This window comes from Prionailurus viverrinus, chromosome F1, assembly GCF_022837055.1.
Source record: "Prionailurus viverrinus isolate Anna chromosome F1, UM_Priviv_1.0, whole genome shotgun sequence".
NCBI lineage: Eukaryota > Metazoa > Chordata > Mammalia > Carnivora > Felidae > Prionailurus > Prionailurus viverrinus.
In genome coordinates, this window is record NC_062577.1 from 46,298,451 (window position 1) to 46,370,539 (window position 72,089).

The 72,089-nt window shown below is 34.9% G+C and overlaps 1 protein-coding gene across 1 annotated transcript; it reads right to left on the bottom strand.

Annotated features, from left to right (window-relative positions):
* Nucleotides 1-18,300: 18,300 nt before the first annotated feature.
* On the bottom strand, nucleotides 18,301-48,808 carry RGS21 (regulator of G protein signaling 21). The gene is made up of 5 exons (XM_047839864.1): nucleotides 48,681-48,808; nucleotides 41,563-41,637; nucleotides 37,064-37,125; nucleotides 32,703-32,869; nucleotides 18,301-18,504 (listed from the first exon to the last, which is right to left on the bottom strand). Exons 1-5 carry the CDS (start codon nucleotides 48,806-48,808, stop codon nucleotides 18,301-18,303), a joined length of 636 nt encoding a protein of 211 aa, XP_047695820.1.
* Between the last annotated feature and the right edge of the window lie 23,281 nt (nucleotides 48,809-72,089).

Sequence of the window (72,089 nt, forward strand, 5' to 3'; positions counted from 1 at the left end):
AGGACCAGAATGAAGCTGGGTGGGCATTGAAGTTTTCTAAAGTTGTAGTTCTCTCTCTCTCTCTCTCTCTCTCTCTCTTTCTCTCTCTGTCTGTCTCTCTCTCTCTCTACCTCTCTCTCTCTTTTTCTCCAATGACATTACATATGTTATCACCCTCTCTGGTAAGATTTGAGGATTGGTTTAAACCTAACTTATTCCTTAGATTTCTTCTGAGGCTCTGTTCCAAACTGGCAAACAGACACACATTCATACACATACACTCTTTTTCTTCCTTAATGTCTCTGCTTCATCTCGTCTGACTCATATACAGGACCTTCTAACATTGTGTTCTTGTTGTAATTGTCCTATAACTTGATCAGTGAAAGTAACATGTTATTTAACCCATTGAGAGAAGTCTTTGCTTCTCATTCATTTTTCTATCAGCCACGGTTATGAAGCAACTCAACAGTTAATTATTTGCTGTATTAATTAAAGGATTACATAGATGACTGGATAAAAGGGTAGATGGACGGACGGATAGATTGGATGGGTGAGGCAACGAGGGATTGGGACAGTAACTGTTTTTTCCATTATCTGGTCAACTTGGATTATTCTTACTTCCAACAACAGATTAGGTAGGTGAAAGTAAAAACTCTGCAGGAAGAAATTAAGAACAAAATAAAAGGCAAAATTAAATAGATTAAAAAAAAGTATTGTGAGCAATATGGTGCACAGTCTTAGACACCTATACTGTGTAACACAGGATATCAAGTTACTTAAGACATTTCCCTATTTTGTAGAGGTTTTTTGATGGAATTGGCATAAATAGATCATAAATTTTAAAAATTAGATCACCAACCCTCAAAAAAAGAAAACTCGATGATTTTCACTCATTGTTTTAATGCCGTTTTTCCTTAAAATGTTTTACTGTAGTTGATTTAATGCATGTCTAAGTTATATCTTTGTATTTGACAAAAAGTGAATTGGTAAGGAGCTGTCCTGTGCCACTCATGGTGGGAACTGTGTTTAATTATTTTTAAAACGTGTGTAACACCAGAATTTAGTATGACTCCCAATTCACACAAATTGATTTCAACAGAAATGGAAATGGATTGGTGTCTACTGCACAGGGCTTTCAGGACTAAAGTGACACAGTAAACGAAGCTGACTTCCGAGCGGGCAACATTGCTCAGCTGCAATATTGCATAACCACAATATGGAGCCACAAGGTGTGACACAACTAAATCTATATATGGTAAATTTAGGATTTGAAATGATGACTTCTTTTTAGAAGACAGCAAACAGCAGATCTGGGAGCAGTGAAGTTTCAGTTGAGTCATCTCACTTGTGACACTTATTTTAAATGCAATCTGTTAACTCAAAGTATTACCATCTTTAAAAAATATAGGCCTCTTTTTCTAGGCATATCTCTTATCCATTTGTAGGCAGCTTGTTGAAGAGCTTCCAAGGAGAGAAAAATCTCATCTCATACAAAGTAATGTACTTTGATGTACTTTTTTTCTCTAGCAAAGGATGACTGTTACCTTTTCTCTGTTGATTATTATCTCCTGCCCTCAGGGAATGGCTTCCTGAAAGTTCAAATGCATCTCTATCCTCACAGTCAATAGAACGAAAATGTCTGAGCATTTCCCCCATATTCCTTCTAACAAGACTCATTATTTTCTGGTCTTTGGGTGGTTGTTGGGAGACAGTTCTCCATGATCTTCTCACATTTCTGCCCAAGTTAAAAGCAGAGGCACTGACCAAGACTTTTGCTCTGGTATAGTTTTTCAAAGATGTTTGTGCAGCAAACAGCCTTGGAAAATAGTGTCTTTTCAGAACAAACGATAGGCATAGTTACCACCTTCTATAAAAGATTCAGATTCCCTATACTCCGGATTTCTCTATTGTAACAAACCACTGAGCAGGCAGGTGTCACATGTCCCTTTGCACATTGCCCTGTGGGAGGTGGGACACAAGAATGCTGATAATCCGGCTTACTGCTATGGCTATGAATAATAACATTTATGGTCTCAGATTCATGAGTCTTGTGTCTTCTGTTAACATCCATGAAATTTTAGTAGGCTGACTTGTTAATTAAAAGTAATATAACATCTCATATCTTTTTAAAAATTTTTATGTATTTATTTTGAGAGAGAGAGAGAACAGGTGAGCATGAGCCAGGGAGGGGCAGAGAGAGACAGGGAGAAAGAGAATTCCAAGCAGGCTCCTCACTGTCAGCACAGAGCCCAATGTGGGGCTCGATCCCATGAACTTTAGCAGAAATCAAGAGTAGACGCTTAACTGATTGAGCCACCCAGGTGCCCCTATATTCGCTTACTTGGGAAGATAGGAGATGGTATCTCATATTCTCTCCCTTTCTCAAAATAAACAAATAAGCTTTAAAAAAATAACAGGGACATCTGTTGGTGGCTCAGTCAGTTAAGCATCTGACTTTGGCTCAGATCATGATCTTGTGGCTTGTGGGTTTGAGCCCCACGTCCAGCTCTGTGCTGACAGCTCAGAGCCTGGAGCCTCCTTCAGATTCTGTGTCTGTCTCTCTCTGCTCCTCTCCTGCTCAAGCTCTGTTTCTGTCTCTGTCTGTCTCTCTCTCTCAAAAATAGACATTAAAAATCTTAATAAAAAATAACAAAGTGAGAAGAGTAAGGTATTATTTTAAGATTTATGATATAGAATTAATTATAGATTCAGTTTTGACAAATACTTGTAGCATATACTGACTAACCCTTTACTGATAGCTGAGTTGTTGTATGGTAAGTTTAGAATAATATTAAGAAGACATGTTTCATTATGATATGGTATGTGCATTTATTCAGTGTTACGGTGTAGGGTAAAATTACATTTGCATAATGTATTGTGTCGCTCTTGACAGCCAGCGCACTGCATGTTTTGTGGAAAAGTTACAACTTTTCTAAGCTTAACATTTTATTCTTGGGAGAAAAGTAATCTTAAAAGTTTCACATTAAAGTTTTTCAGCCATTCACAATGAAGTGGATGGAGCCAGAGAGTATTACGCTAAGTGACATAAGTCAGTCAGAGAAAGACAAATACCCTATGATTTCACTCATATGTGGAATTTAAGAAACAAATCAGATGAACATAGGAGAAAGAAAAAAAAAAGAGAGAGAGGGAAGCAAACCATAAAAGAGACTCTTTTTTTAAAAAAGTTTTATTTATTCATTTTGAGAGAGAAAGCACAAGTGCGGGAAGGGCAGAGAGAGCTGGGGAGAGAGAGAATTCCAAGCAGGCTCCACCTTACCAGCACAGAGCCAGATGCAGGGCTTGAACCCATGAGCTGAGAGATCATTACCTGAGCTGAAGTCGGACATTTAAACTGAGCCATCCAGGTGCCTCAGCCATGAAAGACTAATGTGGGAAGTGACAGGAGATGATATTTGCGAAGAACAAGACAGATCTGAACTAGCTGCCATGGAACACTGAAGAATTAGCAAGGCTGGAAAATTGCCAGCTTTCTGAGAAATACGGTCGCTGACCAACAGATATATAATGTAATTGATATTTCAAAGTAACCACATTAAAAAATAAGAACTGTTGAAACTTAGAAGAAAAACTTTTTTCATAATGTTCCTCAATTATTTTCTGATATTTCGTGTCCCCAGGAAATCGTATTTTTCTCAAGGCAAGTTTCTGAAATATTCAGGCTTAATACAAATGTTTACAACTTGTTCATATTTAAATATGGTTGTATTTTAAAACCTGTAAATGTCTAATTGCTACTAAATACTATTTTAAATTCATGGAACATTAAAATTGTTTATAATTTTGGTAGCATTCTAAAAAATTGTAAGCAGCCTAATTTAAACAAGTTTTATTTATTTTTATAAATATTTATTTTGAAGGGGAGGAGAAAGAGAAAGAGAGAGAGAGAGAGAGAGAATGAGCATGAAGCATGAATGGGGCAGGGGCAGAGAGAGAGGGGGAGAGACAATCCCAAGCTGGCTCCAAGCTCTGAGCTGTCAGCACAGGGCCTGGCACACGACTCAGTCCCATGAACCTTGAGATCATGACCTGAGCTGAAATCAAGAATCAGATGCTAAACCGATTGAACCATCTGGGCACCCTGAAACAGCAGGTTTAAATAAATCAAATAGAGTTTCAAATAATACATATATTTCATAAAATAGAAATTTTCATTAAGCACTTAAAGATTTAAATACTTTTTTATTTCATAATGCAGATTTAATAAAAGTAATTCAGCATAATAATATGTTATATTTAGGATTTAAAATTATCAGAAAAATGCAAATTCAGTGAGGTAAGAGTGTTCTTTTTCATTATGTAAATTTAACAGATTTTTAAAATAGTTGGTGTCTGACAATTATAATGTTAATAGTGATAAATAAGCTTGAGATTAGGGAGTTATGTATATTTCATAGTTGTTCCCACTTTTTAAACATTCCCTGTGATAAATTAACTTGGGTGCTTTATCAGGGAATGATGACTATCATTGTGCAGAAATGAAAGCTTAGTCTTGATAATCAATATGCTGCATTGTGCACTGTAGTTCCTTCTCTCTTGATTTCTCTTTGGTTCTTGTTTCTTCCCTACTTCTATTTCCATATTTACTTTTCCTTTCCTCTTTTCCTTACTTTTTTTTTTTAAGCTTAGTGGGTTGATTCATGGGAACCATAGACAAGAATTGGTGAATGGAGTTGGGAAGAGAGAATCCATGGTGTTTTTCCCTCCTCTCTGTCCTGGGTGTTATCCCCAACAGGGACTGTGTCTTCTCCATGCCTCTAAACATAGCCTTCCTTCTGTGTTTCCAACTTCCGCCAGTCAACTCTCACCATGGTCTTCTGGCCACAACAGACACTTCTGGCTTTTGAGGTCCGTTAACACCCCCTTCCTCTTGGTGTACTGTTAGCCCTAAAAGTGACAGTGGGTTTCTGCTGGTGTTAATCTCTGCATTTCATCACCAGCCCCCCCCCCATTTTTTTAGCTATTCAGCTCACCCATAACTTCTGTTTTTTTATTATTTTTAAAACAGAGAGAAAGAGAGAGAGAGAACAAACCGAGGGCAGAGAGAGAGGGAGAGAGAGAATCCCGAAGCAAGACTTGAGCCCACCTGAAGTGGGCTTGATCTCACCCAACATGGGGCTCGAACTCATGAACTGCGAGACCATGACCTGAGCCAAAGTTGGATGCTTAACTGAGCCGCTCAGGTGCCCTCACCCATAACTTCTATAATTAATTCCATGTATTAAATGTCCTCTCTTTAACATACCCAGCATGGTTTTTATTTTCCCTACTGGACCCTGACAACTCTCTTGAAGTGATAAACACCTTTATTGCCCTTACTAGTCAGAGTTCCCTCATTATCTTTCACTCCTTCCTTCTAGGTTCTTCTCTCTCTTTTACTTCTCAACTGACGCTGACTTTTTTGCAGGTAGAACGGGCTATGATTACAATTACCCAACATAGCAATATGGAAAACAGTGTTGACTGGATTTCTTGTGACATATCTTATGTATCACAATATAAAAGGAATAAGTAAAATAAAATCTTTTAAAAAAATTCACGAAAATTGTGTAACAACTGCGTGTGTGTGTGTCTGTATGCATATATGTGATTAAAAGAGATGAGAGAACAAGGCATTGAAGTCAAACTCAAGTTCCAGTTATGCATCTTCCTTTAGAATTTTGAGCCAGTTTACTCTCTGCTTCTGCTTCCTTATTTGTATGGTTAAAAAATTACCCAAAATCTGGGGAAAAGGCAAGTGAAGACCACAGTTTTTTCAGTGTCATGCTAGAGCCTTGTGCAACAGGTTCCTCCAAGGATTATTTTATTGCCTAGGGCAGTGGTTTGACAAATTATGGCCCACAGGTGACATCTGGCACAGGGCCTGTGTTTGTTCAGCCCTTGAGCTAAGTATGGATTTTACATTTCTAAAGAGTTATTAAAAAATGAAACAAATATTAGTATGCGACAGAGACTATGTGGCCCATAAATACTAAAATATTTACTACCTGGTGCTTTACAGAAAATATTTGCCAATTCCTGCTCTATGGGAATGAACCATTGTTTGGTTTACTATTTACTACTGATCAGGATTCAGACTCCATGAAGGTAGATGATAACTTTTAGATTGATAAATTGCAAGTGGCCTTTGCCCATTGGGGGAACAATAGATTTGTGTCTGGTAGAAAAGATATCCTAAGATCATGGCTGTATTACTCTCTAGGATATTAGCTGGTTTCATATACAGCTTTGTAATTATATTTTAGTATCTTCAATTGGCTATAAGTAGTTCAATCTCACTCATCTGCTTTGAAACAAGCTTACTATCTTGTTGGTTCTTTTATATTAAGTAAAATAGTTTTGTCAGTGTGTATTTATTTTTATATTGCATTTGAATCATATTTTTAACTCACAGAAATTTAAGCTCTCACAATAAATGGACCAATTTTCTCTTCCCTGTTCGTTTTTCTTTTTTTTTCTTCAAAATATAATTTATTGTCAAGTTAGCTAACATACAGTGTATACAGTGTTCTCTTGGTTTTGGGAGTAGATTCCCATGATTCATCGCTTACATACAACACCCAGTGCTCATCCCAGGAAGTGCCCTCCTCAGTGCCCATCACCCATTTTCCTCTCTCCCCACCACCATCAACCTTCAGTTTGTTCTCTGTATTTAAAAGTCTCTTATGGTTTGCCTCCCTCTCTGTTTGAAACTATTTTTTTCCTATTTCCTTCCCCTGTGGTCTTCTGTTAAGTGTCTCAAATTCGACATATAAGTGAAAACATATATCTGTCTTTCTCTGACTTATTTCACTTAGCATAATACTCTCCAGTTCCATCCACATTGTTGCAAATGACAAGATTTCATTTCTCGTTGCCAAGTAGTATTCCATTGTATATATAAACCACATCTTCTTTATCCATTCATCAGTTGATGGGCATTTCGGGTCTTTCCATAATTTGGCTATTGTTGAAAGTGCTGCTATAAACATTGGGGTACATGTGCCCCTATGAATCAGCACTCCTGTATCCTTTGAATAAACCCCTAGTGATGCTATTACTGGGTTGTAGGGTAGATCTATTTTTAATTTTTTAAGGAACCTCCACAGTTTTCCAGAGCAGCTACACCAGTTTTCATTCCCACCAATAGTGCAAGAGGGTTCCTGTTTCTCCACATCTGTTGCTTCCTGAGTTGTTAATTTTAGCCACTCTGATTGGTATGAGGTGGTATCTCAGTGTGGTTTTGATTTGTATTTCCCTGATGATGAGCAATGTTGAGCATCTTTTCATGTGTCTGTTGGCCATCTGTATGTCTTTGGAAAAGTGTCTATTCATGTCTTCTGCCCGTTTCTTCACTGGATTATTTGTTTTTCAGGTGTTGAGTTTGGTCAGTGCTTTATAGATTTTGGATACTAGCCCTTTGTCCGATATATCATTTGCAAATATCTTCTCCCATTCTGTCGGTTGCCTTTTAGTTTTGTTGATTGTTTCCTTTGCAATGCAGAAACTTTTTATCTTGATGAGGTCCCAATAGCTCATTTTTGCTTTTATTTCCCTTGCTTCCGGAGATATGTAGAGTAAGACATGGCTGAGTCTGAGGTCAAAGAGGTTGTTGCCTGTTTTCTCCTCTAGGGTTTTGATGGTTTCCTGTCTCACATTTAGGTCTTTCATCCATTTTGAGTGTATTTTTGTATATGGTATAAGAAAGTGGTCCAGTTTCATTCTTCTGCATGTTGCTGTCCAGCTCTCCCAGCACCATTTGCTACAGAGACTGTCTTTTTTTCCATTGGATACTCTTTCCTGCTTTGTCAAAGACTAATTAGTCATACATTTGTGGGTCCAATTCTGGGTTCTCTATTCTATTCCATTGGCCTATGTGTCTGTTTTTGTGCCAATACCATACTATCTTGATGATTGAAGCTTTGTAGTAGAAGCTAAAGTCCAGGATTGTGATGACTCAAGCTTTGGTTTTCTTAATACACCATCAACAACTTAGGCGGACAAATTAGTTGGACAACTAAGTATGGATTTTCCTACATTGCTAATCTTAAAAGTCAGTCTAGATATTCTCTTAACAGAACTCCAATGAAGGGCCTCATAGAGTTGTTCCACTCTCCATTTTTTAAATATACTCTTTGCTTTCTGCAATTGAATTCTTATAGCCAGTGCTCATTTCCTCATACTGGTAGAATTGAATGTTTATTGAAAGGGAAGTTTTCCCCCCGCATTTCTTTATGTAAACTTTACTTATTATTGTTAATACATGATTCAATTAAATAATACACATAAAATTAGTGCAAGAAGAGAGAGTTTATTCAATGCAGACCAATGCTTTGAAAAAACTCAACAAAGGTGAACTGCTAAATTTTGTTATTCAGTTAAGTGTGAGTAAAACAGCAGCAAAAGTTTGGTGTGCTAGACTATAATCAGGCCTCTGGAAGGGCCTAGTTTTGAAAGTATCTATGCTATATGTAAAGTCCCTCTATATTATCTTTATGCCTTGTGGCACAGTCACAGCTAGCAAGTTTGTTACCTTTTATATGATAATGGTAATAGCGGTGTAGTTACATTTCCTTCTTAGGTGTGGAGTGGGGCTGATTGGGTTTAAAAACCCAGTCTCTGAGAATCTCTCTTCTCTTATAACCCAGAGTGCACTTGGTGAGGCATTTGGAAAGCACGGGGGACCAGGTATACCTTTTGTTCTAAATAGTTGAACTCTTCCCCTTACCCAAGTTATGAAAATGTGGGCAACTTCCATAAATAGTCTGACTGCTGACTCCACAACTGGACTGGGCTCCTACATTTGGAAAATAAAAATCTGGAAGAATTTCTGCATTCAGATTATGTCCTTAGGTTCTCATTCACTTTAAAGAAACTGGAACTATAAATTGAAGAATTTTGATTGTCGGTATGAAATCAAAAGATAAAGGTGAAAAATCTGTAAGCAAAATAATTTGCTTCTCCGACTCATTGTCAGAGAAAAGATATTTTAGGTCATCCTTGTTTACGTATATATTTACTTATTTTTATGATTCTTCACTCTAACCGGTCTTAATCGTGTGGAACAAGATGATTTGTGATCAAATAAGAAGGATGATATTTAAAGCCTGTAAAGATAGAGTAGATATTCTCATGATTTTGAGAGTAAAAAAGTCTCAGCTTTCCTGTCAGTTATAGCTTCTGCCTTAGTGGGAAATTTACATTATTATCAACTCTCATGGAACATTTAACAGGATCTCAACAGGCCATCATATACAAATATGGCAAACCTAAAACCACTGCAGCACCCTCCAGGTGTCAGAGCTTTGTTCACCAAATTCATGCATTTTTTTAAATATGAACACGAGACCAGTTGTAATACATGTTTCATACTCTAATAAGGGCACAGAATGGGTTTATCTGGGAAGCCTTGAGCCAGGTTAGAGGGATAAAGGGTAGTGGCCGTGGTCCAAGCAGTCATGCTGGGAAGAGTTCCAAAACACCAGAGGAATTGGAGCCTGTTATTCAGTTGGTGATGTTTTGGGCAGAAGGATCAATGGGTATAAATGCTTGGCAATGGTGTGGCCAGCTATAATATTTTAATATTATTGGAATGTAGGATGGTATAGAGATGAGGAACACTGAATAGATGAGAGGTGTGGCTCAACAAAAAAGCAGAAACTGGGGCGCCTGGGTGGCTCGGTCGGTTAGTCATCCAGCTTTGGCTCAGGTCATGATCTCACGGTTCATGGGTTCAAGCCCCACGTTGGGCTCTGCACTGAGAGTTCAAAGCCTGCTTAGGATTCTCTCTCCCTCTCTGCTCCACCCCCACTCATGCTTTCTCTTTGTCTTAAGTCCTTAAGAGGATGACTTAGTATAATTTTCAGCTCAGAAAGCTTTCTCTCTCTGGCAAAATGTAAAAATGAATTGCATTGTGGTAAGACTGGCACAGAGGGTGCCAATTAGGTGACTGTTAGAAGGATGGAAGAAATGAAGAGGATCTCCACTATGGTTGTGGCAGTGTTTATGGAAATAAGTGAAATCAATATCAGGTAGCGATTACTGAGATTTGAGATTGAAGGAGAATTAGACATTCTCCGTCATTTAGACTTAGGCAACTCGGGGATAGGTGACTGATAACTGAGGAGGACTAGAGGGTATCAGAGGTGCTATATGGAGATAAGATTGCCAAGTCGTTTTTGAGTGTGTACAACTTGAGATGTTTGTGTAACAGCTAGGTGGGGACGTCCATCTGGATTAGGTAAACTTTAGGCCACCTCACTAGCGTGACTCTGGGAGGGACCTTAACACCGTGCTCACATGGCTGTATGTTTTTGTAAAATTTGCAGAAATAAGGTATTTTAACCACAATTTTCTAAGACTGATATCCCTTTCCACTCTGACTTCCTTCCGTCACACTCTCCCTCTCGACAATAGTTGGGTGAGTTTTGGGGATCCAACAGAGACGTGATGATGATACAGAATTTTAGAATTGAAGATAAAGGTTGAGGATGACGTACTTAGGATGTCCCTGCACAATTGAGCAGTTGCTAGCCATCCTGATTCAGGAAAGGCTTTTAAGAACATGTCTACTCCCCATGTGCTGACTCACCTGACATAATGCGAAGAGACAAGGCCAAGTGTCCCAAGGTACTTGTAGAGAAAAATATGGGTCATGGAGGAGAAACAAAGTCTGAATATGTGGAATTGCAAGTTGCTCTGTGGGAAATTCTCCTAATCATTCAGATGTGTAAAACTTCCGGTGGGTAATTTTGCTTTTACTAGTGCTTGGTCAGACACAAGTTCTCTTCTTTCAGGGTTGTGTTTAATAATGAAATACAGAATTACAAATGTCTCATTTTTTTTGAAGGGAATTGTAAGAGGTAAATTTTGTCTGAATTCCTTTTTCAGACACAAATTTATAGCAATACTATGTACAGCAAGTTTATCTGTGTAAGAAGTCTCATGTTTTTTGTGTTCCGTATATCAGTAATAAAAATTATATCTGATGAACCATGTTAGATGAAAGCCTGATTTATTTTTCCATTCTGTCTATAATATTACAAAATAGTAGAAATGGAGTAAATTATAGAGTTGTGCCAGACGATTAATGACACTGTGTTAACTTTTTTGGTTTCTATAATGCTGTGGTATTTTTCAGCTTCTCAAAGAGTATGATTTTTTGTTTGTTTTAAGTATGTGTTCAGTTTTTTAAATTTTGTATTTAGATTTCTGTATTCCTTTTCTTTAAATTTCAGATTCCACAGGACATGAATCACTCCAGGAGTCAAAATATACATGGTGGTGGAGACTGGGGGTGTGGATACCCTCAGGAGAGTGTACTGAGGGACAGGGGAATGAGAACAAGAACAGAAATCTAATTTTGGGAAACTAAGGAGCAGGCGGAGGAAGAGGAGCCCGTGAAGCTGATGGAAAAGGAACAGCTGGGGAATGAAGACCGTAGTGAAAAGGGGTATCACAGAGACCACATGAGTCAAGTTTTATGAAGGAAGTGGCTAACAGTGTCCAATGCCACAGTATGGCCATAATGGGAGTACTGACAATTGGTCACTAGGTTTAATCTCAGCCCTGGCCGTTGCAGTGAAAAGTGAGGGCCAAAGAGAAAAGCCCCACTTGCACTGAGCTAAATAATGGATTTCGGATGGGTGAAGATAAAGTGCAGACAAAATTTTCCTGATGTGTGGTTGTGAGGAGGATACCACAGGGTAGAAATGGAGCAGGACTAAGTGTGGAGACAACCTTTTCATTCAGAAGTGGAGGACGTGAGCATTTGTAACTGTCCATGAAAGCTGACAGGAAGGGGCTTTACTTACCTCAGGAGGAGCATGAACTCCAGGCCAGACATAGGCAGCCCTACGATTTTACTTGTTACATTGAATACCTTTAACATAAACCTAAGTCATGATCTTGCTTCAGTCTTTCTGATTTTTAACAAGATATTTCTGTTCGTCTTAGCATTATTCTTCCTTTCTTCCGAGGCCCAAAGAACCACTACAAGGTGTCCTTTGGCACTTTTCTTTCCCTGTCAGACTGTGCCCTTTCCTGTTTTTATTTTATTTTATTTTATTATGTTTATTTTTGACAGAGAGGGAGAGACACAGAGCGTGAGTGAGGGAGGGGCAGAGAGAGAGGGAAACACAAAATCCAAAGCAGGTTCCAGGCTCTGAGCTGTCAACACACGACCATGAGATCATGAAACTGAGCCGAAGTCGGGTGTTTAACCGACTGAGCCACCCAGGCACCTCTCTACCTATGGTTCTCACCTGCCGCTGCATGATTTCTCCAGCTCTCTTCCCTGGGACCTGGCCACTGCATTTCTCACACATTGGTTCTCAGTTTCTAAGTTTCAGCTGGCCCCATTTTAGCAAGTCTTGTCTATTTTACATATAGTGATATTTTATATGTATTTTATTTTGTATTTTATTTTATATATAGTATGAGTAATATTAATTATCAGCAATTTATATGCTATAGTTCTTTTAATTGCATAGTTTACACAAGGTAAAAATTATTTTCTCTGTGAAAATACTTTATGAGCTGCTGTAGAAAACTGCTGTCTTTCCAGTTTATGGCACACTTTCTGAAGACTTAAATTTTTTTGTGTTTTCTACACTGCTTACTTCAGGATTGTTAACTCAGTGAGAAATTCTTAAAACTCAACTGATCAGATGATAGTTATTCAACACTTACGAATATACAATTATAGTGTTTCCACATGGACTTAAATGTTCCTTCATGTTTCAGAGCTAATGATTTCATTTTACTTAATTACAGAATGAGAGAGTAAATGTTTTTTGCTTATATTTAGACTTTTTTCAAGGTTATTGATTTCAAAAATAAATCTTCTAAATTGATTAACACTTGCTTTCATGTTCTTTTTTTCTGAGTCTTTACTCCTATCTGAAATGGAGGTATTATGAAACACAATTTGTATGGACTTAAAAATAACCAATTGAAATAAGCAATTCATTTCAAAAGACAGAAACTTAAGCAGAAACAGAGTTCCTGCAGTGGATATGTGCATGCATTCACATATACAGATAACCTTAGATATTCAATGAAGTTCTAAATATACTTAAAATCACTACCTAATGATACTTTTTACTCTCCATTGGTCTACCACTTAACATAAAAACAACATTTGGGAAAATGTTTTTTTATCTGATTTAAAACAGGCTCATGATTTGAAGTTTCCAATCAATCTTTAACCTTCTAGTGTTAGGGTTTATTTACTCATTTTAAGACCGCTTCTAGCAAAAAGAAGATCCTACAAAAGAATCTATAGAATTGTTGGACAGTAAAGAATACTAAAAAACTTGTAACAGATCAATCATAAATTCAACATTTAAAATCTCCCTTGAAGTGCTCCTGGTTTTTAATAATGGATTTTTGGCATGATCCCATGAAAGATTTATGTCCAGATATGAAACACTGTTTTGAACGATTAATTTTAAAATCTAGTTTTCCTACTAGACAATAGGAATTCCCCCTGTGTTTTCTGTTTGTAAGAAGTAAGGAGAACCAGTCTTACGATTTTGAATTCATGATTATGTCTTTGCGGTAAACATGGCATATTTGGAAAGTAGAACAAAGACAATACTCCAAAGGCATCATGCACAAAAATATTTACTTTTTAGAGGCCTAAAAGACCACTTTAAAAATAAGATATTTTATTTAAAGTCTGGGGGCATCCGGGTGGCTCTGTCGGTTAAGAGTCTGACTTCGGCTCAGGTCATGATCTCATGGTTTTTGAGTTCGAACCTCACATTGGGCTCTGTGCTGACAGCTTAGAGCCTGAAGCCTGCTTCAGATTCTGTGTCTCCCCCTCTCTCTGCCCCTCTCCCACTCACACTCTGTCTCTATCTCAAAAATAAACATTAAAAATTAAAATCTATATGAAATAAATGCAATAATATTTAATAAATCTACATTATGAAAACTTTGACTTTTTAAAATCAGTTTTAAAAAGAGTCAGATATTTATCATATTCTATATCTGAGCCATCATTATTCGCAAAATTAACAATCCAAATATTACAATTTATTTCCTAAATGCACAAAAAGTTAAAAGTATTAGAACAAAAAATACATCATATTTTTAAGAAACTAACTGCTTTAAAATTCATTATCTGTAAAAACATGTCAGCACAATGATGTTTTATGTGAGATATCCAGGAATAGATAATTATACAATCATTACTCAAGAAAAGAATGTGAATTGAATAAGATAGTTTTCTTTTCTCAGAAATATTCATAGCTGGTTTTAATCTAGATATAACACATAACACAAGGCATAAATATTTAACGACTAAACAATAACCTGATTAAACTTTGCTGGTTTTTTTTCTTCCTCTACCAGACATTCAATCCTGTTTTTGCATCTTAAATAAAATAAGGAGAAAAAACAATGTGGTTTCTTAAAGAAATGAGGTCATTTAAAAAGTGTTATTTTCTTGTTATACTTGGAAGCACACAAATGTCTATTCATTTATTGTTAGAGTGAATTACACGTATACATTTTATGTTCAAACACACACTATAAGTAGTAATTGTATGAAACTATAAAAATTCTTCTGAAATGGCAAAGCTGAAGTAAATAGTTGTCATTTGATACTCATTCCTGATGATTTCTCATTAAAATGAAATGGCAAATCTGACAAAACAATAAGAGGAACATAAAATGAGTGACTCTTTATTCATGTAATAATTGATTACTATTGTGACAACATCCCACCTTTTTCACATGGTTGTGAAAAGGTTTCACTTTAAATTAATTGGCATCACCGTGAAATAAATTACTTGACTGTGTCATTGGGAAGCAAATCAGGCCCACATTAGATATAATTGAGGTGAAACTGTTATATAGGAATTGTGTGGGTGAAGGCTGGAGATAGAATTTTTCCATAGGAAAAAAAAAATGTGAGAAAGGCTAATGATACTGAGACCAAATTGTTTTTATTTTTAAACAGAATTTTCTTCTCCTTCTCCTTCTCCTTCTTCTCCTTTTCCTTCTTCTCTTCTTCTTCTTTCTTTTGTTTAGAATGCAGAGGTTTTTTGGTTTGGTTTAGTTCAGTTTCAGTTTTTCAACAATGATTCATATTGATTGCTTATGTTAGGACATACATAATTGGGAAGATTAGCTGACCAGCATCCACTTAAACAAAAGGAAGTCAAATAAATCTAAATTTCAAGTCCAAAGAAATAGACTTGAAAGTTTCTTGAATTTTCAATTAAGAAATCTAGTCTTTTCTCCAGATTTATGAGCCAGAGTGCTACTATTGTTTAAAAGCCGAGATGATACTAAGTTTATAAGAAAGGATATCATAAAAGGAAACAGAAATTTTTTTTTCTCTGCCTTTATTATACCAAGAGTAGTCTCATCGGAAATACTACAGACACACACACTAGTTACTGCACCACAAAAAATTAGGAAAACTCTAGAGAAAAGTAAAGCAATGAAGGTGAGTAGAGTGAATTCTGTATATAGATAAACTAAAAAAAAGGCTTGGGAAGATAAAGTTTGACACTAGCCCATTTTTGCAATGCCCTAAAAGTTTTAGATTTTTACAATATATAGTATTAATAAAAAAATGTTGATTTTATTTTTAGGCTGAAATGGATCCTTTTTAGGCAAATACAAGAAACCATATTTGCATAAAATTATAAGATTAAGTAATCATTATTAACGAATTCTTACTATTTGATATTCAAATAAATTTGAAAGGATTTTGAATAAATTCATGGATTTTAGATCCACAATGGGTTGTTAAAGGAGCTAGGATTTTTTTAGGAATATATAATTTAATTTGTTTACATCTGATCTAATGGAGGTCAAACATAATTGTTTTAAAATATATTCTGTAGGAACTGTCAGAAAATAGAAAACATTGTGCCTGAGAAAACTCTTAAATTTGAAGGTTACATCTATATCAATATCTTGTAATTTTATTACTATTCTACTGCTCAGCTTAGTTTTTAATAGAAGCACTTCATTTCTTAAAGCCAATGACATATTTTTAGAAAACGACATTACACAATCATTGAATATTTAAATATTTTACCAGGAATGTGAATGTTGTTATCATTTTTTGCAAGTTAATCTTTTTTATTTAAAAATTCCAGTCATAAAATCACTCATCAATGGTAACTGATGAAATCAAATAACATATGGAGTGAAAGAGACATAAATAGAGCCACATGTGGAAGTTATACATCTGATATTTTACTGAAAATTGTCACTACCGACTGTTCCAAAAACCTGACTTTTTTATTCCAAACATATGCAATTGTTCCTTTTTCTGTCCCATTAAATCAGAAAACCTACAATTATAGCTTGGGATGGAGAATGAGTGGGGGAAATGAGAGGAAAGCATGGCTATTTAAGGCCTTTGGTTGAGATATAATACTGGTCCTGCAGCTCCCAATTTTTCAACAAATTGTTTTGACACCTAGTGTATTTTTGCTCATTATCAATCATCTTCTACTTCTCTAGTTCTATAAGTTTGATTTGTGGCTTCCTATGCATTGTTAGAGAAAACCTAAGAGGCAGTCATTCAACATGAAATCTTACTCTGTGATAACAAGGAAAGTTGCAAACAGTATAAAAAAGCAATTTGAATATTCAGTGGAAGGAAGAGTGCCTGGGTATTTGAGGATTTGTAGTAATTTAGATTCCCTGGCCTCAGCACAGTTCTAACAGGGAAGGAGTCTACACTGCTTCTGCAGGGACAAGAGCCAATATGGCGCTGTGGGAGAGAAGCACTGTTCTCACGGGCTCTGCCACTTACCAGCTGTGTTATTAGAGGAAATAACTGAGATCTCGTGTTTTTTGTGTGTGTCTAAGAGGAAGGATGTGATTTTAGTTTCTAAGTTTCCTTCTAATTTTTAAAATGTTTTTCATCTCTGGGAATAATTTTTTTTTCTCCCTGGAAATAATTTTTAAGTTTCCTATTTAAATAGAGAATAGATTAAGGTTGGAACTTTCAGAATAAATGATGAAAAGTGTGTAACCATGTTCCACTAAGTGCACCTTTAAGATGCACTGAATACTTTACAATCAGTTTTTATTATGCTTTCCTTTAAAGAATTTGCAAATGTACAGGGAATATTCCATTCGCATGTGCTTAAATGTTTACTTTTCATGAAAAATAGAAGACAAAATTTTGTCTGTCAAATGAATACTTTGTGGAAACACGAAGTTAGTCATGCTATTTGCCCTCCATTTTTAAATGTTCAAATAATCTCCAAATTGGAGTTATTAACAAAAATAAATAAATCTTTGCAAATAAAATGGCAACAGAAGATTTTTCTTGAATCTTTATAGCTTCTTGTCTTTACATAAAATTATTCATACTTATTCATATTTATGTATAGAAAAAAACAGTTTTAGGAATATCTCAAAAAATACATTTTGAAAATTTCTTTGAGTTCCATAAACAAGTTCCAGTACCGAATGAGTGAATAGATGCTTAAGTCCCTAATTTGGGTAGATAATGTTGCAATATATATATATATATATATATATATATATATAATTTTTTTATTTTGTGGCACAGTTACTACTATGCAGTTCATTCTATAAGGACTTATCTGTCCATTCATCCATTTTATTTCTCCTCTTTCCTTATGTCCATACAAATCTAAAAAAATCAGTCCTCTGTGCCCTCAAGACCTTTCCTACACATATGCCTATATACTGCCATTGAATTGAACCAATTGATATATTTTGACAAAGTTAGATCCATGGTGTTATTATCTATATATGCACACATTCTTGCAGTTTTCTTTTTAATTAATCTAACAGTCATAACACACATTGTTATGTGGCAAATCTTGATTGAAAGGAAATAGTTGAATGCACTAAATGGAGGGTTGTGTTTTGGTTCAGAATTTCTCTTTTTACAGAAGGTTTTGAATAATGTAAATGGAATTTAAAATCACATATATGGTGCTAAACAAGCTCACACTCAGCAACACAAAGATATATAGTTCTTGAATTCATAATGTCATGAGAATATTCACTTATGATTTAAGAGTATATTACATCTCTATTAACTCCTTTTTATTCTCCCGGTAGGAGATTTTTAAGTACCTGATAAAATGAATAATTCTAAACAAATGACTTAAAAATTCAAGCTTTACATATTAAAAAAAGTATTCTTCTGGAGTAAAAAAAATGTTTTCTAAACCCTAACAGAAACTTATATTGTTTTTGTGTATTTAAAACATTTTAGCCTTGAGTATAGCGATTAAAGGTTGATCTCTCCTGTCATTTGTTTCTCCCCAAATTTTAACTTCATTACTGGTTTATCATTAGCTTTTTTTACAAAAAAGGAAACCATTTTTTATGATTTCCAACTTGCTTGCCATTTACCAGTTTCTTATAAATCTCTGACTTTAGAAATCGAGGAAAAGAATCCTTGGCCATAAGACTATAGATTAACTTCTGAGCCTCATCAAAACATTTGAGAGTTGGTTCTGCAATATTCTTTGAGATGAGGTCCCTGGTACTGAAGTCAATGTTGATCTGTGGAAATAAGTTTGCATATAATTACATTAGTTTAATCAAGGAATACATGGTTTATACAGATGGTAGATATACATATTATATAATTTATTTTCTAAACACAAAGTTAATCTGATGCAAAACAGCAGAAAGGTCATACATTTATTTTTTGTAGTGTAGAACACATGTTTGGTTTAATTATATTTCCTAGGTTGAGAGGGTTGGCATTGACAGAGGACACAGATAAAGCCTTATTTTGAGATTATAAACAAAAATGGGACGGTGAAAAATCAGACAAGATATTTCATGTTTTTAAATTTCTTTTCCCACAAATCCTTTTCCCTTAGTACTTTGACCCTAATACTTACAATGTACTCTCCATAGACATAACAATAAATAGAACTTACTAGATTGGCTTCTGCCAACCCATCCTCATTTTCATACTTCCCCTTGTTGTTTTCCCACACATCATTGCTTTTCATTCTGATTTGTGTTTCTTTTTGTTTGCCAAAATAAAGCAAATAATATCCCCCTCTTCACTGACTCCCATGCCTTCCACAGAATAGATCTATATGTGTATGCGTGTGTGTGTGTGTGTGTGTGTGTGTGTGTGTGTATCCCTGTCCCCATACCATTACTATACATGAGTATTCCCAGCAAGATCTAATAGAGATCTATTATAGTAGACACACCATTCATCTGAAAATTTGTAAAATGCCCCAAACCTTCTTGTCAAGATACTTGTCCAACTCTACACAAATTCCAGGGTATATTCTGTGAAGCAGAAAATTTCATATCCAAGTTTTCTAATTTAAATGGAAAATATTCATGAAGTGCAAAAGAGATTTGAATCATAGATTTAAAAACATGAAAGGCAGGTGCTGTATCTGTCTTATTCATCTTTCTATTTTCTGGTCTTTAGCAGAATATCTACCATATAATAAGAAATCAATAAATATTAGTTGAATAAAGTGTTTCTTGGCAAAATGGAAGAGATTACAAAAATGCCATAATTTGGGGGTCCGGTAAAAGAAAGACTATGAATGATAATTTTTGCTTATTAAATGGAGGTTAAAAGAGGAGGACATACCTATAATCAAACCTTTCCTCAGCTACTTACTTGCTATTCATTTGAATGAAGTAAGTTCTATCATTTCTTTTAATGTTCGATTTCCATGGTATAAAAGGGAATAGGAATAGCATCTATCTTAAACTGTTTCAAGGACTAAATGAGATAAGTAATATCAAAATATTTTAATATTGTTGTTCCAGGAAGAAAAAAAAGAAGAAAAACTTTTAATTTGAAAAGAATCATGAAAAGGCCACTATTTGTTCACAGATGTTCTTTGTTGAGAGACTTCAGCTACTCAGTGATCCCACATCTGCACTTTTATTTCTCTGATCATCCTTCTCCATCATCCATCAAAGTCTCAGGTTCAATGCTGCAACTTCCTGAAGACCTCAAAAGCTGGAATCAATTTCTTCTTCGTTATACAGGAAGATGGTACAGGACAGTGGAAAGACTTTGGGATAATTTTCTCATCTGTGTTCTAACACTTAGGACCTTGGTGACCAGAGGGGAGTTATTTTAATATTTCTGAGCTCTACTTCCTCATGTTTAAGCTAGATAGTTCTTAACTGAGTTGTTACAAGGAATAAAACGAAATGATCCATATATTCACTGATTTCACAAATATTTATGAGTATCTATTATGTAAAAATGCTTTCTATACTTGGGAAAAGATAACCAACAACTAAATAAATAGCATTATTTTAGATTTAAACTTGAATGATGAGAAGAAACGAGTCTTCTAAGGATCTGGGGCAAAACATTTCTGGCAGAAAAAAAAAACAATGAAAGCAAAGTCCCTGATGCAAGAATTTGTTATGTTCTGAAAAGCTGCTATGCCTGGATGGCTGGAGTACAGAGTGTGACAAAGAAAGTTCTTGTAATGAGAGTTGCCTACGAGTCTTGTAGGGCTTACGTGAAGTGTAAAGAGTTCTTATTTTTCTGCTAGAAGCACTAGGAAGACCCTGAAGAGTTCTGAGGAGGGAAGTGGCATGATGCCATGTCGTGAACCTAGTATACCGCCTGCCTCATAGTGGGGATCAGTAAATAGTGGCCGACGTCAAGCTCTTGCAGTGGTTTTTAAACATCTAGGGTATTCTGTTTCATCAATCCTATCTTGTGTTGGGGGGCTATGAGGATAAATATTGCCTGTTCCCTCCCTTAGCCATGCTGTTAATTGTTTAATGGCATCATCTGCAATTTGTTTAACTTTGTATCCCCCATAATAGTAAATATAGCAAGTCGGCTCACTGAGGCATTCATTCATTGGGTGAGTTTTCACTGACAGCAGGGCTGGTGCGTGCCTGGTACACAGTGCTGGCTTATTATTATTTTCCTCAGAACTGAACACTTGCAGTAACTCCCCATTTCCTATTTGAAAACTCCAAAGCCGGGGCGCCTGGGTGGCGCAGTCGGTTAAGCGTCCGACGTCAGCCAGGTCACAATCTCGCGGTCAGTGAGTTCGAGCCCCGCGTCAGGCTCTGGGCTGATGGCTCAGAGCCTGGAGCCTGTTTCCGATTCTGTGTCTCCCTCTCTCTCTGCCCCTCCCCCGTTCATGCTCTGTCTCTCTCTGTCCCAAAAATAAATAAACGTTGGAAAAAAAAATTAAAAAGAAAACTCCAAAGCCTTGATTTCGGCATTCGTGGACTTTACAACATAGTCCTACCTGATACAATTTTTTCTCCTCTAGGTGTGCTCTGTATTTCTACCAAGCTGGACACTTCCTTGCAAATTCCTTTTATTTTCCCACCTACGAACATTTTCTTTCATACCATCCTAGTCTAGCTGAAAGTCATTCCTTTCACCATCTTCTATGTCTGTAAGGCTACATTCAAGTAATATCCACCCTATGTCACTTAGGCTATATTTACATTTCGTGCATCCCTCTCTATGCCTTGAGCCATGTAAGGACTCAATAAATATGTACTGAATAAATAAAGTAAAAAAAAAAAGTTTCTATATCTGTTAAAAATCATGTTTGAATTTTGAAGAAAACTATTCCACTTCAGCATAATACCAATAATTAATGTTATTTATTAAAATAGGTTAAAATTGTTCTTCTGACTTATCTCCCCTTTTTTTCTGACTTGTCTGTTTTCCTACCAAGGAGCTGCCAACATCAGCTATGATAGCTGAGTGATGAGCAGATATACTAATCCCAGGAGATAATTAGTAGTCTTAAGAGACTGTGTCTTGGCAATTCAGCTTAATGTCAGTGACAAAACATCACACCCACATGTTTGTATAAATGTCATTATTTTCCTCCAAGTTCTTCAAGCTCAAAACATAGGAGTCATCTCTGACATTTCTTTTTTCTCTGATCTCTCTCTATTTTCCCCCCTCATTTGCCTTTTCTTTTGTAATTTTGTAATGGTCCTTTTCACTCATATTTCTCCAGTTTAGTCTTTTATAATGGAATTTCTTTCCTAAATTATTAAATTTACCTCTAGTCTGATACCTCTTCTTATAATGTCTTTTCCTTCCCTCCTGAACATGTGAAAGCATAACTACACCAGTTTCACCAAAATATCACTTTCATTGTACGAATATTCAGCTGAAAACCCATTATTTTTAGTAACATAAGCTTTACATATCTTACCTTGGCATTTGAACTTCCTCACACCCAGAGTCCAATGTGCTGTTTCAAAATCTCCTACTTGTCCTTAGCAATATCTATAAAACTGGTCTACTTTCTGTTCCTGAAGGAACTCTACCTAAAGCTCTTATTTGTGCTGTTTTCAGCATCTAAGATCCCTTTCACCCCCACGATTTTATTCTGTATAGATTTTCCTTATCTTTTATGATTTAGCTTAAGTTGAATGTCCTCTGGGAAGCCTTCCTTACCCACAGAAGGAAAGTCACTATAATTTCCTTATCATTACACACTATTTTGATGTAAAGTTTTTAAGATATTTGATTTCTTGATTAAACAGATTTAGGGGCGCCTGGGTGGCTCAGTCGGTAAAGCGTCCGACTTTGGCTCAGGTCATGATCTCACGGTCCGTGAGTTCAAGCCCCGCGTCGGGCTCTGGGCTGATGGCTCAGAGCCTGGAGCCTGCTTCCGATTCTGTGTCTCCCTCTCTCTCTGCCCCTCCCCCATTCATGCTCTGTCTCTCTGTCTCAAAAATAAATAAACGTTAAAAAAAAATTTAAACAGATTTAGATACAAAGGCTTCTGTTAATATTAAGTATTCAATCTGATTATCAGAGAAAACAGATTTGTCACTACAAAGAGAATTCAATAGTTCATGATATGGAACTAACTCTTTTTGTATCTGTTGTCTTTTCCCTATTTATTTTGCTAATTCCCTTTTTCTTTGCATGCCTCCGAAAATATGCATTCTTTCATCTATACAAAGTCTTCTCTCCCTAGATGTTTTCCCTGATTACTCTGTTTTCATCCCTGGCAAAATATTTGGACACTGGCATTATCTCTAAAATAATCATAATGATATTTAAATATGATTATTTTAACTGTAAATAATAATTGTTGCTATTTATTAAATATTAGTACCGATATACTAAGTCTTTATATGGCTGTCTTATGTCACATGCACACAACTATCAGATATACACTATTATTATCCCCATTTTTCTGAGGGTAAAAACTAATATATATCTGAAAAAGTAGGCATTTCATTTGTAATCTTTCCTAGAACTTATTTATTTGAAATATTTTATTGAGTGGGTGCTTAGAAGTTGTGTGAAGGATCTGAAGAGGTGATTAAAGTGAAAAGTCCATCAAGAAGACAGATTTTGAAAAGGCAGTTCAAAGGAAATGAGATTTTAAGCAAATCTTTGAAGTACTGTCATGAATAGAGATTAAGAAAAGTAATTGCAGATGGGTGGGTAAGCCAGAAGAAGCCTGGTGGGGTTTGAGAGGAGGAAAGACAAGAACCTGGAGAGGCATGAAGGCACCAGATTATGTGGGACCTTGTAGTTCTCATTAAAGAATTCTTACTTAACCTGAGAGCAAGGAGGAGAATTTTAAGTAAAGGGGTGATGTACAAACATGTTTGGAAAACAACAACAACAACAACAAAACATGTCACTGGTTGCCATGTGGTGTGATAGCTGGGTGTGTTTAAAAGGAAGAAAAATGAAAAAAAATATCAGAAGTTCAGGTGGTCGGTGATGGTGAATTCAACTATGTAATTAGTGGGACATGCACATATTTTAAAGATATCTAGAAGGTAGAATGGGTGGAGCTTGTGATTGAATAGTGAGCTGGGATGAGGGACACAATCTTTAAGAATGGCTGGATTTTAACAATATTCTGAAGAATGAGGTGACAGAAAGTGTTGATGGATTGGACATGGGGTGTGAGTGGAAGAGAAGAATCAAGGATGACTACCAATTATTTCACCAGAGCAAACAGAACAGAGTTGCTATTCACTAAGATTGGGAGACTCAAGTAGAAGATAGTTTTGAACACAAAATCAGGACTCAGACTTGAATTTGTTAAGTTTGAGCTGCCCTTTAAACATTTTTTAATGTTTATTATTATTTTTTTTTATTTTTGAGAGGGAGAGAGACAGAACATGAGGTGGGGGGAGGGGCACCGAGCGAGAGGGAGACACAGAATATGAAAAAGACTCCAGGCTCTGAGCTGTCAGCACAGAGCCCGATGTATGGCTTGAACTCATGAACCATGGGATCATGATCTGAGCCCAAGTCAGACCCTTAACTGACTGAACCACCCAGGTGCCCCCTTGAGCTGCTCTTTTAAAGAAATAGAACTAGAGGAAATTCCTGGCAGAGTGAATGTAAGCAGAAAGTAAGTCAGAGAAAGACGATATCATATGTTTTCACTCATATGTGAAATTTGAGAAACTTAACAGAAGACCATGGGGGAAGGGAATTGGAAAAAAGTAGTTTCAGACAAAGAGGGAGGCAACCATAAGAGACTTAAATACAGAGAACAAACTGAGTGTCGATGGAGGTGTGGCGGGGTGGGGGGGGAGAAGGAGAAATGGCTGATGGGCATTGAGGTGGGCACTTGGGATGAGCACTGGGTGTGGTATATAAGCAGTGAAACATGGGAATCTACCCCTGAAGCCAAGAGCACACTGTATAAACTGTATGCTAGTTAACTTGACAATAAATTATATTAAAAAAAGAAAAGAAATGAGGATTGCCTTCCCTCATTATAGTGTATGTTGGGTTATGGGTCTGCACAGCAAAAGCAATTGTTAAAGAGCAGTCAGTAAGGAGGGAAGAGATCAAGTCTTCGAAGTCAATTAAAGATAGTATTTCAATTAAGAGAGAGTGATCAATTTTGTTAAATGCCCCCTGAAAAGTCAATTTGGGTGAGATGTGAGAATTAAGCTATCAAAATTGTCACGTCTTTTCTTCTCAAAATGCCTTGAATTTTCAGTAACTGGTGGAAAAAGTGAAAAATGTTGGGCCTAATATATATATTCTGACATAAATTTCTTTAAAAGAATCACTTCTGGGGCATGTCTGTCAACCATACCCTCAACTTTGCATTCATTTCAACTATGATTTTTGGCTGAGTTCTACCAGAAAATACATGGATGGATTTCTATCTCAAAAAGTAAGACAGAAAAGATGTTGAGCTCAGAGTAGACCGAAAGTGAGATCCATCAGGAAGTGGCCTTCTAAAGATGCACACTTTCCAATTGTATGGTATTGAGGGACTCCTGAATTGCTTGGGAGTTACAGGGCAGCTTAGACTTCGCTGAGCAGTCAAACTAGTAGGTCCAGAGCCTGGGCTGAACAGTGTTTCAGTTGAGGAAATAAACAGAGATATATTATTTCCTAATATGATAGTTACTTGCATTGTGTTTGTAAAGATACTCTTTAGTTTCAAGGACTCCGAGAAATACAATATTTAATATGCTTATTTTTCAAAAGATTATAAATTATCTTAGATATCTGAGACCACTGCACTGTCAATCTCAGAAAACAAGAATTGTGGTTCTTCCAGAATGACAGCTGAGATGTCATCACAACCATTGAGAGGCTTTTAAATTCTGTCAGTTTTGAAAAGGCCTTGACACTGGTGACATTGACAGCAATCCATTGCATTAAAATGACTGCCTTCTGAATGATGTTTGTGGTAGTTGTTTAAAAACAATTTTATTCTAAAGATCCAGAATATTTTAGTACCCATGTGATTTTGTTAACTACAAGGCATGCCAGCCAAATTCCTCTTTGCTACACCAGTGGTTTTTAAATTCTTTTGGTTTTCAACAAATTATTTTATCAGGAAGAATACATTTTAAAGTGTACCATTTGGCTTTCCTGTGACCCTAAACCTTGCTTTATATAATTTTACATAATTTGAATGAAAAGTTTTCAATTGTGTTCTCACATTCAAATTAGATAGCCTTGTCCTCATTTAGAATGTATAGTGTAGCAGGAGACTGTCATTATGCAAAGGGTGTGTGCATGCATATGTAAAACACCTTACTAAAATGGAGCAGGCAGCATCTCAGACCTCATTCACAACAGAGCTTAAAAATTACTATTCAAATTAAAGCCGCCTATAATCATGTTTTTGGTTACATAATTCTATTTAATCACCACTAACACCTCTTCTATTACTTCATTTTTGGCATCATTAAAGGCACACGAATATTCTGAAATATATTCTCAAGGGGCTATTAAAGTTGAAAATAGCCAAGTTTGTAACATCTAGAAGGAATTCATCCCTGCACAAGACTTTATCCTTTTGTTCTTATTGGCTGTAGAGACAGAAATAAGTGACACAAATTGGGAGGTAATGCTAACATCTCAAATTGGGCAAAGAAGCAAAAGAAATCATAACATATGAAATCACACAAATTGCTAAAAATAATGTACTTAATATGTATGGATCATGTATAAGGATTGCTAAAAATAGACGTACATAAGCAAAGCTATCTGGTACAGCTGCAGGGGAGTCAGAACGACTGGCTTCATTCAACAACACAAACATACTAATCCAAGATTAATTTCAGTAGCACAGGGATCCATGGAAGTTCAAAAAACACCTGAGTGTTTCTGTTTTCCTTTTTTTTTTTTAAGAGAGAGCGAGAGTGAGAGAGCTTTTGCGTGCATGTGTGAGTAGGGGAGGAGCAGAGGGAGAGGAAGAGAGAGAATCTTAAGCAGGCTCCACACCTAGTGCACAGCCACATGTGTGGCTCGATCCCACAAACTGTGAGATCATGACCTGAGCCGAAATCAAGAATTGGATCCTTAACCTACTGAGTCACCCAGGCACTCCTGACTGTTTTCTTTTTGAGTTGAAATGTAGCAACCAATTTTTCAGAGGCCCAAAATGATACTGCAAATTATTTGGAAGAAATACTCCCACAACTCTTTTTTCTCTTAATGTCATATTTGAATCTAAGCTTCATAGTTTAAGAAGTTATACAAATTAAAGAGAATATGAGAAGAGAAATAAAGCTTTTGTTAGAAAGGAAGATAGACTCTATGTGCCAAGATAATTTTATACTTTTGCCTTTAGCATAAACATCAAGGTTTCTGGGCTATTTTGCAAACATAAAGATAAATAGATCTGAAGAAAGGAATTTGAAACCTAAAACCATGGGCTGTAGACCTCTCTCCTCGTGGTCTGTTGTATCTTAATGATGCAGGGCTCATTACTTTTTCTCTAGGGCTCAGTTCATTTTCATCCGTACAATGTGGATGATTGTTATACCTCCGTAAGATAGTGACAACGATGATCGGATGAGTCCACGTAGAAGCACTGTGCACATGTTACTCATGGGTTTCTTTAGCTGTGTTTTCCTCCCTTCCTCCTACCTCACCTCCTCCTCAATTTGCTCCTTTTTCTCCTGTCTCTCTCTTTCTTTTTCATAGACTCTTTATTTTCAGAGGCAGAAATTATTGGGCTCCAGGAGGTGAATTACCCCAGTTTGCACTGCGACATACAGTACTAGGCTTCCTTCCCTACTGGACTAGCTTCTAGGAACTGGCTGATCCTTTTCTCCACTGTTTTTCCTTTCCTTTCTTCCCTCCTATTGTGTCTTATTTCCCTCTATATTCCCATCACTGGTCAAAGCTCATGAATTACTTCTTTTGAGATATATTTTATCACCCCCTAGAATCAGATTTTCCTGATGCATGCTACCACATTACCTGTATTTCCCTACTGCAACTCTCATGAAAGCTTATTGTAATTATTTTTTAACTGGAGTCCTCCCATCAAAATGGTTAGCTTTACCTGTTCAGGGATTCTTTCCTTTTTCTTATCTGCACCAGCATAATCCCTGACATGTATTAGACACTTAGTGATTAGTGCACCAAAGTTAGTAAATTAATAAATAAGCAAACTCATTATATCTGGAGATGATTCTAGAGTTGGGGGGGCACTGTTGATAAGCAGCAACTTGTGGGGTAGGACAAAAACATCAACACACTGGGGAAATGGCACTTAAAAATGCAAAGAAAAGTTCTGAATATAAGGTGGGGAATACAAAATTGGCAAGACAGTTATATCCAGAAGTGCTTCTAAATGCCCATTTTCATGGGCTTCTCTCTACCAATAATTCACGTATCTGTTTCCTTAGCTCATGACTCCATTTAAAGCTAATCTTAAAATAAAGGCCTTATCTCAATATCTTGTCTCACTACTATTCAATCATTATATCCTTCTAGGTTTAATGTAAAGAGTTTCCTCTGCAACTTTTTTTTGGTTTTGCACTTAATCATTTGTTGCCTTGCTATTTTTTCCTAGTTCTATAAATTTCATTTTTAAAAACCCAACTAGATTCAAAGTTTTTTTGAGTCAAACCGTAGTTTCAACCTATTTTATTTTCTTGCATTTCCTTATCAAGCTGCCTGCTTCACACAACATATTGCTTTATACTTATGTGTGTGTGTGTGTGTGTGTGTGTGTTCTGTATGTGTGTAATTCTGTTCTCCAACCTAGACTGAGCTTCTCTTCCATGGAGATACTTTATCATATATGAGGGTGAATAGTAGGCACAGAATAAGCATTTACTGTTGTGAAATAAAATATGCCAATAAATAACATTTTACTGTCTTAAAAATAAAAGCAAAAAACCAGACACAGATATTTTAAAAAGTGTCCTGCACACTACTCATTAAGATACCTTCTTCTTTATGACTATAGTTCCTGCTTTGTCTTATGAATTATGGTGTCTTCACATTTAATAAATACATTTAACAATTAAGTACTTCACACCAATATCCTCTGACTTAAAAAACTGCCAATGTATTTGTTCCTGGATTGAATAATCCAGGATAATATGCAGTCGGATTTTGAATTTATATAATTTTAAGCATCCCACTGTTATATGATTTAGAACATTTTCTAATATCACAGAATGATGACATAAACATTTCTCTCTCTAATCACATATTTTTCCATCCTGACCAATTTTCTTTTCAATATAAAGGAATGATATAAATATAATATATATAAGTGATATAGATATAACATGAATATTTAAAATATGTTAGTGTCTTAGCTAATACAAAAATATTATTTGAATTTTTTGAAGGTTTCCATTCTTTTGAGACGAAGTATTATTTTCTTAAAATTTCCCAATATTATGAAATATTATGAAATTCTTTCCAAATTAAAGGAAGCATGAATACAAGTTTAAGAATTTTTCCGTTTAACCTAAAGGTACGTAATGTGTGTTAAGTAGAAAATATTGCTTGAAAATATTTTAACATTATTAAAAATAATTTAAAAATATTGCTTGTCTAATAATTTTCTCATTTTCAAATCGCTTACTTAAAATACTTGGGTCATACTTTTTTTTTCTCAGTATTTTCTTCTAAAATTATTTAGGTATAGTCCATTCAATGAGCAGCACTTTTTATTTGAAACTAGTGATTTGCTAACATGTTTGTATAATGGTTGTTTTCAGGTTGAAACTATAGCCCATAAGGCTATAACGTGACTTGTGTTTTTTAAAAAAGAAAGGGATTACAATTTCTTAAAAGCTGTTCTGAATAATGTAAACCATTGACATGTGGTCTCATTCATCATTCTCATGTGTGTTCTGTGGTTGTTACATGCTTGTTTTATAAATGCTTTCTTAGATGAGGAAACTGAGGCTCAGAGAGATAAAGCAGCTTACCACAAAATTACAGGATTTGAATTAGATCTAGGTATCTCTAAGTTTCCAATTTTCCATTACATCACACTAACTCTCTATTAGTGTAGAAACCAAAGGAACTGTAACACTGTAAGTGAGAGGGCATACAGGCCAGTTACAATTATTATCATTTCTCTTAGAGACCTAGAAGTTCATTTTTTTGTTGTTGTTTTGTTCAATGTGCTGTCTTTGCCTGGGAAACTGAGAACCATTAGTAATGTCAATTTATAGACACGGATTGTTTATCGTAAATTTAGTATAATCTAATTGTAAATTGTCTAAGTGCATAAATTAAAAATTGTTAAGTTATGATAGCAACTTTATAGATGAGGAAATAAAGACACAAGAAGTGGAAAAGAAAATAAACAGGAATTAATAGACATTCGGATAAGATGACTTTGCCATTGTCCTTTACTTTAGGGTTTGCTACCAAGGAAATTGGTTATAATTTTGATTCTTTGTAAGAGTCACTTATACAACTACAACTGTATAACAAAATGGAGAATATTTTCATATAAATCTCATTCTTAAGTAACTGTTTTTACTTATGAAAATCATGTCTTCCAGCTTCCATATCAAATATATCACCTCATCTTGTTAAGTCTGCCTACTAGATAAATCTAGAATACTTCCCATCTTTTCTTTATCTTTACTGCTGCCTATCCAACTTCACCCCCCACTTCTCATTAGCAATATCAAAATGTTTGCAGTTTCTAGAAAACACTGGGAAGCTTTGTACCTCCATGTTGTATCACCATGTCCTCAGTCTGAAATATTCTTTCTTCAAATGCTGACTTGATATTACTCTTTTCATGACATACATTTTTCATGTGTGAATTACCCTGAAAAAACATCCCTTAACTCTCCAGATTTGATCACTTTTCCAGTGTGCTAAAATGAATTTTAAATGTGGCTTTATTATTCTATTGCTTTTTGTAAATTTGGCTGGTTTTATTACAAGTCACTATTTTCTGTTTCATCACTTCACTGTGTGGACAGGTATTCAAAAAATAGATTTAATGACTCAACATACTCACAGTTGTAATAAAATTAAACGAAAGCTGATGGACTACAGGGAAATATCTTCAAGACTGTGATTGGTATATAATATAAGAGGCAAATGTCCTTTAGTAATTTGGGAATTGAAATTTAATAATTTGTTGAACTAGAAACAACTAATGGCAAATAATAAGAAAGATAATGACTATTTCAAATATATATATATTTCTTTGTTTTCAGTGAATTTTGTCATATTCAATAAAAACATTTTTAGACACTTCAAGGAAAAAACATAATCTACTACTTGAAAAGCAGTCATAAATTTAGTTATATTTATTTAGCCAATTTAATTAGATGGACAAATTATAAAAAGCTGTAAAATTCTTATATTCTAAAATAATGACTGTGCTGTTTAAATTATTACTGTGTAAATTTATTTTAGAAGACAAGACTAGGAAAACAAAACTGTTTTGTCAAAATTGATAATTTATTATATATTGTAAGATTGAATGAAAAGGTGGCATTTCTTATTAGAAGACTTTTCATGCAAATGTTTGAGAATGTTATTCTAAAACAATCACTGTTAATTAGATGAATTCATAAAGAAGAAAAAGATCTGGCTTTCAAATCAATATCACAATAAATAGGATATCTTTAGAGCTGATTTCAAAGCCTTTTAGGGAATGACACATTAATCAACTTGACAAATCTCATACACTATATTTTCAATTTTCCAGAATTATTAATTGATTCTTAGATGGTGACTGGGAAATGAATGTTAAAATAGCTCCACAGCAGTTAAAAATCCACCCCCTGCCTTCACCACCCCATGAATTCAAGGCTGTGCTTTAGTGGCTCATATATATGCCTGTAAAGTTATACTAGCCAATGTATGCTGCAGTAATTAATGTCCAATTAAAACTTGAACTACTGCTACAGCAACTTTATGTCCTGGTCTTTCCAAAAGTGTTTTCATTTCATCTATTCTGTTCTTTGTCCCCATAAGTACAATAACCCTTCTTACACCACGAATCCTAATTTTGGATCAGAAAATATGATAACTGTCCCTTTGGAGGAAACTGATATTTTACCTCTATTAGAAAAATGAGTTGTACCAAAAGTTTCTATTTGGTACTAATAATGCAGTGTAGCTTTCTGTTTGCTATTTATGCATTAAAACTCTTTGCTTACAGGATATCATCAGTGGGGAACGGAAGTGGTTTTAAATTATAAATTGCTTAAACTTTAAAGTGAAATGTTAAAGGGGTATGTGAAGATGATCACAGTTTTGGTTCTGAAAATGAAATCAAATATAAATGAGATGTTACACACATTAAACACTTTTTGGGGAGCTATTATCAGTCTTTCCAGGTTTCTTTCTAAGGCGTTTTCTACTTTCCTGACCTTAAAGCAGCGCAGGTGGGTCCTGATCACATAAAACAATGTGGCTCACACATTGGCTCATTTTTGCCATTAAAGAAATAAAGGTAAGCAAATCTGTCTTTTGAAAAATAAGACATTACATGCCATAATGTGGACATCCAAACTACTAAAAGTGAAGAATTCATAAGGTTGGTTAGTAGCTGTATTCCCCCCACATATTATTCCTAATTTGTTAAATAAATTATTCTACTCTAGAATTCTATTCCATGTTGACTACCATGATTTACAACAGGAAAAACCAAAGTGAGCTTGAAACGCAACAACACATTTAAATAGCATTTCTGTAGAGTTAACTTTAGAGCAATTTAACTTAAGACAATAAATACTATTTTTCAAGAGTATGAATGTCGTGCTAAAGAAACAAAACTTCTGGTCAAAGTTTTGGTCAAAGAAACAAAACCTGGCACATAACAGGTGTTGAAAAATATTTGCTGAATCAGCAAAAGATAGGATCATCTTAAGACACTTCTATTGGAGTTTACAGACATTTTCTATTTGAATACATAGCGACAATTTGATCTCCCTTTAGATGGATTTAGTGTCTTATAATTGGGAGCAGATTTGCTAGGAGATGAATATTCACTATTCTAGAATATTCTACTCACCTCTTTAGGGGCATCAGCTTCAATGAATTCAGAATAAATCATCTTGGCTTTAGAAGCCATCTTTTCTGCACTTTCTGTTTTTTTGAAGTCTTCACAGGCAAGCCAGAACTCAACATTTTCTTCACTAAACTCTGATTTTAGAAATGTTCGAAAAGCATCTAGACCAGCTGTAAAATGTAAAAGAGAAAAATTTAAGAAACATTCAGTGCAGTATACATAACCAATATGAATACGTTGTATGATATGAGCATTTACTTAGTATTCAGTGGCAAATATTTATCATCCTTCTATATATACTTATGTTTTTGTCTTTAAGTGTAAAAACCTTATTTTTGATCAGTAATCATAAACATAAAATAGTCTTGTCTCTATGTATCCAATTAGCTCCACTAACAAAGAAAACCTGTACTTTCTAGATCTGAAATGTCTAGGAGTTGGGTTTAGGGGAAAGTCTTTTTTTTTTTAATGTTTATTTATTTTTGAGAGAGAGAAAGCAGGGGAGGACAGAGAGAGAGGGAGACACAGAATCCAAAGCAGGCTCCAGGCTCCGAGCTCTCAGCATAGAACCCAACACGGGGCTTGACTCACAAACCAGGAGATCATAACCTGAACCAAAGTTGGACGCTCAACTGACAGAGCCACCCAGGCACCCGTATGGTAAAGTCTTTATAGCAGTTACTTTATGGGAAACTGCATAGGCTTTAGCTTTCTACACCCAATGCACTAAGCCCAAATCAAGCTAATGATGTTAAAAGCAATTCCAAGTAAGAATATCTTTGTTACCTTGAGTTGCTGAGGAAACACAATTTGATGCTAAGGGATTAGATTGTGTGGGTTTGGGCTCAAAGCAAAGAAGGAAGGACTGGCATTTATTAATTTTGGATGAATATATTGGCCAATTCTAATCTCTAACCCAGGAAAATAATGGGCAAAATACTTGGAGTGAATGCTTTTCCTCTTGATGTGGCGATAGGCAATTATAAGTCAATGAGGCAAATAAATGGGCTTTTCCTTAAATGTTACCTTAAACAAAACACTGATGTCCCTCCAATCTCCCTCATGGCACCTACTGTAACCCAGCCTGTTCATGGTGTTTTTCTCCTGCTCCCATGTATTCTCCTGAGCATGGATTTGTTCAGAAACTTTAGACCAGGGACTGCAAATAGGCCCACATACTTGCAGGCTGTTTACTTTGCCTCGATTAGTATATGCTATTTCCTTTGAATTTAATAACAACAGCTAGTGCTTGCAGCCTATGATTCCCATATGTCTTATGTCTCCCCATTATTTTACTTTTAGTCAAATTTACACATGTGTTATTCCTTGTTCTCATAGATATTTGAGTTTATGACCACCTGTTTAGACTGTTCTTTTCTTTATTTTTTCATCAAAATGTGCCCTGAAATATTCTTCTTTGGCATATATAGAGCTCATTCAAGAAGGTAATTCTTGCTAAATTGTTTAGGGATGAGTATGGTTAGGAGTGTGCTTCTAGTTAGCAGGTAAGAAAAGTCATTATCAGATTCCTGCAGTTGATGGACTAAGCCAGTACCTTGAGTTCACATTATGTGGTTTCATAGATTGTACACTTCTGAGGTTGGTATTTGTTTATAAATGAGACTCTGGATCTCTCTGAGGAGGAAAATATACATCAGTGCTTTTGCCTCTGGGAGGGATCTTGCCTCTGGGAGGGTACGTTGGTGGCTTTCTCTTCCATCTGCCACGAGGGTCCCTTAGCATGTCCTCAAAGCAGCTCTTCCCTGACTGTGTGCTTAGAGACCTGATCCTTCAAGTTCCAAAGCTGGGACTAATAAGCTTGTGGAGAATCAGGGGAAAGGGAAAATTAACTAGTGAAAAAAAAATGTTAGAGATAGTTTATGAAACAGAAGCCAAAGTCAGTTGTTTGTAGGTTGCTGCAGGTACGAAGCAAAATGGTTTAGTGAAAGAAAATGGGAAAGGCTTCAAGGGAGCAAGATTAAAATGTCTAAAAACACTGGATTAAAAATAGATATAACCATTTTTTTATTATTCGAAATAGCGTTGAAATAACAAGTCATGGCAAAAGGTTATCAGGTACCAATTAAAATTCTCAGTAGAAATATTGGAGAGTGTGGATGTCGTTAATATGTGATCACTATAAAAAATTCAATTAACTGCACATTTATTGCATTTAAAAATACATCCAAGAAGCTTCTGTGACACAAATTTAGGTTACAAAAATCCTCTTAGTAACACTCAATTAAAATTTCCATGAGTTTTGTCCAAACAATGATGAATTTGAGGGGTCAAAACAGAATTGATGCTAAAATCTATTTTATATAGAGAATGAAGTATACTTTAAGGATACGGGAAGAATGTAGATTCCTGTCTGGCAATATTTTATATGTGTGTCGTTAAGGTATATGAGGCTTCCTCTCAGTGAGGATTATCTAAATGCATCTTAGAGAGATGGGAAGTTAGAGATCAAGAAACTTACTATTTTCTCACATCCTACCATTTTCACGAAGGACCACTCTGAGAGCAATTATCGGCTTCTCTCCCCCTGCCATCACTAGGTTTAGGGCACAATGGAACAGAATAAACAGCTAGAACAAGTTAGCTATCCTTGTCTTGAACACACTATTTTACTGAACTCTGCTTCTATTCTACATATACAATATGAATGATCAAAAAATGTCAGGTGACTTTGGAATAATATGGTACATATGATTAAAATGATATCATCTGAGAGCACTCTCTACAAATTGGAATGGCTACTGGTTAGACAAATGGAATAAACAATAGGTGTTGAAACCTATCTGAGAGCCTATGTGTGGTACCTGTAAGACATATCCCCAAGATGACAAAATAACTGGATAATTTGGTGAAATCATTTAGCTGTTTAAAGCATTAAGAAGCATTTTCTTTTTGTAAGCTGTTTTTGGTATTATAAAAAGCAAAAACCAACAGCTACTCAAATGAATCTGTGTGTCTTCTACTCTATGTGGGCACAAAATAAAAAAGATCAGGAGATATGTTGAGGAAAGCATTTGCCTTCAGCTCAACATCTTCTATGCCTCTGTTCTGTGGTGTTGGCCCCTGGATCTCCGCTTCTCTGGAGCCAGCCGGATCACCACCTGCAGAGATACTTTCTTAAGGCTTTTTGTAAACCTGATCTGTCCCACTGGTTATACACTTAAGTAGAAAAGAAACACGCCATTCAAAACTTATAAAAATGCAATTCCATATCTTTGATGTCTTTGGTATATGTTCTTAATTGGATTCTAGGGGCAACGTGGATTCTTTTATGTCTATGCTTTAGGAATTCGTTGTTTAAGAATCATAAAATCAGAATAATTTTGTTTAATCCAATCCAATTTTATATATGAATAAGCAACTATGAAAAATTCACCCAACTTTATTATGTTTTAAACTTTTCTAGCGACGGCTGGGTGACTCAGTCGGTTAAGCATCTGACTTCGGCTCAGGTCATGATCTCACAATTGGTGAGTTCGAGTCCACTGTCAGGGCTCTGTGCTGACAGCTCAGAGCCTGGATCCTGCTTTGGATTCTGTCTCCCTCTGTTTCTGCCCTTCCCCCATTCATGGTCTGTCTATGTCTCTCAAAAACAAATAAACGTTAAAAAAAACTTTTCTAATATTCTGATATTTACTTTACAAATTTAAAGTGGAAATTCCATTTGATTAGTACCAACAATACTAAATTTTAAATATTTTAAAATATATGTCTCTGTAGTGTCATTTCTTTTTCCTGTATGCAATAGAACTGCTGCAAAGCAAAATTATCTATAACAGAAACAGAAGTTCCATATGATTACTTTGAATCAAATTCCAGGGTATTTTATTTATAATTGGCCCAAATTGCCTTATTGAGCCGTATTAAATATAAATATAAACATCCACACAGGTACAGATTAATACATTTAAATATGTTTTTGTTTTCACTAGAAATTAGAATATCAGTTGAAATAAATACTTTAAGAAGTTTTTTTAGCTTCCAAGACATGAAAAAACAAGTCATTTATTTCAATTTTCAACTTTTCAATAGTTTGTGAATTTTTTTCAACTTGTAGCAAGAACAGTCATTATACATACATCAAATGATAATGAGTACAAAAAAATGACAAATTTCTCACTTCCTATTTGGGATTTTCTTTTTGTGTTAACGTTTTGAGTTTCTATAATCTTGTCTTATTTTAAGTCCAACCTAATCCCATTTAGGTTTGAGACCTAAATTGGTGAGACTGTTGGAAATCTTATACTTCAAATATTGATCAAACTCATATTTTATGATGACTACAACGTTCAGAATTTAATGATTTACTTTTAATCGTTATATTTTTAAACTTAGTTGGATCTTACCTTGATTGGTTAAAAGTGTGTCCATATTTTCAGACCACGCCATTGTTTCTGTTGTTGGTGACCTGTAGAAACAACATCTACCCTTGACAATAGCATTGTGATCTTTTTCTTCTATAACCTACAGTAATATTTGAGATATGTGTATTTGTTGAGTTATGTAATTTTAAAGCACCATTAATCAAACTGCAAAAGGTAAGCAAAAATTATTTAATGTTTTTCATAGTGGACAACAATAGCAACATAAAGTGGTATATAATTTGATATCAGCAAATTACTTATTAATGCCTAAATGTTATTAATGCTTAAATGTTATTAATATTTGTAAATTCTTATATTCTAATAAAGGTGCAAAGGAGATATTGCTCATGGTTCTATGAAGTATATTGAGTTTTTCTCAACTATAAATATATTAATTGTTAATTTGCATGGCATTACTCTAGTCTATTTCTGAAAAGTTTTCATGATAGCAGTAGTGATGAGTGAACTATTTTCTGAGTTTTCACAATATATAAAATTATCCATGTCATAATTGTGTATGTCAAAAAAGTAAAAGAAAATTTCAGTTAAGAATTTCTAACACGTGATGATCTTGAAAGTATTTATTTATAGTATTTTGAGAAGATTTTACCCCACTCTGAGACAGACCTTATTTCTCCTAAGACTGGTATGCTTCCCATTCTGGGATGATTTATTTAAATCTAGGTATCTGTCAGGACAGAGTAATACCTTTTCCAAGGAAGTCAAAAAATTTATAGACTTAAGTCTTCTGAAGAAGGTATACTTTTGGGGATATGATGTAGAAATAGTAAATCAGGTTTAAGATATAAATTTTCTGAGATGCAAATATATCATGCATTATTCCCCTTAATAAACTAAGATCCTGATGAGATAAGCTCCCAACCATAGAAAGCATCTGCTACCCACAAAAAAAAATTAGATCATCTAGCTGTGATGTGCAAATGACCTACTTATGGAAATGCATGGGCTAATTTTTGAAAGTTTTTATTAAAACAATTGATAATAAAATAGAGTCTCATACCTAGTAATTCTTATAAATTTTACATTTGCATGTTAAGGTGACTAATCTTGAATACGCTTTGTGAAGTGATTTCTATGCTTTTATATCTATTACTTCCTATAATTTGCTGCCATTTTTATTATTTGTGTTGGGATTGAGTGTGCTTTCTTCTGTGGTTGCAGATGTGGTTCTATTTTCAGATAATAATGGCTGTCCTCATTAGAGGGTGCACAGAGAGGGCTCTGTGACTGGGAATTCATTTTACTATCTTCCATTACTTATATTTCCTGTCTGAGATTTCTTTGCTGGTGGTAGACAGATGATTTTTCTTTCTCCCTTGATTTATTAAATCTTAGGGACACAAGATTTTCTGTGAAACCATTTTGAAATTGTGGGTTTTCATTTAAATGGACACTTAAAAAATTTAGTTGTTCAATTTCTATTTTTCATTAATGGAGAATGGGACTGAAACTTAGATTTAAATCTACGTTGAAGAGCTTTTGTGCACTATAAAACCTGTTACTCTAACAAGCTTATGTGATAATTCATATGACTCAAATATTAGATCTTGTAAGAATTCTACCAAATAGTGCTAAAATCATCACATGGTCTCCTAATGTGCACATGTCTAAAAATATCTCTATTTGAAGACTGATATTTAGTGGTTAACAAATTATTTTTAAAAAGCCTACTTTCCATGAGTGGAATACATGTTAGTGAACAGGGCAGTGAGGAGTTTTGAGACAAAGCCTGGTTGCACAGTACACCCACTTTGAACGAGGAACAGCCACCAAAAAAAAAAAAAAAAAACCCAACACACACACACACACACATACACACACACACACACACACACAAACAAACAAACAAAAACCACTGAGAAACAATCTAGGCAAAAAGCATTCAGGGATGAAAATACACTTCCCCCATTGTGTAGGTTCTCTGATGAAATATTGTTATTTTCCACTACCAAGAACAGTATGTCTGGTCAAAAAAATGTTTGTTGAACGTAGAAACAAATAATGAAGGAATGACCAAACCCCGAATAGTGGCGGGTATTAAAACCTTCAGTGGAGGCAGCGCAATGGCTTTCAAGATGCTGGTAGATGACAGTGATAAGATGATTATTGAAAGTTATAGTTGAATGGCATTAGCATCAAAGCGTGTAATGGTGGAAGGAAGAGGAGACATGATGCGAAAGCATCATTGGGAAGCGACAGACTACAGACCTCACTCCCATCCCTAAGAGATGTGAAATTGGAGGAAATGGACAAAATCCATTCTGAAGTCATCAAGGCAAGTCATGTCATTTTGGGAGAGCCAGATTTTGCATCCACTGAAAGCAAAAGGAATATTCAGTGAAGACCTTATCAGAAGTAAAGGAGTCTTACGAATGGAAGTATTGAAGTAAATGGTAGCTATTCTAGTTATCTTCATTAGTGTAGGAAAACAGTAAAAACAAAGGAAGAAAACAAAGTCTGAAAATGGTGTGATACCAAGGACAAGAGAAAAAATGTAATGTTTTGAGTTAAAGAGATATACTAGAATATAATTTTCTACAGATAGAGAATATTATAGGTAACAGAATTAGAGATACTGGGATATTCTAGTATTATTTATGGTCCACCAAATGCTGCATTATTATAGAAGGTAAATTTGCCTTTCAGCTCTCTGAAAGAATACCTCTGCAGGTGTGTGATAATTCCTGGAATGCTCTCAGCTAACAATTTTCTAACCTATTTCAAGTTTGACTTGCAAGGTTCAATTTTGACTACCTGATATGATGGGAGGGTTGGTGGTAACACAGTATTTACTTTTCAGAAGCTAGGTGAAATGCAACTATTTAAAGAAATAATGTTCTTAATTTTCTGTTTAAAATTTTAACTTCTGGGTTGATTGCATATTTACAATTCTGTGGAAGAGTAAGTTATTGTTATATATGAATAAGCTGAAAGACAATATTTTTAGTAGCATCAAAATGTACAACAATGTATTGAATGTTTGCAATCTATACCACATGGTGTTCAGCATGTCATATACTTTACCTTATTTAATCTTATAAATGACAATGTGTTTTAATCCTATGTTACAAATGAATAAAGAGCCTCAGAGATGCTAATGACTGGCACAATACCTTGCATATACTAATAGGCAGTTAGAATTCAAGCACAGGTATATCTCCTTATGACCCAAACTCTTTTTACACTTCTTCCTTGAATGAATAGGTCAATATGCATATGCGTGTACTTTGTTCATGTTTTGGAACATTTATAATAAATAATTTGAAATTGCATTTTCTCTGATAGAGTTTATTGCATTTCACACAAATATTTCCTCTAAATAATAGCTGAATTGCAGTAATTGAGGACTCAATAGAAACTTTTCAGAAGACAGATTCTTAAATGTCACACGTTATCAAATGAAAATAGGACATTTCTCATGTTAGACTTGAGAATTATGTTTTATATTTTAAAAAATGCAACTATATAAATGTTAAGAAAGAAACTAGCGAATTCAAATTGGTGTAAAAAAGAAGGTGGCTAATTTAAAAATGTACTAACTTGGTTAAATTTTACTTGACACGTGTTACCTTGAAAAAACGGACAATGTGCCTCTCTGCTATTTCTCTCTCTTTTTAAATTTTGTTTTGATTTTAGTTTTAACTCGAACAGAGCTTTTGTCTGACTGAGTGTGTGCATTTCCTGAATAACTGTGATGCATAATCAGAGTAACTTTTTGTATGTGTATGATTTGCCATGAAAATTCACCATGTGTCTGGAGCCAAAATTGCACTTAGTGTTTCATGGGGTTTTGGCTGATTTCCTTTCTGTTTCCTTCATTAAGTGAACACCATCAAGGCCAGCAGTCCCCATATTATGTGTCCGGAGAAGAGCCAGGCCAGATGGGAACTGCGTGAAAGCTACCAGTTATCTTGCTAATTGTGCCAGCTAGAACCAGTTGTATTGCATTAAAAAATGTGGAATCCAACAACTTAGCTGTTCACACTCAATTAGCAGTGTGCTGGAGAATGGGAAATTCAAGCAAGGGGTCCATGTGCTCCAGGAAGTGACAGCTGCTTCCTTACCCAGCACTTAATATCTGTTTTCAAATTTCTCAATAAATATTGCAATAATGAATAATTTTTGCAAGGATCAGACATATCTATGTCTCGAACTCTCAACATTTCATTATTTTGAAAAGCTTCACATAAAGAAAGCTCACTGGTTTTTCTCCCTTTATAACCTTGCTTTATATTAGCAAATATAAAGAACTAACTGCAAAAGCAAGTCATGAGCTGTTGACATATTTTAGAAAAGAAGAAGAAATCAATAGAGAAAGGGGAAGAAAATAAATCAGTAAGAAAGACAACAATTAGCATATTTATCAGAAATGAAGGAAACAAAACATCGAGACTAATGAAGGCTCAAGTGTTTCATTTGTACCTCTTCTGAGATAAAAATAGCTTTAAAAGGCAACTCACTTCACTGGCATTTTTCGTTCCACTGTCTGACTGTCACAGATGATGTCGAATTTCTCTTTCTGACTGATCTTCAAGCTGAAGGTAATGTGACAGCAGGAACATTACAATTAGTATGCAAATACCTATCCCCTGGGTTACAAATTGGCATTCTTTAAATCATGCTATGCTCAGCTCTTTTCATTTTGTTGTTAACTTTTCGCTGGTCAAAACACTTAAACTTCTAAGTAACAAATAACTCATTGAATAAATGTGACATTTCTCTGAGTCTGTGGCATAACTGAAATAAATTCCATTTGAAAGTTTGGTTCCTAAAATTCATATACATCCATTTACAAGACAACTATTGTTCATAGGAGGTTAAATCAACGCAGAAAAAAAGTATATAAAATTTAATATTTGTCTTTAGGTATTTCATCGATCAATTTTTCCCTCTGTTCTTTGATTTTCAGAGAGTCTTAGGAAGACTGTACTTTTAATACGCTTATCTTCAACAGCTATGTAGGTTTAAGTATCTTTACAATTTTACTCATGGACTAAAATGTTCTAGTATGAGGCATTATGTTTTTTTCAAAACGTATTCACTTTCACTTTTTTTTTTTTTTACCTAAACACATGTATCTCTATTTCTTTTAACCATGAATCTCTTGGTATGTTCTGCCAATGTTTCTTTATGGACGCTGATATTTAAGTTCATAATGTTTGAATATATTTATTAAAATACAGACCATATATTATATTTTTGTTTGTAGTCAAAGTTTTTTACATGTAACCTGGTGCTTCATCAAGCCTTTTTCTCAATATAACAAAGTTCTTCAGTAAAAAATTGCACCAGTATATATTTATGACCTTCAAAGTAAATTTAACACTCCTGAAAGATTGATGATTTTCAGGGTGGGAGAAAGAAAGGAGTCAGAAGACAGCAGAAAATCTTCTTCTCCCTGATTTAGCATTGAAGCATCCCCATTTAGTTGATCTATAGAAATGCCTGAGGGCGCCCAGTATGCAAGTGGCCCTGGGCTAATGAGATTGACAGAAGTAGGAGAGATGACCCAGAAAGTCAGTGTATCATTAAGAAGGGTTGTCATCAATTAGCTCAATTCATTTTGTTAATTCAAGCACCATTAAGTAATGTTCTTATGCAAAAACTAAATCATTAAACATATTTAGACTTTTTGTTTTGCTGAAGGGGTATAATGAAGTACTAACTTTATAATATATACTCGAACATGCAGACTTTGGAAAAAAATAAACTGTCAAAATGTAAAGACCCTCTTGGTAAAAGCCATGCTAAGTCTGTGAGACACACAAGCAGGAGTAGGCTTATTTTGCATTGAAAAAAAAATTGAAATTTCTATTTTGATTTCAGTGTAGTTGCAAGAATGCTCTTTCTCGTACATCCTTCCCCAACTCACACTTATTATTTGTCTAATATACACTGCTCATTTCTTACAATCTTCTTTTAATTTTTCAGGAAAAACTAAGAATTGGATGTTATTTATCAAAACGAAAGGTCATAATAAATGAACAGGTGAGTAAATGAACTGTCTTCTTAGGCTGAATGATTCCCTATGGTGTTCAATACATTTTGACCAAAGATCATAATGCATAGATAGTATTGTTGAAACAGCTAATGATCACCACCTCTTAGTCCCAGGGGATTCAGGCTCCATAGTCAGAGCTCATGCCTAGTGATGCAGGTGAAAAAATGGCCCCAAAGATGTCCATGTCTTAGTGCCTGGAAACTGTGAATATATTACCCTTCATGGCAAGGGTTTGTTTGTTAGCCTAGATTATCCAGATGGGTCTTGTATAATTACAAGATCCTTACAAGAGGGGGCAGGAGGGGTGAAGCCTGTAGTAGGATATGGGAAGCCAGAAGCAAGGGGTTGGAGTGATGTATGAGAAAGGTGCAAGAACCAAGCAGTGCAGGTGTCATCTAGGAGGGGAAAAGGCCAGGAAGCACATTCTCCCCTCAGAGCTTCCAGAAGCAACCAGCCCTGCCAATATCTTCATTTTAACCCAGTGAGACTGATTTTGGACTTTGGAGCTCCTAGACTCTAAGATAACAAATTTGTATTATCCTAAACCACTAAGTTTGTAATATTTTGTTACAGCAGCAAAAGAAAACTAATACATCCAAGGAACTCCAGTCTTAAAACCCTGTTTAAAAGAAGGTAGGATGAAATAAAATGAGCATACATCCTGACACTTGAGCAGTGGGTTCATATGTAGTATGGACCCTTTCTGCTGAATAGTAACCTTGACTTCTCTGAGACTTTTTGCTACAGAATGGATATAGTACCTTTCTCACAGGTTATGGTATGAGACTAAATGGTAATATACTAAGCCAAAGCATCTTACATAGTGCTATTTATATGTGTTTTAAAATTTTCTTCTCATCTCATTTGACAGTCACAGAACCATTATTGAGATATAGCATGTGACTCTATGGACAATACTACCATCATACAAGGTATGATATCATACCATATCATATCATAAGGATATGAAATTTATTCACAAATTTTTTGTTTTTACATTCTGTAAAAAAATTATCGTAAGTGGTATAAGGATGCAAAATTTCATTATTAAATATATATATATATACATATATATGTATATATATATAAAATACCGTTTATTTATTTTTGAGAGAGAGATGGAGTGTGAGTGGGGGAGGGGCAGAGAGAGAAGGAAACAGAATCCAAAGCAGTCTCCAGGCTCTGAGCTGTCAGCACAGAGCCAATGTGGGGCTGGAACTCACGAACCGCGAGATCATGACCTGAGCTGAAGTTGGACGCCCAACCAACCGAGCCACCCAGGTGCTCCTGCAAAATTTCAATCAGACAGTATAAAGTTGGTAATTTTGGAACATTAGAATGATAAGGTTGTGTGTGCAATGAATTGGAAGAATGTGAGAATAAAGACAGGCAGGAGAGTAGAAGTATAGTGCGGGGGTCCATGCGTGAGATGTCAAGGGCAATTGGAGAGGGATGGAAAAGTGAACATCAGGGCTGTGGGGCCTGGTTAGAATGGATAGAATAGGGAGGGTGAGAGGAACAGATTTCAAACCTCATAGCCTGAAAGAATGGATTTCCCACAAGTGATCACAGTAATAACAAAAGAAAAGCAGGTTTGGGGAAGTTGATAGGTAAAAGAAAGTTTAGAGACATGCAGAATGATTATTAGATATAGTTTGATTAACTTTTCCTGTCAGACAGAGTTCATAGGATTTTGACAGCCTACTCAAAGACAATAAAAGAATCTATATGGAGATTCTTTTTTAGCCTAAGAAAGCCATTGCTATCTACACTACTAAAGGTTGGAGAAAGATAATTAAATAGGAATTTAATTATGGTAGTTGCATAATTTAATCTAGGTGAAAACATACCATTTTATCTTGGTGCAAGTTTCAGACAATATTCACATTTTTAAAAAAGATGTTGAATTGATTGTGAGGATGTTGTGAAGGATTTTAGGGTAAAACAATAATAGTTAAAATAATTCAACATTTAGATGTGCCTGGCTGGCTCAGTTGGTAGAGCACTCAATTCTTGATCTTGGAGTTGTGAGTTCAAGTCCCATGTTGGGTGTAGAGCTTACTTAAAAAAAATAATAATTGAGGGGCACCTGGGTGGCTCAGTTGGTTAAGCAGCTGACTCTTGATTTCAGCTCAGGTCATGATCTCACGGTTCATGGGATCATGCCCCGCATTGGGCTCTGCTCTGACAGTGTGGAGCCTGCTTGGGATTCTCTCTCTCCCCCTGCCCCTTCCCCACCTGTGCTCTCTCTCTCTCTCTCTCTCTACCTCTCTCAATAAATAAATAAATAATATCTCCCTCAATAAATAAAAAAATAATAATAAAATAACAATAATTGAACACTTAAAAAGTATCAGAAACTTCTTAAGCATTATCTAGCTGGGCATTATGTTATGAGATCGACTATATTTTTATCCCCATTTTACAAAGGAGGAAATTAAGACTCAGAGAAGTTAAATAACTTGCTGAAGTTGGCACAGTTGAGAGCGGTAGGGATACAGGGGGGCTGTGTGGTGGGACTTGTTATTTTAGCAGTGGTGATAGTTAACACCTATGAGATTTATTTTAACAAGAGAAATAGCACAGGAAATAGAGCCAAGAACCAAAGGCTTCTCTATTTATTTATTCAATAAATATTTAAATACTTTAGTAACGTCTATATGTAGAGTAATGCTTCCATGGATGTGGGAAGAACATAGCACAGTAAGTTCAGGAAAGGCTAAGGATACAGAGTGGTTCCTTTAAGTTTTTTAAGAACACTGTTCATAGCATTTTTGGAAACAGAAAGGATGATCAGGAATGTCAGATGTCTAAGAGGGGTTAAGGAGGATGAAGAGAGAGCAAATTTGCCAAGGTGGTCATTGAAAAAATAAATAGGACCAACAAAGTTGAGATTAAATGGATGACACTTCCCAACAAAGTTCCACTGATTCTTAGTCCATATTATGCTTCTTATTCAAATTATAAGGAAAAAGGAAGAATTATTACTATTATTATTAGTTTTCTGATTGTTTTTCTAGATTTGTATAAAAACACTTTCTTTGGGGACTAATTTAAAATGTAAGTTTCTTTTTATAAACAAAGGAGAAGAAAAAATTATATTTTTCAATTCTGCTCTGCTTCAAGTTACTGTTATATGAGGTGCAATTTATAAATCAATGAGCCTGAGTTTTGTATGGTTCATAAATTATTTCTGAGAGCATTCTAAAGGAGAAGTTTGAAATGTTTTGAGCAATGGCAACACCACTGAAATGTGTCTGATCTCCCAAAGTGGCTGCTTAGAAATATAATGTTCATTTGGATGTTTAGTCCTTAGTATGCTTTTTGGCAAATCAGTCACATTACTTGCTAGTCACATCTCATGTTGTATGTCCTGAATGTACTTTCTTTGTGTTATCTTAGAATACAAAGGCACTGATAGTCAAAGAAACATCTGCTTCAGTAAAGTGAAATAGTTTAGAAGTTTAACAAGCTTTCTGATGCAAGCAAAAATGCCTTAAAATGTTTTACAAGTTAAATACCATTCTACATTTTAATGGTTTCATATACTTAAATTAATTAATTAGAATTAAATTTGGACAGGGGCTCCTGAGTGACTCAGTCGGTTGAACGGCTGACTTCAGCTCAGGTCATTATCTCACAGTCTGTGAGTTCAAGCCTCTTGTAGGTCTCTGTGCTGACAGCTCAGAGCCTGGAGTCTGCTTTGGATTCTGTGTCTCCCTCTCTCTCTGTCCTTCCCTCCCTCAGGCTCTATCTCTCTCTGTTTCTAAAAAATGAATAAACCTTAAAAAATTTTAAATAAAAAAAGAATTAAGTTTGGACAGTTTGATAGAAATGAGTAAAGCTAAAAATATCCAAATCAAAAGATCAGCTTTGCTCTCTCTTTTTCTTTTTCAGTGAAGAATATTTAACTCCACATTATAATCTCATAGTCTTCATAATATCTTGTTAATTGATTCTTTGAAGTTTTTCTTTCCTTTAATTGAGATTTCTGACAACATAGAGATAAATAACCATTTAACTCACTTTTCTCCCCCAACTTTCAAATTTCTGTGTTCCCATCTTATACACACAGTAACTATTTCACTTTTCTCCTGAGCTAAATTTCTTTCTCACCTGTCTGGTAGAGCTCACCATTCAATGCAAAAATATTTAAGGAAAGGTAGCTTGTCATGAGAGCTATTAATAAAGCTAAGTGATATAATTTATAAAACACAATTTGAACTGGAATCTATGTACATCTTTGGCTCAAAATATTTTGTTCACTTTTTGTGGCCCAAGAGAATATTCAAGACATTTTGATAAGGAATAAATACTACAGTCTGAGTAGTGGAATTTTGAAATATTGAGTTGGTTAGCTCTCTGTACATTGTAGGTTTTTAAAACATACAATAAAGAGAAGATGCTAAATTGCTCCTGGTATTTGAGAACACTAATCCCTAAAAAGAAAGGATGAAACACAATTCACACTATATGTATCTAAGTTGAAATTATCTGTTATAGCCAAATACATTTTAAGAATAGCATACAGTATTCTTTACTATTTTATAAAGCAATGGCTCTATTTATTTTATTAGGTATTACTAAAACCAATGATCTAAGCCATAATATAAATTAAAATATATTTATAAATATATATATTTATATTATTTCAACCAGATCCAGGTTCCAACTAGGAAAAACTTGGCCCTCCCTACTTACTAGTTATTCCAGAATGGAAAAGGAAAAAGTCAAATAAAATTCCCACTAAGCCAATTACCTTTCTCCCTCAACACATGACAAGATTATTTTCATTTCTTTTCTTCACAACAAGGTATTTACCCTTGCATAATAATTTTGTTTTCATATACATGCATATACATATATACATATATGAATATACATATGTATCTTTTAAACTTGTGAAGTTATTTTTCTAGAATGAAGAAGGAAAAAAGGTGATGAAAAACTGTTCACTCTTTATGGCAAGTATTAGTAAAATATCTGGCTAGATACTTAGGGATATTCAACCATTTAATTTTTTGACAGGCTGAATGAGTTTCTCTTAATTTGTAGATTATTGCTGTAAGAACTCTTTTCAACATTAAAAAGAAGGCAGGAAGTCATCAAATATGTGTACTGCCGGGAATCAGACAGAAGCGATGTCTTCCATTGAATTTATCATTCTTTGACTCCATGAGCCTTTAATCTTCTGCTCAGTGGTGCTTAGGCTTGACTTATAGACTGGCTACAGGAAATTCAGAAATGTCACTTATACATTAATTTTCAATCAATTGATTTTTAGACAGTATGCTTTACACAGAAGGATATTATACGGAATTATTAATCTAGATACTATTGCAATGACTATACTTTCCTTGAACAACAAAAATCTTCACTGCCTTCCCATTGTTTACTTGGTGAGTCCAAAATCATTAGCATGACAGTGTATAAACTATTCTAACTCTCTTGTTCATTGGTTTTCTTTTCTACCTGTATTTTGCTGTTTTTTTTTTTTCTTCTGAAATACCTCCAAAGCATAGCTTAAAAGTTGCTTCTCCTTAGGAGTCTTTGGTATTCTCCAAAGGACCATCTTACCAATAACCTTTAGTGGGTAACACTGCAGTGCTACTAATCACTTGTTTCCTACTGCAATACTGTTTCCCGGTCTTATTTTCTTGTCTAGGACAGAGGTAGAGTCTTGTACATCTCACAGCACATGGCATAGTACCTTGCACTATAAGAATTACCAGTGAATATTTGCAGAACAGTTAAAATAAGATGGGTATGGTAAAAAACAAACAAACATAGGTAAAAGTAAGAGACATACTGGAAGTATTAAAAAAAAAACTTGGAGAGGAAGCTAATCGGTAAAGTGATGAATGAAAGTGATTACCATTAGCAAGCCTCTATTGTATGCCATACATTTTATATAGCTTACATACAGTGTTTAAACTCATTCTTCTACAAATTCTAAGGTTCTTTTTATACATGTGAGGAAAACAGTTGAAAAAATCAGGTTCCTTCTTCCCCAAAGTCACTTGGTTTAAGTGATAAAGCAAGGACTCAAATACAGGCTTAACCGATTCTGAAACCTATGTTCTTTCCTTACATATAATTTAAAATTTTAAATTATGTACATCCTTCAGTGTGAAGGTAAGTGGATTGTGAGTAACTTGTTCTGCAAGTGTTCCGCAAGACGAGCAAGCATTTCTAATAAATTTTAACTTGATAAATGAGTGATGTCTCACAATATGGGTAGTACGTGGCACCAAACATCACATGATCACAAGTAAGCCAATGGTTCTTGAAATTCACTTTGATATACAAGTGATTTGGATTACAAGTCTGTTTCCAGAATAAATTATGCTCACAAATCAAGGTTTTACTTGATTTTACTCCCGGATCCGGGAGTTTACTGTGTTTGCTATAATTTATTTAATTAATTAATTTAGTTTTTGAAACTGATGCTTTCTTTTTTTTAAAGTTTATTTTATTATTTATTTATTTTGAGAGAGAGAGAGAGCAAGAGTGCAGGAGGGGCAGAGAGGGAGAGGGAATCCCAAGCAGGCTCCACACTGTCAGTGTAGAACCTAGTGTGGGACTTGAACTCATGAACCTTGAGATCATGTCATGAACTGAAATCAAGAGTTAGATGCTTAACCAACTGAGCCACCCCAGCGTCCTTATTTGCTATAATTTTAAAAAAACAAATGCATCAAGCATTATTCTGATGACCTATGGAATTAGTTTTTTAAAGCAGACATGTCTGTGAGAATAATATAATAAATAGAATTATTCAGGATCTAAGTAATAGATTCTTTGAAAAATGTTTATTTATTTATGTTGAGAGAGAAAGAGAGAGAGAGAGCGAGAGAGAGAGCACACTCACGTGCAAGCCAGTGAGGCTTATAGAGAAGGAAAGAGAAATCCCAAGTAGGATCCGGCTGTAAGCACAGAGCCTGACACGGGGCTCAAACTCATGAACTGTAAGATCATGACCTGAGCCAAAATCAAGAGTTTAGGCTTAATCAACTGAGCCACCCAGGTGGCCCCAGGATCCTATCTTAATATTGTTATTTATAGGTCCTAATATGGTCTTAAATATTTATTCGTAAGAGTATATGAAATGCAACTTAAAAATAAGTTTTGCGCAAACTCATTAGGCAGGTTTCCAAGCTTTGTAATGACGTAAGTGGAATAGGCATATGACTTTTTATAAAAGAAGTGCTACCATAGCATCAACCCAAACTTGGTGGGAGAAGGGAAAGGAAGTGAAGGGGGGTAGGTGGATATACAGCACATGTTCTTTTGCAATTGCTTTTCTTTTGCAATTTTTACAGTATGATTTCACATACATTATGCTCCTTATTGCATGGGATCTCTTAGTAAGCAAAATATACACACATAGTCACCACATATCATTCCCTAGTGTCTGTTTGCAACTCAGTTTTTATTCCATCTCCTCTTCCGCATGTTTTTCCCTAATTTTTTTGGGGGGGAGTCCTCAGTTTCCTACATATATTTTAGCAGAATTTAGATACCACTTGTTCTCTTTATTTTATAAAGTTTCTAAATTAAAGGTAAACATATGTTGGGTGGCCTGTCATGATATAACTATAAAAGTAGGTTATACTCATTGTTCTATGAAGGGATGTAAGTTCTTTCCAACATAGACAAATTCAATTCTAAAACTAAAATGGGAGAATGTTGGTAGAAATCACTTTATAAATTATATTTTATCTTGGCCACAAAACTATACAATCACTATTTATTATCTTCACTTTAAAGATGATAAACTGAAGCTCAGAAAATGCATTAAGATTTTTCCTTATGATTACATAGCTAGTAAACTTCTTAAATTAACAACTTGGAGACCTTGGACTGAAGCTGAGATCTCTCTAAATCCAAATATACTTTCTACTACACTTCTGATGAGTCTTAAAATATAGCCTAGCTTAGCAAAGGACATGCAGACCCAAAAACAATGTAATATATACAGGAAGTCCATCTTTTTATAACCAAAATGTTTTTTTAAAGAGCCTTATGTTAAAGTAGTTCATTTTTATCACAGGATTAATGATATAATTTTGACTTATATTTTAAGTCATATAACATATTTTATTTACCTTTCAAAGCTTTCTATTTTGATATAATTATAGATTCACAGGAAATTATAAAGATATGATGGAGAGGTACTATATATTCTTCACAAAGTCTTTCTCAGTGGTTGCATCTTAAAAAAACTATAGCAAAATATGAAAATGAGAAAATTGACATTTTTACACATCATACATAGTTCTGTTATTTTACCTCATGTGCAGATTGATGTAACCACCATTTCAACCAAGATGCAGGACTATTCCATCATGTCCAGTGATCCATCTTCTTTATGGTCTACCCCTCTGCATCACCTCTAACCCCTGGAAACTACTAACCTGTTCTCAGATCTCTATTTTTTGTCTTTTGATAGTGTCATGTAAATGAAGTCATGCAGTATGTGACCTTTAGAGATGGGCTATTTTCACGTAGCGTAAAGTCCTTGAGACCTATCCAGGTTCTGTGTTTCAATAGCCTGTTCCTTCTTGATGCTGAGTAGTATTCCATAGTATGGATGTACCACTGTTTGTTCAACTGTCCACCTATTGAGGAACATTTTGGTTGTTTAGAGTTGCTGGTCTATTACAAAAGGAGCTGCCATGTACAACTGTGTGCAGATTATTTATGTGGACATGTTTTCATTTATCTAGAATATATAGTGAGGATTGTAATTTCTGGGTCATTTGGTAAGTGCATATATATGTTCATGTATATATATGTATATACATACACAGATATATATATATTTTAAGAAACTGATGAAATATTTCCAGAGAGTCTACCATTTTATAGTCCCACTTGCAGTGTATGAGAGATCCAGTATTAATTTGTACATTCTCAACAGCTTTTAGTTTTGTCACTTTTTTTTTTAATTTTATTCTATATGTTCTAATAGGTATATAGTGATAACTCATGGTCTTATTTTAATTCCCTTAAGGCTAGTGATGGGAAACATGTTTTCATGTGTTTATTTTGTCATATATATCCTCTTGGTGAAGTGCCTTTTCATGAGTTTTGCTCATTTTCTAACTGGACCATTATTTATTTTTTTAAACTGTCGAGTTTTGAGAATTCTTTCTATATAGTAGATATGAGTATTTTGTCAGATATGCAGCTTATAAATATTATTTCCTAATAATGTTTTGTTATCTTACAAGGGTCTTTCACAGAGCAAAAGTCTTTAATTTTGATAAAGTTCAACGTATTGCTGTTGTTTTTTGTTGTTTTATGGATGTACCTTTCACATTATTTCTTTTTTTTTTAATTTTTTAATTTTTTTTTTATTTTTGGGACAGAGAGAGACAGAGCATGAACGGGGGAGGGGCAGAGAGAGAGGGAGACACAGAATCGGAAACAAGCTCCAGGCTCTGAGCCATCAGCCCAGAGCCTGACGCGGGGCTCGAACTCCCGGACCGCGAGATCGTGACCTGGCTGAAGTCGGACGCTTAACCGACTGCGCCACCCAGGCGCCCCTCACATTATTTCTTTTCTTTTTTTTTTTTTTTCAACGTTTATTTATTCTTGGGACAGAGAGAGACAGAGCATGAACGGGGGAGGGGCAGAGAGAGAGGGAGACACAGAATCGGAAGCAGGCTCCAGGCTCCGAGCCATCAGCCCAGAGCCCGACGCGGGGCTCGAACTCACGGACCGCGAGATCGTGACCTGGCTGAAGTCGGACGCTTAACCGACTGCGCCACCCAGGCGCCCCTACATTATTTCTAAGAACTCTCTCAAATCCTCATTTTCTCCTGTTATATTCTAAAAGTTTAGACTTTTATACTTTACATTAAAAAATATCCATTTACAGTTAATTTTTATATGATAGAAGTGTGAAGTTTAGATCTAGGTTTATTTATTTATTTTTGCCTATGGATATACAATTGATAGTTGTCTGAGATAGAACTTTAGGTTGAAAACTATTTTCTCCTATAATTTTGATAGTTTTGCTCTGTCTGCTTTCATCCAATGATGCTGATGAGTGATCCTATGTAATTCACAATTCTTTATATTTTTTGTTGCTGTCATTATTAAGTAGTTTGATGCTGTTCCATAATGTGTGTCTGTGTATTTAAACTCATTGAACTAGACACACAACTTATCCTTTCAATATGGAGGTTTATATTCTTCATACATTTTTTCTTTATTTTTTTTATATTTTCTTTTCAATTCTGCCTTCTTTTTCTGGACCTTCAATTTATCAATTAGAGTATGAACATCCTGAATTTCACTTTTATATTTGGGGTTTTTTCTTCATTGTGAAGCTTTAGTCTAAGATTCTGCTTCATCTAATAATTTTTTTGCATCAAAGAAGTTTTCCAAATTAAAAAAAAATCTTTTTTACTCAAGACCCTTATCCAAATATCTTTGCTGTTGTGATATATGCAATATTTATTCTTTTAATATTATTTCCTAGTTGACCCATTCATTGTTTAGTGGCATGTTGTTTAACCTTCATGTCTTTCTAAATTTTTTCTTGTGGTTGACTTCAACTTTCATAGCATTGTGGTCAGAAATGGTGCATAGTAAGATTTCAGTCTATTTTTTTGTTTGTTTGTTTTAGTTGAGGATTGTTTTGTGACTTAATATGTGATCCATTCTGGAGAATGTTCCATGTGCACTTGAAAAGAATGTGTATTCTGCTGTTTCTGTGTTTATTTTCTGTTTAGATCATCTGTCAATTGATAATAAGAGGGGTATTAAGGTCACCTGCTATTATTTTATTATTATTCATTTATGTTTGTTATCAATTGTTTTACATATTTGGGCCAACAAGTACATGAAATGGGGCTCAGAAATACAAATCATCAGAGAATGCAAATCAAAACCACAGTGAGCTATCAACTTATACCTGTTAGGATGACTCTTATAAACAAAAAAAGAAGGAAAAATAATAAGTGTTAATGAGAATGTAGAGGAAAGGGAATACTTGTGCACTGTTGACAGGAATGTACACTGGTACAGCCATAATGGGAAACAGTATGGAAGTTTCTCAAAATATCAAAAAATAGAACTATTATGTAACTGGATATATGTGCAAAGGGCATGAAATTTTGATCTTGAAGAGATATATGCACTCTCATGTAATTGCAGCATTATTCATAATAGTCAAGATGTAGAAACACCCTAAGTGTCCACTGGTGGATGAATGGAGAAAGAAAATATACACACACATGCGCCACATGCACACACACACACGCACGCATATATACGTATATATATACACGTATATACGTGTATGTATGTATGTATGTATGTATATACGTACATATATATGTATGCATACGTGTGTGTGGGTGTGTGTGTGTGTATATATATATATCCATCCTTGGAGTACTATTTAGTCTTAAAAAACAAGAAAATCCTACCGTTTATGATAACATGAGTGAACCTCGAAGGCATTATGCTAAGTGAAATAAGGCAGACACAGAAAAATACTGCATGATCTAATTTATATGTGGAATCTAAAATAGTGAAATTTATAAAAACAGAGTAGAATGGTGGTTACCAGGGATGGACGCAAGGGGGAAATGGAGAGTTGTAAGGTAAGAGGTACAAAGTTTCAGTTATGCAAGATGAATTAGTTTGGAGATCTAATGTACAGCATGGTGACTATAGTCTGTATTTTGTACTTGAAATTTACAAAGAGGGTGGAACTTAAAGATTCCTACTGCACACACCCACTAAGAAAGAAAATGGTAATTATGTGAGGTGGTGGTTATGCTAATGAGCTTGATTTAGTGATTATTTCACAATATATACATATATCAAAACATCAATTATAGGGGCGCCTGGGTGGCGCAGTCGGTTAAGCGTCCGACTTCAGCCAGGTCACGATCTCGCGGTCCGTGAGTTCGAGCCCCGCGTCGGGCTCAGGGCTGATGGCTCAGAGCCTGGAGCCTGTTTCCGATTCTGTGTCTCCCTCTCTCTCTGCCCCTCTCCCGTTCATGCTCTGTCTCTCTCTGTCCCAAAAAAAATAAATAAACGTTGAAAAAAAAATTAAAAAAAAACATCAATTATATATCTTAAATGTATATAATTCCTATTTATCAATTATAACTCAAGAAAGCTGAAAATCAGCTTAAACTATACACATCCACATTACATATACATATATATATTCTTTTTTGTTGTTGTTTACATCAGGTCACCTATAGCTTTTGATCCAGTAAAAAGGAAGAAAGAAGTAAGTTGTGCAAAATTTGCACTGCCGTATGGAACTAGATCTAAACAAGAATGCAGAGCTCCTATTTACCCAGAGCTGCATGTGCTCTGAATCTGATTCACTGAATCTTTCTTAAAGCAAGCTAGATAGCACGGCCAAACAATATACATCAACCACAAGTACGGGCTATTATGATACATACATAGGCATTAACACCACAATCTACTGTATGGTAATTACCCTATAAGCCTCAGTGCCACTTTACCAGTTGTTAAACACCTCAAACTGGTCATCCTTCAGCTAATCATATTCAGTGTGTCAAAACTGATTTCCTCATTTTCCATCCTCTATCATTCACTAGTCATATTTCACTTATTACTAAACTATACTCTCAGCCACTGGGATGTAAACCTCACAGTTATCATTAATATTACCTCAGGCAAAGATAATACATTGCCATGTCTCATTTAGCTAGTTCTCACATTTATCTATAGTTCCTCGGGTCTGCCAAGATTACCCTAGTCTATAGTTGTTTTAACTGATTGTGCTGTCTCCAGATTGTTCTCTCTCCAATTCATCCTACATATCGTAGAAGAGTTTTACTGAAAACATATGATCTTATTTTCTGTCCTACGACCTTATGTATCCCTGTGTTACTTGCTAAATTATGTGTGAACCTCTTAAGGTGATTTTCAACATCTTCCATAATCTGGTTCCAACCCAGTTTTCTAGATTTTTCTCCCAAAGTTTATTGTCTCGAAATAGGTTGTACTCTAGGAAAACTATTTTTGCTCACACTTAACTTTAATTGATTGACTCTGTATTGTTGTCCATACTCTAAAGCTCCTCTGGAATTGCTTTAACCTCACTATGTTAAATTTTCTAAATTCTGCCCATAAATTAAAATTTGGCTTGTGTGTTTTCACATTTCTGATTCACAGAACTGGGAATGATTTTGTATTCCCCTGAACTTCCATAACATCTATTGGATGCTTCATCACTTTCTAACTTGTGTACTGCTGGTGTATGATCATGTCTTCTTTCCCCTTATAGATTTATTTTCCATGAAGAAATGTTTTTATTAAGCTTTGAGTTCCTTATCAATACTTAGCACATTACTTCATATGTAACAACAAAATTGACTGGCATATAATATTAATAGCATTAGGTATAAAAATAATTAAATATAATGGAATTAAAATGACTTTAATATTTTATATCCTCCTTCAATAGCTAGGGAGCTTTTCATGGCAACATGGCTTTAACTTGCCATGAGCATATCTGCAAGATGGAATTTATCTTTGAGTTAGAATATTGCTGTATAAATAAATAAATTCCCATACCTAATTTTATTCATAATGTGGGAAAGGCAACGAATGTCTATTCTGTACATGTTGATATTTTGGGTTTGGATCATGATTCAATTTTTTACTCTTTCCTGTCTATGCTGACCTCCAATCCTCATTTGTATTATTGCCTCAGGCAGCAAGATTATGGCACAAAGATTTGGCTACAGTTTTACATTAATTGCATGACACACCTCATTTGAGAAACATCTCTCTCCTTTATAGTCTATGAAATTGGCTTAATACTTTAATTCCTCAGTTACAAATATTTAAGTAAGAGTAACAGGTGGTCATATCATTCTGTTTTCCCTATGTAAGCTGCAGTTTGCATAGATACCTTGTTTCCTTTAATAAAAACAAGCAGATAAATTAAAAAAACCTTTCCACATTTCACTCTGTTCAAAAATAGGTGCACAGAGTCAGAAACATTTAAAATGTTACTATGATAAGCAGGAGACCTGGTTAATCTTAGGGTAATGGCTTTGAGAAACAAAATTAATGATGGGATGTACAGTTTATGCTCATCATGATGCTAACATATGTTCAAAGGAAAAAAAAGAATAAGTATTTTTTCACTGAATTTTTTCACTGAATTTAGTGCAGTACTGTAAATTTGTTTCCATTTAAACCTAACAGTACTAAACCACTAAATTCACATACAAAACTTGTTAATATTAAATTTGTGACTTATTGGATCAAATAACTTATTACCTATGTCACTCTGATTGAGATTAATATCTCTGAACCTCTTTTTGTCATTTAAAAGGAAGAAAATGACTCATGGAATTGTTTCGAGACTTGATCTGTTTGAAATCATTCTAAATTATATAATGCTTTACAAATAATTAAATTTAATCATATTTATAAGGTATAAGTATGAGATCCCATTAGTATCAACCTTTAATCTTTCTGTATCAGTAAATATACATCCTGAGCATAATGACTAGTGTCTACAAATTATGTCATGATGTATTTAGTCAATCCTCTACTAAAGTTTGGGTTGTTTCCCTATTGTAAATAATACTGTAGTGGACATTTTGTGGTTACATGTTTTACCATGTAGTTATTTCAGTGTAAATTCCTAGAAATAAGATTGCTAGGTCAAATTTTATGTGCAATTTATATTTTCATACTTACTGTCAAACTACCCATAAGAAGCTTTTTACCAGTTGTATTTACACACACATTTCAACAATGAGTTTTTCTTATTTTTAAAAAAGTATTTGCTATTTCTGATGGAAGAAAGTGATAAAATGACATAGCATAGGTAATGAAACTGTTGAAACTCTTATTTGGAACTTGTAAATATATTTGATTTAGAAAAAAAAAGAGAAAAATTATTAATGGAATTTACTAAGCACATTACTAATAAAAAAAACAACTGATTTCAGGTAAAGGTTAACTATCCATGTTTAATTTTTATCTTTAATTTCTATATCTCCAATCTGATAAATTAAGTTAATAAATAATATAAAATTATATAACATGTATATAATACATTAGTGTTAATATAATACAATCAGTGTTAATTTCAGCAGGTCTGTATCATTGTGTACACCTTTATTTTTGAAAATTGAGGGGTGCCTGGGTGGCTCAGTCGGTTGAGCGTCCGACTTCAGCTCAGGTCACGATCTCGCAGCTCGTGAGTTCGAGCCCTGCGTCGGGCTCTGTGCTGACAGCTCAGAGCCTGGAGCCTGTTTCAGATTTGTCTCCCTTTCTCTCTGTCCCAACCCACTCGCATTCTGTCTCTGTCTCTCTCAAAAATAAATAAATAAATAAACATTTAAAAAATTTAAAAAAAAGAAAATTGAGAATATTGTGGGGTGCCTGGGTGGTTCAGTCGGTTGAGCGTCTGACTTCAGCTCAGGTCATGATCTCACTGTCAGTGAGTTTGAGCCCCGTGTCAGGTTCTGTGCTGACAGCTCAGAGCCTGGAGCCTGCTTTGGATTCTGTGTCTCCCTCTCTCTCTGCCCCTAACCCACTCATGCTCTGTCTGTCTCTCTCTGTCAAAAATAAACATTAAAAAAATTGAGAATATTGCATTTTTATTCTGCAAGTGAGATATAGTCACAAATTACAATTACTTGGATTTTGCTAATTAAAGACAATCTTCATAGTTTTCATTTGATTGGGCAATATGACTTAAAAATCATAGGCATTTTATAAGAAATTGTAAATACTCTGTTGCTACAGATGCTGAAGCCAATCTCAATTTTTTTGCCATGATAATTTTTCTTCATGTAATCATCTTAAGGATATCACTGATTTTCTATATTCAACAAATTCTTAATTATATAATAGGACTTTGTTGAGGTGTCTTGGTGGCTCAGTAGGTTAAGCCTCTGACTCTTGATTTCAGCTCAGGTCATGATCTCATGGTTTGTTTGTGAGTTCGAGCCCTGCATTGGGCTCCTCACTGACAGTGTGGAGTCTACTTGGAATTCTTTCTCTCTCCCCTCCTCTCTCTGCCCCTTGCCTGCTCTCACTATCTCTCTCAAAATGAAAAATAAAACAAAACAAACCCACCAGAAAACTTTTATAGGACTTTGTTTTCCAGATAGCAAATCCTTTTAAGATGCTTTCACTTACCCTTAAAAAATACAATATTCCTCATTTCATACATTTTTGGGACTCAGGATTTTTATTTATTTTAAAATTTCCTGCTTTATAGAATTTATATGATCTGCTTATTGCTAGAGTGTTATTCTCCTAACCGTTTGTGTAATACTGCTGTCATTTTCCAGAGCTTGGCTTATTTTATATTGCACTTAGTTTCTTTCTACACACTGCCCTTTACCATTTGGTAATGTCCACCCACCTCCTTATGAAGGCTGCCGGCCTTTTGGCTGACTCTTAACAGCTTCTCAGACCAGTTATTTAAAAATGTTTAACAACACCTCTATGATTTGATGAAGATTGAAAGGGCAGTTTATGTTTCCAGAGATTCTCTTATTGTTTTTGAAGGAAATGGTTGAAAGAATCATTGTTGAAAAGAGTCATTGTAAAACATTTCTGGAAAGAGTTATTATAAAAACAATTTCCTCAGAAGACAAACCAAGTTTTGGTTCTTCTCCCATCCTTGACAATACTCTAAACAGAACCAAAGGGCACTAGAGTTGTGTCTGCTAGAACTTTTTGGAGAGCTCATACTGTCTTTGTATCACAGCCTATCATTATGCAAATATGTATATCAATTTATTGGCATCATTTATCTGCCATGAACAAGTGGTTAGCACATTTGATGTTCTTCTTGACTTAAATGATGCATAGGCATATCCAGATGCCACTCCTAAGCCTTAGGAGGAAACTGTATTTGAAAATGCAGCTGTTATGTATATTATAAATATAACCTGCATATGATATTAGTGCTAATTTCAACAGGGGTATATCATTGTGTATACCTTCATTTTCTTTTTTTTTAATGTTTATTTTTGAGAAAAAGACAGAGACAGAGACAGAGAGTAGAGGGGTGGGGGCAGAGAGAGATGGAAACACAGAATCTGAAGGAGGCTCCATCCAGGCTCTGAGCTGTCAGCACAGAGTCTGATGTGGGGCTTGAACTCACAAACCGTGAGATCATGACCTGAGCCAAAGTCAGACGCTCAATTGACTGAGCCACCCAGGCGCCCCTACCTTTACTTTCTAAAGTTGGGAAAGTTGTATTTCATTTTTCACATGGGATATAGTTCACATTGCCAATTACTGGATTTTACTCATTAATGTAAAGATGACATTTCTGGTTGATTATGTTTGATTAGGCAATACAACTTAAAACTAATAAGCACACACACATATAGTATTTATAGAATTCTTTGTCTCATACAATTTCAATGTTATTAACAATAACTTTAGGTAAATGTTATTTATGTATTTTTAGGTATGGAAATTGACTCACTTAGGTCATAAAACTAGTAAGCTATAGAGTTAAAATTGGAAGCTATAGAGTTAAATCCTTCAAGTTCACCTAAACACTTTTGGGAAGTCTAATATGGCCTCTTCCTTTCCATTTCCAGTTCAGTTGTCCTGGCTACAACACCACTGTTTATCTCATAACTGTGTTAGTGGATTTTAAAATAGCTTTTGTTCTATCAGATGGTATAATAGAGGAATATCATTATTTTCAAGTCATGCCTAGCATTTTTCTAAATCCAGTCCCCTAAAGTCCTATCCAAATTTGTCAGTCCATGTAGACAACAGCCTTTGCATATTCACTGTACTTAAATTGCAATAGTTACAGGGTTCCTATCTTTGAGTATTAATTATTAGCCCTGGAAGAACCATATTTTATCTCTATGACACAATAATTTCATTACAATCTTCCATATGACACATTTCTTCTTTTTCACAAAATAACCTAAAAAGATCAATATTCTTCCTGCAAGATCTGTCTTCAGTTAATCAAAGCAGAATTCCTCTTGGTATTATAAGGCAATTTAAAACTAAAATAGCAAGATACTCAAGCCAGAATACCTTCATTCTCAGGGACAGAGCAAGTTAAAGAAAGAGAGAAGAGGCAAAATGTGTCCCTATTATCACAAACTTTTTTAAACTTCATTTTTTTAAGAGCTGTTATAGATTTCCAGCAAAATTGAGAAGGAAGAGATTTTCCCATATTCTTCCTGTCCCCACATATGCATAGCCTCCCCCTTTATTAACATATTCCACCATAGTACTACATTAGTTACAAATGATAATTGATGAATCTACACTGACTCATCATAATCATTCAAAGTTTGCAGTTTATCTTGGGGTTCACTCCTGGTGGTGTACTCTGTGTATTCCATGGGTTTGGACAAATGTATAATGAATGACATGTATCCATCATTATAGTAGCAAACAGTACTTTCAGTGCCCTGAAATTCTGCACTCTGACTATTGATTCCTCACCATCAACCTCCTCAACCCCTGGCAGCCACTAATTTTTTCACTATTTCCACAGTTTTGTCTTTTCCAGAATGTACATATTTGGAATCATATAGTAGGTAGACTTTTCAAATTGGCTTCTTCCACTTAGTTAATATGTATTTAAGTTTCCTATATTTCTTTTCATGACTTAATAGCTTGGTTCTTTTCCAGCGCTGACAATATCCATTTACCACAGTTTATCCATTTACCTACTGAAGGATTTCATGGTTGTGTCCAAGTATTGGCAATTTTGAAGAAAGCTAATATAAATATTTGGTGCAGATTTTTGTGTGCAGATAAGTTTTAAACTCCTTTGGATAAATATCAAAGAGTTCAACTTTTGGATTATATGGTTAGCATATGGTCAGTTTTGTAAGAAACCACCAAACTGTCTTCCAAAGTAGCTGTACCACTTTGCATTCCTACCAGCAATGAATGAGAGTTCCTTCTGTTCCGCATCCTTCTCAGCATTTGATATTGTCAGCATTCTGGGTTTTGGCCATTCTAAGAGGTGTGTAGTAATATGTCATTGTTTGAATTTGTATTTCCCTGGTGACATATGATGTGAGGAATCTTTTCATATGCTCATTTGCCATGTTTATATCTTCTTTGGTGAAATATCTGTTAAGACCTTTGACTTATATATTAGTTTGTTTTCTTATTATTAACTTTTTTTTTTTTAAGAGAGAGAGCATGAGTGGCGGGGGGGGGCAGAAAGAGAGAGGAGAGAGAATTCCAGGGAGGCTCTTCTCTGTCAGTGCAGAGTCCAATGTGGGGCTCAATCTCATGAACCATGAGATCATGATCTGAGCTGAAATCAAGAGTCAGATACTTAACTGACTGAGCCACCCAGGCACTACTTATTAACATTTAAGAGTTCCTTATATATTTTGGATAACAATCCTTTACCAGATGTGTTTTTTGCACGTATTTTCTCCCACTTTGTGACTTATTTTTTTCTTCTCTTGAGAAATGGTTTTTCATAGCTTAAGAAGTCTCACTTTTCCAGTCTACTCTTGGAAACATCAGTTTTCTGTTATTTCACTTCAGCTTCTAAATGATTACATTGTGACTAATACATTTGTTGGTATAGGATAAACTTTGTAGCCTACTTTTGGTGAGATTCAATATAACTTATTTTTCAACATTGAAATTAGAAGAGATAAGCAGTGTTTATTAAATATGATAAAGCCAATATATTTTTTCTGTAAGTGGAGGTCTAATATATATATGTATGTATATGTGTATATATATATATATATATATATATATAAAATCTGTGAATAAGTTTGTGTTTTTATGTGCAGATTTCCACATGTCAGGTAATCATTAGTTCCATTTTCCCAATGTGAAATTCGCATTAAAATGAAATACTATTCCAAAAGGAACAGCAAATCATGTTTTTGACTTTTAGTTCAATTTCGCAACCAGGGTAACATGAAATCTCTGTTAAGTGCAACTACCAATGTCTTATCCTTCAGTGAAAGAGATCTCTTTTACAGAGAAACCTAAACAAGGAGGGAATAATACCAAATGTACCCAAATAATTACACTGCAGTGATAACTTTCCTCATAAGAATATTATTTAAGTAGAATAATTATAGAATATTCTTGTAGAATTTGTCATCATCCTAGCTTTTGCCAATTTGATTTTAATCAAATGTAACTATGTATATTGTTGGTCATAAGACTTATTGATCTTTTAATATTAAAGAAAACCTCAATGCTGATTTTTTAACATTATGACTAAACAGAAATATATGTGTATCTGCGGAAACGGTTAATAAGTATTACATGTGTATCATTTATATCTGTATTTATATGTTTATCTGAATATTTTTATCAGTTATGGTGTTTCTTAGGCATAAATAATGAAACATGGTATAAATACATGAGGCAAAATCAGTTTTTAAAAGTCAGTGTTTTCCTTACAAGTTACTTTTTTTTGGTATAAACTCCTTAGCATAAGGTTGTGAATCTCTTGGTTAGTAATCTCTGGGCTATGTATTTCCATCACATGGCATTTGACTTTTTTCTCTTCTAAATATATATCCTATTTGGTTTATCTCAATAACTATTTGGGTAATCTTCAATAAATTCATGCATATCACCTTAAGGCTGATGATTTCCAAATCTTCATCTCATCTCAGACTCTTCTCCTGAGCTTATCCTGTCATCTCTAGTTACAATGTCCACAAATTTATAATACGTGCACATTGTCTTTGTTTCCTTCTATCAAAATGGCTCCTTCTCCTGTAATTTCTTTTTCAGTCAGTTATTTTTTGTCATCTGTTCAGTGACCTGAGGAAAAAAAAAAACAACACAAAAAACAAAACCCAAAAAACCTAGGAATCATTTTTGCCTCTTTCCTCTCTCTCACCACATCCAGTATAGTTTCTTAGTATCTGCTGATTCACCATTTCTGTTCTTGCTCTAGTCTAGGAGAGTTTTTGCCTGACATTTCTGCAACAACTCCTTAACTGTTTACCTGTGCCCTCTTTTGCTTTACTAAAGTCTACATTCTACATGCAACAAGATTCATCTCTCTGAAAAGTAAATCTGAGATTAAGCCGCGGCCTGACCAGATGTCATGCAAATGAAGGCAATTTCCTCCACAGCCAACCCTTATGCAAAGGCAAAAAGAGGCAGCTGCCTGTGTGAGGTGAAGTAAGCAGGGAGTGACTTTCTTCATTTCTGTTTGCAGCACCGTCATTATACCTGAAATTTCCATCTTCTTTATTCTTTATGTTCGTTCATAAACTGAAGCCTTATTTTAAAAAGCAACATTTGTTTTTTAAAGAAACTATTTATTTTGGACTAATTTTAGTTTTACAGAGAAGTTGCAAAGATAATAGAGTTCATAGAGACTCCTCAACCATTCTGTTCTTTCTCCTTTAACATACTAAATTATCATGGTATGTTTATCAAAACTAAAGAAGCAACATTAGTATATTACTGCTAACTGTACTCCAAAATGTATTTAGACTTCATCTGGTTTCCCGCTGCTTGCCTTTTTCTGATCCAGGATACAATCCACAATGTCACAGTGCATTTAGACAACACTTATTTTGATAAAGAAAATTAATTGCAGCTATTGCAAACTTAGTTTAAGACAACTTATTACTTAGCCAATCACTCTTTATGCTCTAAAGAAATGGAGGGATAGTAGGTCTAGAAGAGAAGACAAGTAACACAGTAGGCAGCAAAATTTGGAGAGCGTGCTGGGTATTTGAGTGCTGTGCTCTGGTGTGGGAGCCTGGGAAGGGAACAGTATGGCACTGGTGGGAGACCCTGGGACACCAGGGGGCACCCTGAGGACACTTGATTTAGGAGATGCAAAACAGGGGTGCCTGGCTCACTAAATTAAGTATCTGACTTTGATTCAGGTCTTGATCTCACAGCTCCTGAGTTTGAGCCCCTGAGTTTGAGCCCCACAAAGCCCCAGGCTCTGTGCTGACAGCTCAGAGCCCTGAGCCTGCTTTGGATTCTGTGTCTCCCTCTCTCTCTGCCCCTCCCCCACTTGCGCTCTGTCTCTCTTTCTCTCAAAAATAAATAAGCATTAAAAAAAAAGCTTTTAGAAGATGTAAAATGCAAGGGACAATGAATAAAGGAGCCGAAAAAAATCATTACAAACATTTCAATTGCAAGTTTGAAAATAGTATTTATTGTTTACCTAAACAGTGGTTGAATCATTATGAATTCAAACCCAGGATAGGAAAATATTTGGAGAAATGAATTAAAACCATATGTACTATTGACTAGAAATGCAAATTTACCAATTTCTTTTTAAGAGTTCTTCTGTGTGTCATTTGAAGAAACTGTTGGTTTAGGGATAGGAAAAGATACTCTAAAGTTTGGAGGAGCTAATTTGATTACTCTTTTGCCATGAGATGGTTTTCTTCAGTTGATAAAAAAATTTGTGATTGATTTTAGGTATTTGAATGTCATGTTTCTATATTCAAATGAATCACCTCAAGTTCTAAAAGAAGGAAATAGAACTTTCTGGCTAAGTTTCCTACATAGGAATCAGAGGGGAATGTCTTTGTGATTGTCAACTTCTCTCGAAGTGTCAGCTGTAGACCCCTGCAAGGGGCAGGATATTGGATTAGCTGTTCCACGTTTAATTTCCTGGGAACATACTGTGCAATTACAAGGACATTGTAAGAAAAATCGGCTTTGAATTCCTTTTTAAAAATGAGACATTGCAAAAGATTTACTTGCTATAATCTGTAAGTGTGGGTGTGGGTTTGTGTTTTGGTTGCTTTTTGGGATCAAATTTTCCATTCTAGGGTAATATAATGTGCTACTCAAAATGAAGGATATGTTTCAAGCATTAAAAATGAGGAATTTACATTAAAAAGCATATTAGTATCCACAGATTGGGGTTCCTGTTATTAGATCAGCATGTGTAGGTGGGGTTAATGAGAAAACAGTTTGATTTATGCTAATTGTACAGCCATATAGTAAATCTTTCCATTTATCATTATGTTGATATTTTACATGAATATGTAAATAAATCATAAAAAAGTGGTAATACGGCATAAAAATAAAATCAATAAGAATTTGCTCCTTTTGATAAAAAGTCAATAATTTCATTATTTATTTATACTTTTAGTGTTTAGCACCTAAAGTTATAATTAGAAAACTGCAAAGATCAGGATGATTTTTTATTACAGTTGATTTCATCAATATGCTTGGGGATTAGAAAAGCCCCAACTCATAAAACTTTCCACTAGTTCCAATGAAAATTCAGCCCTTATGTCAAATCATTATAAGTTTATTAGGCACTTGTCATAACAACGCTAATTATAAATTAGATCATTTTATATTCTTGAGGAGGAGAAAAGTAATTAAGTTGGTGGTTTCTCATTCTTCAAAACAGACATTTTTCAAGAGTTTCTTTTGGAAAATCAAGGTGTATTGTTCTTTCTTCTGAATAAGTGCTTAGTAGAAAAAGGAGTTCAATAGAAATCTAAATCTAACAGAATACAATAATCTTGTTATGAATATTGACTTGATTTTATTAATCAACTTTAGTATACTTATTTTAAAGCTATGAATCCTTAGCTTAAAACTTAAATATTAGGATTTTTCATTATGTGAGACTTCAATTTAAAACTAGATATTTAATCAAATGAATTAAAGACAGAGAGTCATGATAATATTACCTTCTATGCAGTCTATTCTTTGAAAATATGCTAATTGCAGGCTTTATAAATGACATAGAGATTAAAATCTTTGCAAATCCTTGAGCGTTGTAATTAGCCTTTATGATTTTTTTTCGCTAGCCAGATTTAAAAGCATACAAATAATTAATTTAAAATCAGCCAAGCTGAAAAAGATTTTTTCAATCATTTTAGTCAATTAGCTAATTCTAAATTTGCTTTGTTTCTTCTCCTGCTATTTCCTGTTCTCATTTTTTTTTCCTGAAACTGCTAATGTGGCAATAGGAAATTAAATTAACAATATAGTAAATCATAAATATGTTCTGATGAAGTTTTTAGTCCTCTCCTTGTAGCTCTTGTTTTAGATTGCAAATGTTTTTCTTACCAGAAAGAGACTTTATTACAACACACTCTCTTACACACATGCATTTCTTTACATTTTTTTATGATTTGGGCTGGAGAGTTAGCCCTTAGTGACTTTCTGCTACACTGTCCTGTGATGCTCAACATCCCATACAACCATTGTAATGTGAAACATTTCACGTGCATATATTCTTGCAAAATGTAGATTGCTATTTTGCATGCAAATATTTTAATTCGAATAATTAATGTTTCTCAATGCCATTCATCCAGCATTGTACTTTTTAAAAAGATACATCCGGGGCACCTGGGTGGTTCAGTCGGTTAAGCATATGACTTTGGCTCAGGTCATGATCTCAAGGTTTGTGAGTTTGAGCCCCACATCAGGCTCTGTGCTGACGCCTGGAGCCTGCTTTGGATTTGGTCTCCCTCTCTCTTTGCCCTTCCCCCACTTGTGCTCCCTCTCTCTCTATCTCAAGAATAAATAACCAGTAAAAAAGAAAAAAATTAAAAAGATACATCCATGTTGCTATGTGTCTTTTGCTTCTAACTGCTGTGATACTCTTTCTTGCGTTTGTCCACCCTACCTTCTCTCTACTCAAATGCTTCCACCTCCCAGCAACCGTAGGTGTAGCTTAATTGAATATCCTCCAACAGTTTCCCCTTATCACCATTTTTTTTTTTTTAGGTAAGGAAACTGAGACATGGAGAGTTGAATAAGCTTACCAGGATTGCATAGCAGGGATTAGAACTCTCAAAGCCTGCTATCCGATTCCCTAGCACACTTAGCACTGCTTTGATTTAGTAGTCATCAGAACAATGGACTACTCTTGTACAGTATAATCAGGATGGCGGTCTTCATACTAGCCATACTAGCCTCAACTTTGACCTCAGTACATAGCTTAAGCAGGATAATTCAGCGACTGATACAAGAATATAAAGTCTATTAGCATTATAAGACATATGGTTTGTAATGAAGAGTTAAAACTACTACTTTATAAAGCTCTAGCAAAAATTGAAATGGAAAGGTAACTGCCAATTGTTAAATGTCTACTATGTGTCAGGCATTGTAGCAGAAATTTTATGTTCAGTAATCAGCTTTATCCACACAAGTGCCCTCTGAAACTAAAATGACTCCTTTCCAACAAATCAGAAAAATAGCCTCAATTCTTTTTTTTTTAATTTTTTTTAATGTTTATTTATTTTTGAGACAGAGAGAGACAGAGCATGAATGGGGGAGGGGCAGAGAGAGAGGGAGACACAGAATCGGAAGCATAGCCTCAATTCTTATAAGCGATCATTAGCAGAGTGAGAAGTTTATTCAATATTGATCAGCCACCAAATCTCTTGCTTTTCTTACCAAAACACAATGTCTCATTTTAATGGTTCCATTCTTAAATAAAAATAAAGATAAAAAGATTGAGGCAAATTTGCTTAATACCCAGGTGTTCATCTCATTTTGGCAAATTGTATGCATCAGCCTTAGCAAAGTTTCATGTGAAATTCTTCCCGAATACCAAATTCTTATACTTGTATTTTCTTGTTTAAAAAAAATTTTTTTTAATGTTTATTTTTGGGAGAGAGAGAGAGAAAAAGTACGAGCAGGGCAGGAGCAGAGGGAAGGTGACACAGAATCCGAAGCAGGCTCCAGGCTCTGAGCTCTCAGCACAGAGCCCGACATGGGGCCGAACCCACGAATCGTGTGATCATGACCTGAGCCAAAGTCGGACACTCAACCGACTGAGCCACCCAAGCGTCCCTGTATTTTCTTGTTTTTAAATAATCTATAGGAGGCAGCAAAAATAGAAAATATATGTTTTATATATGAAATTGAGATTAATTTTCTTAGAAAACAAACATTTTGAAACTAAATTGATAAAAAAATATTGAAAATGAGTTTTCATGTTAAAAAGTTTGTTGTATTCTTAAGACAGTTTGGACTCTGCCCTCCCCTTTGTCTATTTGTGTACCAATGGACACCATGACTATGTTCAAACATTGTTTCTGTCTTCCATTTACCTTTAAGTGAAAATGACCTGCATGTCTTTATGGTGATTATGACAAAGAATTATTTAAGGGTCTATGTTAGCTCTTGGAAGGAACATTTTCAAAATTCCTTTTTCAAAAAAATTGTTGAACAAAAAAATTCTTATTCTTTCAATATATAATTTTTCTTTGAAGCTTGAGCAGCTAAGATAGTAATGAATCACTATTAGTTTGGTTCTAGGATGTCTCCTGAATGATAAAACCCACCAATATAGACAGAACTAACTTAACCAAAACTAGGAAGTAAATTATGTTTGGCACAGGAGTGTCTCTTCTTTTAGAAATACTTTTCTCCCCTTATTTCTGCTAGAAGATGAATTTTGGGAGAGGACAATGTTGCAGAAGGGCCAGAGCAGAGAGTTGAGCTCAGCACAAAAGCTCTCACAGATTTTGCTGTTCTGGGAAGGTTAGAGTCTAGCCCCAGGAAGGGGGAGAGTTAGAGGCAGGCTGATGGGGTGAGATTCTGTGATGTTCCTCAAATCAAACCACATAGGAGACTGCTTTACTCTTTCCCCACAAAGTGTTCATTCGGCTCAGAGGTAATTAATAGAAGTAATTAATAGTGTTACTTTGAGAATGCTGTGGCTGCTTGATTTATTTTCAAATCAAATGGAAAATTGTAGTGTCCCCTTAACAACCCAAAGGCATACTTGACATTTTTAAGTTTAATGACTATGTTTTATAGATAATACTATATTTTGACAGTGTCTGTAAGTAGCAAGGCATTGAATTCTTTAAAAAGCAGATATATGGTGGAGATATTAAGATTTATTGATATTTTATAATATGATAAATATTAGAGACAAAGGAAAAAACAAACAAAGGAAAAGAACTGTCAGCATTTGATGTCATAAATTTTAGAGCATGGTACAAACCACTAACATGCATATATATCCTAGTATGAATCATATACTAGTCAATGTAGAAATGGAGTGACACCACTTTTTGACTTGGGAATGTGCACCCTGACTACCAAAATCTTTCTAAATTGCAAATTAAAAGTGTAGAAAGTATTTTGAAAAAGTGACCTGTTTCATAAGACATAATTGTATGAGCATGCATTTTTCAAAATTATTTTTAAAATACATCGTGGAAAAATAGCGAAAATCCTACTTTCAGTATATCTTTAAACCTTAAAAATCGTAAAAGTGGTACTTTTATCCTTTTGAGTTCTGTCTAATTTATTTCAACTCTATATAAGTACAATACAGGGAATAATTTTATATTTAATGTGGTCTGTGTGCTATATATAACATCTTACATTTTCTTTATTTATATAATTATTACTTCAGAGCATGGTAATCAGCCCTTGAGTAAAGTCTTATTATTCCTTGTTCCAGTTGCTTTTCTAAAAAGACACAGGAGATAGGAGAAGGATGAGATAGGTTTTACATTCTGTCCAGCTTTAAAATTCTATGGGTTCTATGATCCTGTGTCTTGTCTCTTTTTTTTTTCTCCCTGTGGAGTCTGGTATCCTTTGTTCATCTTACTCTTTTACAAATTTGAATCAAAGGCTACTTGGCACAGTGTCAGTTCACTGACTATCTGTGACAATACATTATTTTGTGCAAATGTTACCAAATGAATAGCTATTAAAAGTTTTTCTTTTTATGATTCTAAACTTGCTGAATTAGATGAATAGGATCTAATATTTGGCACTTTTATTTTTAAATGCCATCATTTTAATCTTTAACAAATTCATTTATATAACAAACTTTAAATCTCTTTATACTCACACAAATGAAATGCAGGGGAAAATGCTTTCCTTCTTGCTCTCTTGATTCCCTCTTTGTTGACAGGATGGATGAAAGAATCTGTGCTTCTTTTAGATGATTTTTTCCCCAAGTGCTAACTTTTCTATATTGACATATTCCCTATCATACGTATATTTTTTTTTCCTACACAGTCTTCATATACCTGCATTATTTTTGAGGTTATGTTTACTATCTAAACACCATTGAATCCATTCCATACTCAAGGTATTTAGATTTTAGTTACTTTCATGTGAAGGATTTGGATGATGTTTCCATCCAATGTATAATAAACCAAATTCAACAATAACCTTGACTATCTGAGTGTCTTTTTTTAATAACCCAGTACCTAAACATGTAGTGTGCTGAAACCTTCACATTGTGAAGTCACTTACCTTGTGATGCCTAAATTATTTTTTCAGTCAAAAATATGTAAATTTTTACTTTGCAATTGTACTCTGAGGAAAGGATTTAATTTGAGAAAACAAAGCAAAACAAGTATGTTTTCTCTTTCTGAAAGCAGCATTTGCATGACTTTCAAGTGGTATAAATGTTTGCATGGAAATTTTATTTTTTATTTGACATCTGCATGGCTCATAGTTTTTTAAAAGTATTTTTTCATGTTTATTTATTTGAGAGAGAGAGAGAGAGAGAGCAGAGCGCACGTGAGAGCATGGAAGGGGGAATGGGGGTGGGGAGGGGGAGTGGGGGTGGGGAGGCAGAGAGAGAGGGAGACACAGAATCCAAAGCAGGCTCCAGGCTCTGAGCTGTAAGCACAGAGCCCAACGTGGGGCTTGAACTCAGACCATGAGATCATGAATGAGATCATGACATGAGCTGAAATCAGTCCTTTAATCAACTGAGCCACCCAGGCGCCCCTGCATGGCTCATAGTCTTTAGTGTCAATGATTCAAAGTTTATCTGAAGGGCATTTAAAAATGCTTAAAAGCTATATGCTCTTTTTCTGATTTTAGCTAATCAGGACATAACTTTTAATGCATAAACACCATCTTTGTTAAGTAGACTTGAAGTGAAATTGACATACAATAGTATTTTTTTTAAGGAAATGAACCTAGGGGTGCTTGGGTGGCTCAGTCTGCTGAGTATCCGACTTCGGTCCATGAGTTCGAGGCCTACGCTGGGCTCTGGGCTGACAGCTAAGAGCCTGGAGC

Coding starts and splice junctions, on each gene's coding strand:
- RGS21 (XM_047839864.1), bottom strand. CDS start 48,808: ATGCCATGTGCTGTGAGATGTACAAGACTCTACCTCTGTCCTAGACAA. Junction 41,638..48,680: donor TTACCCACTAAAGGTTATTG/GTAAGATGGTCC, acceptor CATTACCTTCAG/CTTGAAGATCAGTCAGAAAG. Junction 18,505..32,702: donor AAGCTGATGCCCCTAAAGAG/GTGAGTAGAATA, acceptor TTATTTCCACAG/ATCAACATTGACTTCAGTAC.